General features: G+C 46.2%; 4 protein-coding genes and 2 pseudogenes across 4 annotated transcripts; 4 read left to right on the top strand and 2 right to left on the bottom strand.

The window, feature by feature from the left end:
- Positions 1-12,448: 12,448 nt before the first annotated feature.
- Positions 12,449-13,408, top strand: LOC137161231 (olfactory receptor 5AP2-like). The gene has a single exon (XM_067560333.1). It carries the CDS (start codon positions 12,449-12,451, stop codon positions 13,406-13,408), a length of 960 nt encoding a protein of 319 aa, XP_067416434.1.
- A 6,437-nt stretch (positions 13,409-19,845) lies between these two features.
- Positions 19,846-20,784, bottom strand: LOC137161230 (olfactory receptor 13A1-like). Its single transcript, XM_067560332.1, has one exon. The coding sequence runs from the start codon at positions 20,782-20,784 to the stop codon at positions 19,846-19,848; it is 939 nt and encodes a 312-aa protein (XP_067416433.1).
- Positions 20,785-26,565: 5,781 nt separating this feature from the next.
- LOC137161228 (olfactory receptor 6B1-like) lies at positions 26,566-27,545 on the top strand (annotated as a pseudogene).
- Positions 27,546-34,210: 6,665 nt separating this feature from the next.
- LOC137161227 (olfactory receptor 14A16-like) lies at positions 34,211-35,146 on the top strand. The gene has a single exon (XM_067560331.1). The coding sequence runs from the start codon at positions 34,211-34,213 to the stop codon at positions 35,144-35,146; it is 936 nt and encodes a 311-aa protein (XP_067416432.1).
- Positions 35,147-42,065: 6,919 nt separating this feature from the next.
- On the bottom strand, positions 42,066-46,843 carry LOC137161226 (olfactory receptor 4E1-like; annotated as a pseudogene).
- A 9,786-nt stretch (positions 46,844-56,629) lies between these two features.
- LOC137161209 (putative olfactory receptor 10D4) lies at positions 56,630-57,562 on the top strand. The gene has a single exon (XM_067560317.1). The coding sequence runs from the start codon at positions 56,630-56,632 to the stop codon at positions 57,560-57,562; it is 933 nt and encodes a 310-aa protein (XP_067416418.1).
- Positions 57,563-61,630: the final 4,068 nt, after the last annotated feature.

Here is a 61,630-nt window from a genome sequence, read left to right as displayed (position 1 = left end):
AATCCACACCACCACTGGGAGGAAAAAGGCTTTCTCCACGTGCTCCTCTCACCTCATCGTGGTGACCATCTTCTACGGGACCCTGATCATCATGTATCTGACACCGACTGTTGACACTTGGAGAGAGCTGAACAAAATCTTCCCTCTCTTTTATATTGTCCTGACCCCCGCGATCAACCCCCTCATCTACAGCCTGAGAAACAATGAGATCAAAGACGCCCTGAGAAGAGCTATGAATCAGTGGATGCCTTCCAGAAGAGGCCACCATGTTACAGCTGTATTTTGAAGTCTTCTGAATGCTGAAAAAATAATCATTATTTTAAGAGTCCCCCATCAAGACAATGAATATGTGCTTTGTCTTGTCATTTATTGAGTTTTTCTTTTTTCTTTCCATTAAAAAGATAGTCAAGAAACTCATCAAGGGTGGAATTCTGTGTGACCAACATACTTAATGTAATTTGTATTGTAGCAGAGCTTTGAGAGCCTGACTGGGACCGGTGCTCCATTGTACTAATCTCTAGACATCCAAACAATGAGAGTCTCTGCCTCAAAAAGCCAACAGTCCAAATAGACAAGGCAGACACAGGGTGGAAAGGGAAACAGAGGCATAGAGACATGAAAGGATTTTCCCAAGATGACACGTTGAAGCCTGGTCAACATTGAAAAGTCATGTCACCAGAGCAACAATGGTCGGGACATGAAATACCACATCTCTGAGTGTCGTAGCTATGCCAGCGTAATCCCCTGTGTAGATGCCTTTAGGTCAACGGAAGATGCCTTCTGCAAAGATAGGCAACTTGGTTCGGGAAAGTCGTATTCTTGTGCCCTCAGAAAAAAGACCTGCAATTACATTGATGAGTTTATGAGGTGACTGAATTTATCCGGGAGAAATATCAGGTAAGGAAGGATGGGCTGGTTCTTTAGGCATGACACAGAGAAGCAGGAGATCTGGATTCAGTTCCCTGCTCTGCTACAGACTCCTCTGTCACATTGAGCAAGTTGTTTAATCTTATAGAGCCTCAGTTTCCCATCTATAAAATAGGGATGATGATACTTTCTTCTTCCCACTCTAATTTAGATTCTCAGATCTAGACAGATCTGAGTTTTATTACAGGTGTGTGCCATGCATGATCAAATGGGGCCCATGTCTTGGCTGCAGCTTCTAGGTTCTACTGTAGGGAAAACAATAAATATGAACTATAAGGTAATCAGCTGAGTTATTTCAGACTCACATTAGGTAACTGAGATCAGAATGTGTCCCTGACCCAATGACTTCTGTGGGTTCACTCCAGATTTACTGCCGGATGAATGAAACCAGAAGCTGGACATGAATCCATTGCAGTCATTAAAGGTGACTCTGGATTTCCACCAAAGTGACTGAGATCAGAATCTGGTGCTGATTCCAGTGCAGTTGTTGGGTCTACTCCAGATTTACACTGGGCTCACTGAGATCAGAATCTTCCCACAACTGCATGGCCTGCAATGGGGTGACCCTGGATTTACATGGGGGTAAATGAGAGAAGACTGGTCCTGATTCTACTCAAGTTAACAGAATTACCCCTTATTTATACCAGTTTGAGTTAGAGCTGATTCCAGCCCCATCTTATCTAACCGCATGTATGGCAATGACCTTGGGTCCCAAGAGAGTTAGGGAGCTAATTCCAAAGGACCTAAAGGGCCTAACTCTCTCAGCTGGTGGAAATTTTTCTTCACATTTTTTAAATGAAAAATGAATTTTCAACTAAACAAAAATCTTTGCACCAATAATAAATTTAAAAAAAAAAAAAATCAGTTTTCACCTTTTTAATTTTCATAGAAAATTCATTTTCTTACCAACTCTACCTTAGGCTCTTCTTCCTTCAGCTTTATCCATTTAGGTCACTGGACAATAAAGTGAACAGTTTAACTGATGCATTAAGTTTGGGTCCCCAATGCAGGCTGCATCTCACGTGGCAGGTTAAATGAGGGATTTCCTTTGACTGTAGAAGTTTCATTGCACTTATGAAGTTTATGAATGTTTCCCTAGAAGAAAAGTTTCCGTAGAAGTTCCCCTTCTTCCTGGGGAACTTGACCTGCTTGGAGATCTGCTACACCTCCACCATAATGCCCAGGTTGCTGGCTATTCTCCTGACCGGAGACACAAGCATTTCATTCACTGAGAGATTCCTGCAGTTTTATGTCTTTAGTTGCCTAGCCTGGACTGAGGGTATCTTTCTGTCAGTCATGTTCTTTGACCGATATTTAGCAATATGTAACCCACTGCATTATGCAACTTTAATGAACTTCAAGTTTTGCGCTCAGCTAGCAACAGGGTCTTGGATAACTGGCTTTCTGACTATCACAATAACAGTCTTATCAACGCTGACCTTAATGTTCTGCGGTCCTAATACAATTGATCATTTCTTCTGTGACCTAACACCTGTGTTAAAACTCTCCTGTACTGACACTCACCTGGTGGCTTTTGTGTTTTCTCTGTAGGGGCATTGCCTCTGTTTCTGCTAACTGTGGCTTCCTACGTTTGTATCATCTTCTCCATCCTGAGAATCAACCACACCACCGGGAGGAAAAAGCCTTTCCCCAGTTACTTCTCCCAACTCTTCATGGTGACCATCTTCTGTGGGACCCTGATCATCGTGTATCTGACAGTTGACAATTGGAGAGAGCTGAACAAAGTCTTCTCTCTCATTTACACTGTTCTGACTCCCATGATCAACCCCCTGAACTACAGCCTGAGAAACAAAGAGGTCAAGGAGACCCTGAGAAGTGCTGCGAATCAGAGGGTGATTTTCAGAAGAAGCCACCATGTTCCAGGCGTGCTTTGGAGGCCGTTCAATGCTGAGACAAAATGACCATCTTAAGAATCCCACGTGAAGACAATGAAAATGCAGTTTCTCTTGTCATTTATTGAGGTTCTGGTTCTTCTCAAGAAAGTCATACAGTGTGAAATTCTGCGTAACCAACACAACTATTATTATATATGTTATAATAGTGTCTACAAGCCCTTCTCGGGATCAAGGCTCCATTTTACTCATCACCATACATGAACCCAGTGAGAGACAGCCTCTTCCTCAAAGAAGTCACAGACCACTAAACAAGGCAGACACAGGGTGGGAGGAGGAACAGAGACACAGGGAGAGGAAAGGATTTTCCCAAGATCACACACTTAAGCCTGATCGACACCTAAATATCAGGTAACTCTAGCCATGTTGCTGAGAAATGTGAAAAATTCCATGCCATGTGAGACATATTTAGGTTGACCTAACCCCCACTATAGATGCTGCTAGATCAACAGAAGAATACTTCCACTGATTTTGTTATCGCCTCTCAGAGAGGTGGATTACTTACATCGATGGAAAAACCTCTTCCGTCAATATAAGAAGCATCTACACTACATTGTTACAATGGCACAGCTGCAATGCCTTACCTGTGTAGTGCAGACATGACATAGGGCCTGGTCTATACTGAAAAATTATTTCTGCATAACTACAGAAAATACATCTCTGACGGATATAGCTATGCCAACATAACACCAAGTAGATGTAGGTCCAAAGCTTGATTATGTTATATTGAGTCTATGTGAAATACCCTTATTTTTTTGGTACGTGACAAACCACCACAGCAGTTTCTGTGAGAGAGAAGCTTTCCAAGTTACACAGAGCTGTCCTTTAGGTCCAGGAAAGGTCCTTAGAGTGCCACAGCAAAACACAAGATGTCACAGATTGTTTAGCACAAGGAGTTAACATCTGGTAAGAGACTATTCAAGGTGAAGCAGGCAGTTAACATACCATGTCAGTGTGGACGTGCCCTGGAAGTGGGGAGCAGCGTCCGGGCTTCTCCCTCTCTGGGTCCTCCTCAGAGGGGGACCACCCCTCCCAGCTACCTCCCACTGGGAGCAGTCTTGAGCCCTTCTCCCGGGCAAGCAGTCTAGTGCCGGGCCCTCAGGCAGGGCTGGCAAAGTAGGCAGTTTAGCACCAGGCCCCCAGGCAGGGCTGGCAAAGTAAGCAGGAGCGGTATGGCGGGTGAGGCTCCCTCAGGGTTCTTAGGAAAGTGGGGAAGGGTACGCAGGCCCGCCCATCTCCACTGCGTCCCAGCTCATGGCCCTTGCAGTGGCAAAGGCGTTTGCCCCGGGGTCGGCGGGGCTCCAGCTGCAACACGCCACCCGGGTTGCCCCTGACTCAGCCACGAACTTGTGGCTACCCCTGGGATTCTTTCTCCCTGAAACCCCCGGTACCTGTCTCCTCTGGGTCGCTGGGGCGTGGTAGTCCTACTCGGCCCTCCTCATCCTCGGAGGGCAGCTCTTCCGGTAAGTTCTCTGGGCCCCAGGCTCTGTACTGCTCCGGCGGGCCTGCCTCCGGCTCCCAGGCTGTGGGTGTCTCAGGGGGGTTCTTCTCAGTCTCGCAGGCAGTGGGAAACCCCAATGGGCCTTCTTCCAGCTCCCAGGCAGTGGGGTACTCCGATGGGCCCTCCTCCAGCTCCCAGGAAGCGGGGAACTCGGGTGAGGCCTCCGCTGGTCCCCAGGCTGGGGTTAAGGACGGCCGCTTCCTCTCAGCGTGGCTCTCCGGCCTGGCCTTAGCTGGGAGCTCAGGAGGAGAAGCGTCCTTCCCCCTCGGCCGTCCTCCTCTGACTGCGCTCACAGGCCTGACTTTTAAAGGCCTGGCTCCACCCCCGGGCTTCCGGTCAGGTGAGGACCCTGGGGCCTTTAAAGGCCTGGACCCACCCACCTGCTTCCGGTCAGGGTTTCTCCTTGGGGGCTCTATCAGCCTCAGAGGGGGACTACCCCTCCCGGCTACAGTCATATATTGCTTAGTACTTTACTAATATTCAAAGAATCTCCCCAGATTTTTAAAGATATTTACACAATTCTCTACTTAGCGCGGCCAAGCCAAAGACCCAGATATACAAGTGTATTAAGGAATCTAAATCCCATAGGCACCTAAATACCTTTAAAAATCTGAACCTCATAGACTTGAAGGCCAGATGAGACCATCATGATCCTCTTGTGTGACCGCCTGCACATTGCAGGCCACAAAACCTCACCCACCCATCCACTCCTGTAATAGACCCCTTAACCCTGGCTGAGTGACTGACATCCTCAAGTCATGATTTCAAGACTTCAAGTTACAGAGAATACGCCATTTACACTAGTTCATATCAAGAACTGACCCATGGCCCATGCGGCAGAAGAAGATGAAAATCCCCCCGGGTCTCTGCCAATCCCAGGCCTATGTGACTGAGATGGCTAAGGCCAATTTTGAAAAGTGATTGAGTTGAGGGCCAGATTTTAAAAGGTATTTAGGTGCCTAAAAAGCAGCTGGGTACCAAGTGGGATACTGGAAAGTGCCCAAGCCCCTAACTCCCACTGGCACTTGCATGCGTTTAAAAAACTGGCCTTACACTCATAAATCACTTAGATGCTTCTGTAAATTGTACTTGTTAGCCTCAAGTTTCCCAGGTCCTAATAAAATCCTGGGGGTGGCCGGGGCTGCAGACATTACCCTGATACAAACAATAAATGATCATAATAAATATTTCCCTTTGGCTCAATCCGCCACGGTTACAGTGATTTTCCCAGCGACCATTCCTGCCCAGCACATCTCAGCTGCTGGTTCAGTGTCAGAAATGTCCCAGTGGCTTTCCCAGCCCTTGTGTACATTGAAAACGCTGTGAATGACCCAGCTTGACTCAGATCACAGAGGATACACAGCGGGGACGATGGTTTCACACTTAATTCAATTACAGGCTCTGGCCAGGGGTTCGGGACCCATAGTGAGAGGATGATTAGAGGTGAAATGACAAGCGACGGGAATATCAGTGATTGCGGCTACAGTCACATCAAAGATGCTCCCAGCTTTGCCTCTGAACTACCCCACTGGCAAGAACCCCCTTCTGCTAGTCTAATGAGACCCCACAGGACATGCACAGCTACACCACTTCCTTGCCACGGCTTCCTACTTTAATTAGCAGCGATGCAATTACTAGCCAGGCTCTCATGAGTCCCTGCAGACCCAGGGAGATGGCTGGGCTTAGGGCCAAGAAAATCCTTCACATAGTTAAACACCCAGAAAAAAAATTGGCTTCTGATTTTATTCTTTCACAGCCTGGCTCCCATCTAACAAAAGACTGCAGAGAAATGGATCTCTATTAGCATAAATACACTGGGTGATTTATGCAAGGAGAATAATCACAATACAGATACACGTCTAGGGTTTTTATTATTAAGAAACGGGTCACATATTACAACAATAGTCTATTTTTGCTATTGGATTGTTGCCCGGTTTATGAATATTGATGATCAGAAATTGTCCTGTGCTCATGTTCTTATTGTAGTATAGCACCAATAATAAGATGAATTGTGCCGTCTCTCTGCATCAGGGCTAGAATTTTCAAAAGGGCCCAGCAGAGTTAGGCACTTTACTGCCCATTGTGATTCATTAGGAGTCGGGTGTCTTAACTAAAAATCCCAGCTCTGGTGAATTTAGGAAAAACTTTCTCACTAGGAGGGTGGTGAAGCACTGGAATGGGTTATCTAGGGAGGTGGTGGAATCTCCATCCTTAGCGGTTTTTAAGGCCTGGATTGACAAAGCTCTGGCTGAGATGATTCAGTTGGGATTGTTCCTGTTTTGAGCAGGGGGGTGGACTAGATACCTCCTCAGATCCCTTCCAACCCTCATCTTCTATGTTTCTATGATAAACATAGCGATTCATAGTAATGGTTCCCAAGTAGGACTGCTCTAAATGTAGCCATTATTTATTTATTTATTTATTAAATGGAAAATTGAGTTTTGACACAACAAAATTGTTCATGATTTTCTCTGAAGGGTTCAGATTTTCATCCAAAAATTACAACTTCCAATGAAACAAAAGTCATTTTAAATTCCCCTAATTTTGTTTTTCGCAGTCTTCAGCTGAATTCTTTTTAATATTTGGCTGCTAAAAAGGAAAAAACATTTTTGGTTTTCAATGAGCTATCAACATTTTCCACTGAAAACTTAGCCAAAAATTGCCTCCTCCTCCAATTTTCACTAAACTTTTCCATGCAGGGGAAAAAGGAAGTATTTGCTCACATCTATTTCCAACAGTAGATATTTTAGGCATAAGCTTAGTAAAAATACTGAGCAGGGGGTTGGACTAGATACCTCCTGAGGTCCCTTCCAACCCCCATCTTCTATGATTCTATGAAACTCCTCTCAGGGAGTTGGGAAAAATGTCTCCTGTCAGATGTTCAGTCAGTGACTGGGAAATTATCACTGTAAATTAGCATGTTGGCAAGATGGAGAAATATTTTAGATATTAGTGAGTTCCTCTTGCTGCTATATTGTCTGTGCTTTTGTGGATTGGACCTGAACCCATTAATGCCAGCAGCAAATCTCGTGTTGATTTCCAACAAGTCACTGAAATGACTACAGCAGATGGATAAAAGGTAGAGTTCTTACAAACAGACCTGAAAATTTCAAAATAATTTATGTTGAGCAGCTTTTGAAAAGGAGCCGTTTATCTTTTAGTTCAGTTTTCTGTGAGGTTTTTTTCTTTTCTCCTCCCCACTGCTTGTGTTTTCTTCTCCCTTCCCACAGCTTTTTGACTGAAAACGAGGAGTAAGAAGTAAAAGTGGGGGGAAAATAAAAAAAATATATTTATTTTTAACAAAAAATGGAAAGATAGATTAATTTTTTTCACAATTTTTTTTTAAATGAAAATGTTTGTCAGACAAATAATTCAACCAAATTTGCTGCAGACTCAAGGTGAAACTACTGTATCAACACAGACTCATTCTCACTATGTCACTGTGATCTCCCACACTTCTTCATAGATTTGTATTTCCAGTGGGGAAGCAGGTTCCCATCTTCCACTAACATTCAATGGGATTGATTTGTGTGTCTAACTTCCGAATCCTTAAACCAATCTTTATTCCACAAACTGCACAAGTTTCATGTAGGGACAGAAGCAGCCCAGAAAAGAAAGGACCTAACTGTTTTAAGGTATCTCCCATAACCTAGTCTTAGGTAGTGGATTTCAACCTGTAGTCCTTGGATCCCTGGGGGTCCACTGTCTATGTCTAAGATTTCCAAAGGGGGCACACCTCCACTGGAAATTTTTTAGGGGTCCGCAAATGAAAATAAATTAAAAATCTCTGTCTTATGGTATGTCAACACATCCCCACAGTTTGGACTCCAGGAGTGTGAATTGGAGCATTCTCTAGCATGATTGGTTGTAAATGCCCCATGTAGATACTGCAAGAATGAACTAAAATGTACTTAATTTTTATCCTTCAATGATAAGGGCATAGCAGAGAGAATATACTACTGACCACATGCCCAGGATGCTCACGCTGATTGAGAAATGGGAAGGAAGTTTAGAGAGGCTACAAAATAAGAAAATGCAAATATCCTTTTGGAGGATGGGGTGGATTACACCCTCAGCAAGTTTGCAGATGACACTAAGATGGGCAGAGCGATAGATATGCTGGAGGGTAGGTAAAGGATACAGAGTGGAGGATTGGGGTAAAAGAAATCTGATGAGGTTCAACAAGGACAAGTGCAAAATCTTGCATTTAGGACAGAAGAATCCCATGCACTACTACAGACTGGGGACCGACTGGATAGCAGAAAAGGACCTGGGGGTTAAAGTGAACTAGAAGCTGGAGATGAGTCAACATTGTGCCCTTATTGCCAAGAAGACTGATGGCATATTGGTCTGCATTTGTAGGAGCATTGCCAGCAGGTCACGGGAAGTGATTATTCCCCTCTATTCGGCACTGGTGAGGTCTCATTTGGAGTATTGTGTCAAGTTTTGGGCCTCCCACTACAGGAAGGATGTGGACAAATTGGAGAGCATCCAGCAGAGGAGAGGCGGAGGGAACCAGGCCTGTTTTATTCTGCTGAAGAGAACAGTGAGGGGGGATTTGATAGCAGCCTTCAACTGACTGAAGGGGGGTTCCAGGGAGGATGGAGCGAGGCTGTTCTCTGTGGTAGCAGATGACAGAAAAAGGAGCAATGGTCTCAAGTTGCAGTGGGGGAGGTCTAGGTTCGATATTAGGAAAAAGCTTTTCCTTGGGAGGGTGGTGAAGCACTGGAATGGGTTACCTAGGGAGGTGGTGGAATCTCCATCCTTAGAGGTTTTTCAGGCCTGGCTTGACAAAGCCCTGGCTGGAGTCATCTGGCTGGAGTTGGTCCTGCTTTGAGCAGGGGGTTGAACTAGATGACCTCCTGAGGTCCCTTCCAACCCTAATCTTCTATGATTCTATGATCTATGTGTCGGATAATTCTGTTCTTTACTCTAGTTTAAACCTATTTGCTTTCTAATGTAGTTAGTCTTATTGTCCTTTATTTATCAGGATCACCTCTGAACCCCTTTTTAAAAATCAGTGTTGCAATACCTATCTTCCAGTCATCTTGTATAGTGGTTAATTTCAGCAGTAGGTTACATACCAAAGTTAGTAGATCTGCAAGTTCATATCTGAGGTCCTACAGAGCTCCTGGATGAATGCCATCTGGTGCTGATGATTTATTAACATTTAATTTATGAGTTTGTTCTAAACCCTTTTCTACTGACACATCAGTGTGGGTACATATTTTAGATTTGTTGCCCAAACAGAATAATTCTGATGGTGGGGATCTCCTCCATGAACTCCGAAGACTGATGAAAATAATTCATTTAACTTCTCTGCAGTGGCCTTCTCTTCCTTTAACATCTTGGTCATCAAGTGTCCCCATTACTCGTTTGGTAAGCTTCCAGCTTTAGACCTACTTAAAAATATATATATTCTTTGTTTATTCCATTTTCAGCAAGTTGCTTCTCAAATTCTTTAATGGCCTCCCTTATAGTACATTTACACTTACCCTTCCACAGTTTGTCCAATTACCTGCTATTCTTACTAGGACTTGACTTTCTAATTTTAAAGGAAGCCTTTTTGCCTCTAACATCTTTGATTACTCTTGTATATAGCTATGGTGGCATTCTTTCGATCCTGTTTTTCTCCCTTCTGATTTGGGATATGCATTGAGTCTGAGCCCGTATTCATTGCCATCCATTCTCCTTGCAGGACACTTGCATTTTCTTATTCTGCTGCCTCTCTCCCTTGCTTTTCACAATCACTGTCACCATTGTGGCATGTGGTCATTAGTACATTCCCACTGCTATGCTCTTATTATTGAAGCATGGAATTTCTCACCATAGAGAGTCACTGGTACAGTTTGATCCATTTAAGATTTTTACCTTATTTGACTCCCTGCTTTTTTAAACATATAAAGCCACTCGCCCACCAGTGCAACCTACTCGGTCATTCCTGTATATTTTATACCCTGGCATGAAAGTGTCCCATTGATCAGCTTCAGTCCCCCAGTTTACCACCAGTAACATGATGCCTGTTATATAAACATCCTCATTTAATCTCAGGCACTGGTTGTCACCCATCTCAGTATTTAGACTCCTAGCTTTTGTATATAAGCACTTGTACTTTTTGTCAGTATTCTGCTGATCACCTTCAAGTGTGATTTTGAAATGGGTCTCCATTACCTTTTACAGTTCTTCCTAGCTCATACCTCTACTTTTCTTATCCTCTTTACTAGGGTATAGAGTTCCCTCTTTAATGAATTCAGCCCTGTGGGATGTCTCTGCTCCATGCCACTGTCATCAGATTTGGTGTGACACTATTTTAACAAACAACAGTGGTAATTTACCTATGCAGGTAATTTTAAGTGATTGCCTGCAGGAGGCTCAAGGGAGATCCCAACCATAGAGTTGGCCAGTGAGGCTGCCTTCCCCAATAAAGGATGAAAGAAACCAGAGCAGGAGACGTTTAGGGTTTGTGTGATGCAGAGAGTCGTGCTGGGCAGCAGAAGAGAGATCCATCGCCACAGCAATGTGCTGACATTTCCCAGGGACTGAGAGGATGAGATTGACTGTGAGACGAGATCCGTGCACTGTCGATGGAGCCGTGCCTGCTTCATGCTGACAATTAATGGTGAGTGCTACCAGTCTCAGGGCAAATCCTGAACCCCTTACTCTGACTCAGCCCTTAAACTGGAAGACCGTCCTCTTGGGCAGCATCTTCACTCACTGGGAGCCTTGCCTGAGTAAGACCTTTAGAACCTCATATGATTTATTGCTAGAGACATTGATGAAAGGCAAAGGAGATCTGTCTACCTCCACTCACCTATCGATCTCTCTAATAAGCCCTCCTGTCATCCTGCTATCCCCTTGTGCCTATTCCTCCATCCAGCTTCCTATACAATGTGTCTATCTGTCTTTTATCTATCCTTCCACTGATAAACATACTGTCACAAACCTCCCTTTCACATACCTCCATCTCTCTCTCGTCTTAGACATCTGTTTCTCTCTCTGTTGAGTCCCTTACACATCTATCTACCTAGCTCCTTAGACCTCGGTCTAGTCCCGTAAACACCCCGACGTCTATCACCTTACACATCCCTCTATCTGCATGTCTTTCAATCTCCTGCTGTCTGCCTGCCACTCTCTTCTGAACAGCTCATTACTCTCTTGGGTAAATTTTCCCTCAGTTTTTCAGCCGCTCATCCAGATCATCCTACAGGGCAGATTCCTATGCATCCCAGCCCAGTCTTGTCATGTATCTTCTATTGTGTATCTTCTTCATGGATTTCAGAGGGAGTGGATGACCGTCAGCATTACTTGGGAGGTTCTGGGCTCTACACAGGACAGAGGTGTACATTAGAAATTCAGTGGCTGATGATTGGAAATCCTTACCGACGAAGAAGTAGTGGCAGCAGTGGGAAAAAATTTATCTGACCACTTTATGCTCCATCTCAGTTTTCAGGGGGAAGAATAGTCCAAAAGTTAGGGCACTAGCTTGTCATTTGGTTTCTAGACTTGGCTTCTTTCCTCTGCTCTATGATAGCCTCACTGTATAGTTTTAAGCAAAACAATCTGGGCCAGATTTTTAAAAGAATGTGGAATTTTCAAAACCACTTAGCTTCTTAACACACATTTAGCGCAATGAGTTTTAGTTTCCTGGATGCTTTTGAAAATACCACTAGGCACAGAAATACTTTTAAATATCTGGCCATGGATGCTTTTCTGGGGTATATACTTTAGCCATATTCAAGTAACTGAGCTCAGTGTAGGGCTAACTTGGGAAATTATTTGTATGTTATTTGTGACTAGATTATTTTATGTTCCCTTTTCGCCTCTAAAGCTATGAATGGGTGAATTGAAGCAGTTGAGAAGAGGTGTAGAAAAGTGATGAATTCACTGTATTATTGCTCTTTTGTTGAGATGGTGGGGAATCTCTGACCCTATCTCTGTATATCCTTTGAGTGAGAAACAGTTTGTCATTTGAGACAGAAAATATACCCTGATCTTAGTCAGCACACTGAATTTGTAAGGAATCAAATATTTGGAAACCACAGTATTGTACAGCAAACACCTTAACAGACCATTATTTTTCTCAATCACTAGTTGCATCCCATGGAGAATGGAGAAAGGCAAAGGGGAAAATCAAACGTCCCTCACAGAATTCATCCTACTGGAATTCAGGAATCTTCCTGGACTGCAAATTCTTTTCTTCCTGCTGTTTCTCATGATCTACATAGTCACCATGGCTGCGAACATGCTCGTTGTTGTGCTAGTTGTGACTGATCAACATCTTCACACCCCCATGTACTTCTTCCTGGGGAACTTGTCCTGCTTGGCGACCTGCTACACCTCTGCCATCCTGCCCAGGATGCTGGCCACTCTCCTGACTGGGGACAGAACGGTTTCTGTGAATGGCTGCATCACCCAACTTTACTGTTTTGGTTTCCTGGCAGCTACAGAATGTTACATCCTAGCAGCGATGTCTTATGGTTGGTATCTAGCGATAAGTAAGCCACTGCACTACGCCTTCCGCATGAATGGTAGGAACTGCCTCTGGCTGGCAGCTGGGTCTTGGAGCAGTGGATTTTTGGGCAGCACAGTTATGACATTTTTGGTGTCACAATTAACTTTCTGTGGCTCTAATGAAATTGACCATTTCTTTTGTGACTTCACCCCAGTGATTCAACTCTCCTGCAGTGACACCCACCTGACCACACTGGTGACCCTTATACTTTCTTCCATTGAAACCTTGACACCATTTCTGTTAACCCTGATGGCCTATGTTTGCATCATAGTCACTGTTCTGGGAATCCCTTCCACCAGGGAGAGACAAAAAGCCTTTTCCACCTGCTGCTTGCACCTCGCTGTGGTTACCATATTTTATGGGACCATAATTATTGTCTATGTGATGCCCAAAAATAGTATGCTTAGAGAGCTGAACAAAGTGTTCTCTGTCTTCTACACCATCCTGACTCCCCTGGCCCATCTCCTTATCTACAGCCTGAGAAACAAAGAGATCAATGAGGCCCTGAGAAAAGCTACCAGTAAATGTATGGGGCCAAATTCTCAGCAGATGTAAAGTGATTGGTCTCCATAAAAGTCAAAGGAGCTATGCTGGTTAAACCAACTGATTGGCTGGTCCACGGTGATCACAAAATGTCAGCTGGGCTTCGTTAAATAAGGATTAATCCATATGTTATAAATAGTCTGACTGGGATGCATCTAGGTTGACCAGCACTCAAGCCATCCTGCACTATCATCGGAGAATGTCAGGATGTACTGAGTTCCTGGAGAGCTTCATTGCCTTTAGGGCAGGTGTTTGCTTCTCTGCTCACCTGTGGGGTGTGTGGAGTGATTTATGGGGGCAGTGGGAGTCTCTGGGGTGTGGAAGAGGCTAAATAATGAGCCAAACCAGGTGGAGAAATTAGACAAAGGTTTCTAACCATCAGAGGAGTGAAGTTCTGGAAGAGCTTTACAAGGGAAGCAGAGGGGACAAAAAACCTAGCTGGCTTCAAGACTGAGCTGGATAAGCTAGTGGAGGGGATGGTATGATGGGACAGCCTAATTTGGCAATTGACTGATCTTTGACTACTAGCGGTAAATATGCCCAGTGGCCTGTGATGGGGATGTTAGATGAGATTGGTTCTGAGTTACTACAGAGAATTCTTTCTTGGGTGTCTGGCTGGTGAGTCTTGCCCACATGCTCATGGTTTAGTTGATCGCCATATCTGAGGTTGGAAAGAAAATTTCCCCCAGGGCAGATTGGCAGAGGCCCTGGGGGTTTTTCACCTTCCTCTGCAGTGTGGGGCAAGAGTCACTTGCTGGTGGATTCTCTGAACCTTGAAGTCTTTCAACCATGATTTGAGGACTTCAATAACTCAGTCATAGGTCAGGAGTCTATTGCTGGAGTGAGTGGGTGAGGTTCTGTGGCCTGTGTTATGCAGGAGGTCCGACTAAATGATCATAATGATCCCTTTTGACCTTAAAGTCTATGAGAATCTGAAATGGAGTAGATAAATCTGACCAAGATCGCAATAGACAAAATCCATTCCTGGCCTGAAGAAGGCAAAATATATAACTCAGTGAAAAGACCTGGGCTTAGTACACACTTACTGGGAAATCTGGTGTCAGTCGACAGGAGTTATGTAAGCTACGCAGAGTAGCTTGTACAACGAGAGTTCTGTGGCACTTTAAAGACTAACAAATTTAATATTTGAAGATATAAGCTTTCGAGAGGCTTGCTCTCTTCTTCAGATGTAGTAACTGCTGTTGACTTCCTACCTTCCCTTTAGTGTGCTGTATCCACTGCGCTGCACCGATGGGAAATGTGTTCCCCTCGATACAGTGTTACGCCTTTTGAGGAGGTGGTTTGATTGAATTCACTTCTGGATCGATTGAGCAGGTCTTCACTGCCGCTCAATCAACCCGGCAAGATCGATCTGAAGGTGGCAAATTTGCTGCCTTCAGTGTGTTCATACCCCTGATCACTGACCTGTCCATGGTGATTCTCTATGTAGCATTTTAATATTTGACTCATATTTCCCTTATACTGAAAGAAAAACAAATAAAAGCATCTCACTTATTAGTTGTCTGTCTGTCTTTCTTTCTTTTTTTTTTCAGTTAGTGCACTCTCCCATTATCTTCAGCGATGTGCATTCATTTTCAGACAGCTGTAGTGGCAACAGAGAAGTCAACACTGACCAAAGGTCCACAAGGAAAACAAGATGACACGCACGACTCGAACATAATATCTTCCCTCTATTCTGCAAATAGCAATCCACCAGCTCAAGACAGAGTCTACTTCAGCAAGCATTTAGCAGGTGGCATGTGGGTTTGGCTTCCCACTGCAGGAAGAATGTGGACAAATTGGAGAGAGTCCAGCAGAAGGCAATGAAAATGATTAGAGGGCTGTAGCACATGACTTATGAGGAGAGGCTGAGGGAACTGGGCTTGTTTAGTCTGAAGAAGAGAAGAGTGAGGGGGGATTTGATAGTGGCCTTAAACATTGGTAGAAAACACTAAATGGGTGAGGAGCAAACAGTCAGCTCCATTTTCTCCAATGGAGTTACCCTCTATTTAACCCAGGGAGAGTGAAAGGAGAATCAGCCCCACTGATTACTTTAAATTAGGTCATAGTGCCCAATGGGATTACAGTCACATCTCTATTTAATACTCAAAGTTTTCCTTGATTCAAAGGCTACGGCTACCCTGATGGCAGCAAAGTCGTCACCATCAGATCAACTTCTCTGGACCGACTGAGTGGTCAGTGAAGACCCGCTCAGTTGATCCAAAAATCGACATACTAAGACCACCTTCGCAAGTTGCATAGTGCTGTGTCAATGGAAAAGTGGTTCCTGCTGGCGCGGTGCAGTGAAGTCAGCGTGCAGAACAGAAATGCAGAAGTCAACGGGAGTTATGCAAGTTTTTTGCATACTTTGCGTAACTCCCGTTGACTGCCGCTGAATCTCGGAGGTAAGTGTAGACAGGGTCTAAGTAAAGGCAACACATCTGTGTTCAAGTCTTCATAACATAAAAAAGCCTTTTTTAAAAGTCGTTATTTGTGAAGGCAAAAGAATTAGAGTAAACGATCCAGAGTCCCAGCTGGTGTAAATTAGCTGTAGCTATATTGGAGTGAATGGGTCAGATCCCCAGCTGGTGTAAATCAGCCACAGCACCACTGCAGCCTATGGGCCAAACCCCGGCATAGCACCCTTGGAGTAAATGGGCCAGATTCGCAACTGGTGTAATTCAGACACAGCTCAGTTTGAGTCACTGAGGCAAATCGCCAGCTGGTGTAAATTAGCTGTAGCTACATTGGAGTGAATGGGTCAGATCCCCAGCTGGTGTAAATGAACCATAAATCCACTGGAGTCAACGACCTACCCAACTGGTGTAAATGGGAAAAGTCATGGATTCCTAGATTCCAAGGCCAGAAGGGACCGTTAGATCATCTAGTCTAAGCTCCTCTATAACACAGGCCATTCACCGTCACCCAAGTGCCCCTGTGCTGAGACTTTAGTTAGACTAAAACTTGACAGTTCTCAGGAGACTTTGATGATTCCTGGGGTATCCAGGGCAATGAGGCACCTCTCTGCCACCTGCCCTGAGTGTGTCTCTGCCAGCTGGGAGTCAGCTCCCTGACTCCACCAGCCACGGGCAACACAAGCCACTCCTCTCTCAGCCTACCCAGGCTCTGCTGTCCCTCTGCAGCCCAGCAATATGCACCCTCCAAGCATCTCCCAGCCACTGGTGCACTGTGCGTGTGCTGTATTCACGGGTTCCTTGCTCCCAAATGAAAACACTGCAGCTTCCTCATTACACCTTAGCTCAATCCCTCTGCTGAAAACACAGCACTGAGATGTGTTGATAGTGAACACAAATAAACATTTATTTAACAAAGCGTAGAGATGTGACACCAAGTAGAAATATTGGAAACACACAGTTACATATAAAATAAAATCACAACCCACGTTCTAGACCCTAGACTTAAAGACACTCTCATCTGTAATAAAGTATTTCCCATCAGGTAGGCTGTGTTCACTTTATCATGAGAAATCGTGTCATTCTCATTGTAGACCAGACTAATTATTTGATCTTTGTCATAGTCTCCAGAACAGAAGAGTGAGGGGGGATTTGATAGCAGCCTTCAACTACCTGAAGGGGGTTCCAGGGAGGATGGAGCTAGGCTGTTCTCAGTGGTACTAGATGACAGAACTAGGAGCAATGGTCTCTAGTTGCAGTGGGGGAGGTCTAGGTTGGATATTAGGAAAAACTTTTTCCCTAGGAGGGTGGTGAAGCACTGGAATGGGTTACCTAGGAAGGTGGTGGAATCTCCATCCTATGAGGTTTTCAAGGCCCAGCTTGACAAAGCCCTGGATGGGGTGATTTAGTCACGGTTGTTCTTGCTTAGAACAGGGGGTGGGACTAGATGACCTCCTGAGGTCCCTTCCAGCCCTCATCTTCTATGATTCTGATGCTGCATATTTTGCCCTCTCTTGTCAATGTTGTGGTCTTCATTAGCTCTGTAGGGAAATAGACTTGTACTGTGAGGCATACAGTAGACAATGAACAAATGTAAAGACCAGAACAGAGTCTGTGCAAGGAATGTCACTTGCCGGTGGTCTGCCTTGAATATCAAGGTTTTAAGAACATTTCCAATATAGAATTTTTAAGAAATGTTAAGAACTTTAAGAATAATTCCCAATATAGCTCCTTTGCTTCTTAAGTATTACCCGTCCATTCAGTTCACAATGGTTATGATTACCAGTGCAATACTGGATCACTGTAGAGACCTTACGTGTCAACCTTTTGTGAATTATTGCCTGTATACTGACTCAGGCTATCCCTGTAAAATTATATGCCCTCCAGTGCTTTCAGCCCCTTGGCACGAAGGTTCCTGGGTGACTAAACTGTGTGGCCAAGGCAGTGAACAGCAGAGACCAAGTTGCCCGCTAGTGCCAGAGGCCCCTGGGATGGGAGGGAATTGATTAGGTGAGATGTGCCCAGATGATCCCAGCCGGCGATACACACCCAATGCGGCAGAGATTGAGAAAACCTCCACAGGCTCCTTCATATTTGACCTCAGGGAAAACTCATTCCCCAGCCCAAATCTGGAAATCAGTTTGACCCTGAGAAAGTGACGAAAACATGGCATCTAGAAAGAGGCTTCTCTGGAACAAGCTGCTTGGAGATGCCATGGGATCTCCTAGGCTGGAGGTTTCCAAAAAGAGACTAGCTATCCATCTGTCTTGGATCGTTTAGGCACAATGAATCTTGAATCTTCGCAGAAAGGTTAGATTTAATGACTCTTGAGGTCCCTTCTAACCCTATGGTTCTATAATTCTCTGTACAGCCTCAGAGCTCTGCTCCATCCTGTCTCCAGCTGTGGTCAATCTCGGATTCTTCAGAGTAAAGCAAACAAACAATATCCCAGAACACCTCTGAACTACTGTGCACTGGGGGAGAGGAAAAATCCTGCCTGCTCCCTTCAGGCAACTGGCCGAAGCCACTTCTACAAAAAACTTCAAAAACAGACTTCAAAGAGAAACTGCTGAGCTTGAACTGATCTGCAAACTTGACACAATCAAACTGGGTCTAAATAGGGACTTGGAATGGTTATCTCATTACAAGAAGCAATTGTCACTGTTCACACATTCTCACCTCCTAATCAATGGTTGTGAATAGGCCTCAGCTACTCTAACTGAAGGGGCTTTGCTTATATCTACCTTCCCCATTGTTGTTCCTTAGTCTCAGATATGTATATATATACCTGCTATCTGATTTCTATTCCTTACATCTGAGGAAGTGGGTTACAGCCCATGAAAGCGTATGCCTGCAAAAATTAAATTTGTTAGTCTTTAAAATGCTACAGGACTCTCGTTGAGATTGAATTAGAGTCATTTGCTTAATACAGCATGGCAAAGAATTATGAACGTGTTGAGGGCAATTCAGAGCTTCCTATGTTGTTCATGCCTTGTGAAGGAAGGGACGAACGGGGGACTCATAATCACAGACCCTCGATGTTAGATGGGATCCTTGTGACCATCCGGCCCGATCCTCGCACACACCAGCCATCAACTTCCACCCAGAAGCTGGACTGAAAAAAAAAATCCTCCCTACTTCCTGTTTTACCTCAGTTTTTATAGTGTATCTTCACCAGTCATTTCTTTAACAATATTACAAGATGATTCTTTAACCAATCCTAACATATTGTAACACAATTCTTTAGCCAGTTATGTCCAACCACCTTAACTGATCATACTCAGTTATGCAACAGACAGAAACAATCAAAGAACCAGACAGAAATCATTCCAAATAGATAATAGAGAATTGGGTACCATAAAGATGAAACAATGAGTGTAGATTTTACAACCACAACTGTTGATAAGTAATTCTTTTGCCAGACAGAATGCTATCAAATCAAGTTTCCTTTAAACATTCTAGGATCTTTTCTTTATCTGGAGGTGTTAGACTGGATCACCATCTTAAGAACAGGGTATTAGATGTTATGCTGGAATGTGCGTATGTGACTGCACTCTTCCCAGCTTATGGCCACCATTCCTGCATATGAGCCAAAGTATCAGGCCTCCGACTGTCACAGTGAGAGAAGAGCCATGGTTTTGATTCTTTCTTTTAAACCCCTATAACCATCTAAATGATAAGGATATACTTACAAAATATGGTCCTTTATAGGCAGGCCTGAATATCTATGTTCTATATACTAACAGATAGATAGATAGATAGATAGATAGATAGATGTGTGTAGGGAGAGATATAAAGATAGATAGATAGATAGATGTTGTTAAATGTTGTTGTAGCTGAGCGGGTTCCAAGGTATTAGAGACAAAGTGGGTGAAGACCAATTTGTTCAGGCAAGCTTTTGAGCTACACAGAGCTGGAGAAGATCTCTGTGTAGCTTAGAAGCTTGTCTCTCTCACCAGAAGATGTTGGTCCAATAAAAGATTTTACCTCACCCACCCTGTCTCTCAGATAGATAACTAGATAGATGGATAGATGTTATTGTCTTTGAAAAATCCCAAGTCTACTTATCAGTTTCCTGAGGGCCTCTTTGACCTCCTTGTTTCTTAGAGAGTATATGATAGGGTTGAGGGCTGGAGTTATAACTGAACATAGGACAGTGATCACTTTGTCTCTGTTGGGAGAATAGGCTGAGGAGGGATGGATGTAGATATAAATGGCTGTGGAGTAGTAAAAACTGACCATTATGATGTGGGAGGAGCAGGTGGAGAAGGCTTTCTTCTTGCTTTCTGTGGAATGGATTTTCAGGATAGTTCTTAGGATGAAGTAATAAGACATTAGAGTGATCGCACAGCTCCCCATCCCGAAGACCGCATCAGCCAGAAAAGCCAGGGTTTCGTTGAGGCTGGTGTCTGAACAGGAGAGTTTTAACACAGGTGGCAATTCACAGAAGAAATGGTTGATGACGTTCGAGCAGCAGAAGGACAGCTGGAGCACAAATCCTGTATGGACCGCGGAGTTGGCCAGCCCGACTGTCCATATGCCGGCGATTAACCCAACACAAACCCCCTTCCTCATGATGAGGGTGTAATGCAAAGGGTGGCAGATAGCAGCATAGCGGTCGAAAGCCATGGCAGCAAGGACCAGAACTTCACTTACCAGAGTCCAGGTGAAGAGATAGATCTGCGCAATGCAACCCAAGAAGGCAATGGTCTTCCTGTGCTCCAGAAGGTTGTGCAACATTTTGGGGACGGACACTGAGATGGATAAAATGTTTATCAAGGACAAGTTGATGAGCAAGAAATACATCGGGGTGTGGAGGCATCTGCTGGCAGTAACTGTGAGGATGAGGAGGATGTTTCCAGCTAGCGCTGCCATGTAGATGAAGCTGAATACCATAAAGAGGAACCTCTGGTGTTCAGGGTGTCTGGACAGACCCACCAAGATGAATTCAGTGACAGAGGATTGGTTCTTCATTCCTGAATCTCCACTACTCCTCTTCTGTCAAGATAAATCAGCTCACTTGGTCAGATACTCCAACTTAGGCTATGTCTATACTTACCTTGGCGATTTGGAAGCAGTTGACCTGAGTTACACAAAGTACGCAAAAAACTTGCAGAACTCCTGTCGACTTCTGTGCTTCTCTTGTGTGCACTGCAGTGCACTGCACCAACGGGAACGGCAATCCTGTCGACGCAATGCTATGCCACTTGAGAAGGTGGTCTTAGTAGGTCGACTTCTGGATCAACTGAGTGGGTCTTCACTGACCGCTCAGTCGATCCAGATAAGTCAATCTGATGGTGTCGATTTTGCCACCGTCAGTGTAGGCATAGCCTAAGTGTAGCTCTAAGTCAGTGGGCCGGAAGACAATGGAAAGACATTGATCTGCACTAGCCATGATTCTTGTTAAATTGTTCCTATGGTTAATTGTCTTTATTGTAAAAAACATTTCTCCTTTTTTCCCCCTCACTGTCTGTTTTCAACCAGTGATGGCTGTCCACTGCAGTGTGGAATAATTGATGATTTTCACCGGGATGAGTAAGAGAGAAAATCAGGCCCCATGTAATTGAGAAGGATGTATAACAATATTTATTCTAAGTAAATCATGTATTAAAGCTAGAGATATAACTTAGAATTCTTGAGGGAGTCTAAGGCGGGAGACACCAAATCCCATTGACAAGAAATCCCAGTCAATACAAATTGACTCCTGTCTTCTCCTCTGATCTATCTATCTATCTATCTATCTATCTATCATTTATTTTATTAAAAATGGGTCTGAATAAATAGTTTTGCAAATTTCCAATAGTGCACAATTTGGCTCTCTATATCTGAAGTTGAATTAACTATTTAAAAATAATTTAAAAATAATACAGTTCCTCCATATTTAAGCAATATCAGACAAGCAAAAATAAAGCAGTATAGATAATTTATAACAATGATATAATGTCTTTATATATAACAGCAATATAGATATTACATGAAAATCATGCAGAGACATCTAGCTAGATTGAAAAAGGTCAAAATCTTAAACAGACAGATAGATAGAAGTTCAAATTCTGCTGTAATTAGTTTAGTGAAAGAAAGAAAGAAAGATCTCTCTTCCAGTTCATTTATGGATATCCAATGAATGATTATTTACCTTTTATGTATTGAAAATGTATAATTGTCACTGCCTTTTGAATGAGATAATTCAGTCTCCTGTGCCCTGTTAGTCTTTCATGCAGTTTAAAATTGCCAAAGCTGGGAAAAGCATTCTAGTTCTTCCATTAGACTGCTGGCTGAATTTAAAGATTTGGCTTTACTTCTGCCACAGACCTTTCGTAGATTTGAGGATTCCCAGGCTAGAAAGGACCATTGCAATCATCTAGTTTGAGCTTGGCGCAGCACAGGCCAGACTGCATTTCCCAAAGTTACTATGGTCACCCGTCAGTTTTCAGTAATGAATTATCAGCATCAAAATGCTTGTTAAATAACCTCCCAGTGCTACTGGGAGAGCAGATCTTATATATCCTTTAGAAGTTAATTATCTAGAGGAGCCACTGATCTTGTCTTTTAATTGCTTATGTTACCTTTGGTGTCATGAACAAAATACCAAAGTCCTTGGAGAGATACTGCAATAATGAGGATAGATAGATAGATAGATAGATAGATAGATAGATAGATAGATTTTTACTATGTCCTTCCTTAGGAAAATCTCTAATTCTTAGTGTTTCAGACCAGTAGAGACCATGAGATCATCTATTCTGACCCTTTGTATATCATACGCCATTACATCTCACCCAGCTATCCCTGTAATGAGTTCAGTAACTTGAGTTTGACTGAGGCATCGTCCCGAATGGCAGCCAGTCTGGTTTGGAAGACAAGAGATGGACAATCCGCCACTCTCCTGGGTAGTTTGTTCCAATGGTTCATTACCTGCCCTGTAATTTGTGACTCAGGGTATGTCTACACTGTAGGGACTGCACGGATTGATGGAGCAGGATTGATTGAGTGGGCAGTGGAGACCCGCTCAGTCGATCCTGGAATGGTCTCCGGTCGACGCCATAAATCCACCCCCCCCATAAAAAGAGCAATGCTGCGTCGACCAGAGGGCATCTGCCGTCGATACAGTGCCTTGTAGATACCTCGGTACAGCCACGTGAGTAAGTCGACGGGAGATATGCAAGCTGCAGTGAGTAGCTTGCGCATCTCCCATCGATGGCCGGGGTCAGTGTATACCAGGCCTTAGGAAGTTGAAGGAGCTGTGCTGGTTGACTTAAGATATGGATCTGCCCATAGGCCTCGAAGCTCACAGCTGCCATCTGCAGAGTGTGATGCCAGTGCAAGTCCAGGCAACTGGGATCCCATGTTGACGCAGTGCCTTGGCAGCTCCTTGGGTCAGGATGGAGAAGTAGAGGTGACACCAGTGGCACCGTATGATACACCAGCCCTCATCTGCCTTAAAACTCCTGACTCTGAATATTCCCAAAAGGCAGCCTGGCGACTCAGATTTGGAGCAGGGAACAGTGTTAGATAAGGCAGAGTTTCAAAAGGAGTCTCTAAAAGGTGACTCCCACTGTGGCAGGTTTGAGTCCTAAATTACCACTCACATGAATGAGACCTGAAAGGCCTTACCCAGATTTTCCTCCTGGACTTCTCCAACTGAGGTCAATGGGCAAACTCTGAGGCCCTTCTTCAGGTCTTACCCAATCCTTCATGAAGATTCACTAAGTCACAGCCTGATGGAGAGGTTAAAGATTGAGATTTTTTTATCCAAGTTATAGCATTCTTGCAACCCAATATTATATTTAAAGTGTCTTTGTGGTTCCTATTCTAATAAATGTGTGGTTACATTATAAGAAGGCAGTGAATTTACAGGGAGAAAATACTTCATACTAATCTAGCAAAGGCGAAAGAACAACTAAGAGTTGGAAGCTGCAGCTGGATACATTAAAATGAGAAAGGAGGCATGAATTGTTAACAGTGAGGGTGATTAATTGGATCAAACTGATGCCTTTCTGGAGGATAGGCTTTAGCCAATCACAGGTTATGCGTTAGTGAAACAAAAGTTGCTGGGCTTGATGGGATGAGATTTCATAGTCTCTGTTATACAGGAAGTCAGAATAGATCATCTAGTGGTCCCTTATGCCCTTAAATGCTGTGATCCTATGGAAACTTTAAAAGTAACATGTTGCTTATGAAATATTAAGTGGGAGGGGGGCTTCTGAAACAGATTGTGCATGAGACTGCAGTGTGGACAGCACACTAAACTGTGATTCAGAACCTTTGGGAGTCTATTCCCACTGCTGCCACTCTGCTCACGGTAGTTTGTGATGATGAAGAAACATGCTGCAGCATTCTATAGTAATTGCATCTTGCTAAGTACTGAAGGCTTCATGACCAGGTTTATCTCATTGCTGTAATCCAGCCAAGAGATGACAACACTATGGATAAACAAGGCTAGGTCCTTGTCTTCCAGGATGATTCAGTCTCTTAGCTCATCACAGATCACAGAGAACATAATCTGCAGACTCTGTTATGTGAACGTTTAGCATCAGCAAATTATGGCTGAATATTTTGAACCAGAGAAGATTGTACCTTGGCTACAAACTTTTCACAATGTCATTAAAGGGTATATAAATTGTGTGCCTAATTACCGTAATTAAATTAATTAATGAAATACCTTTCAAAATCCTATTCTAGATTATCAAAATAACTCATTCTGGCCTCAAAATTTGTCCAGAGACCTGGTTGGATTCCTGACCCCTTCAGTGGAAGATTTTGAATTTTCACTGAAAAAATGAATACCAAATATTTTGGGGAAAAGCAGAATTATTTTCAGACAAATGTTCTGAGTTTTGGGTTTTCAGCTTTCTAACAAAAGAAAAATGTTGTTTTATTTTTTGAGGAATGACAATTCTTTTTGTTTTTAAAAAAAGTAAACACCCAGTTTTCCATTGAAAAGAAAAGTTTCAATGGAAAATTTTCAGTCATCCATATCCAGGAATCTTTGATTTAAAGTTGTACTGGAAAGCTTATTCCTGGCATTTCCTCATTTTTGAATAGCTGTCTGTAGCCGGGAGGGGTGGTCCCCCTCTGAGGAGGACCCAGAGAGGGAGCCAGACCCACCCTGGCTGACAGAAGCCTGCCCCAGGGAAACACCTGACCGGAAGCCAGAGGGCGGGACTAGGCCTTTAAAGGCCCCAGGGGCCCCACCTGACCAGAAGCAGGGGGGCGGAGCTAGGCCTTTAAGAGCCAGGCCGGCAAGCTCAGTTGGAGGGAGGCGGTCGAAGGGGAAGGACGCGTCTCCTCCGGAGCTCCTAGCCAAGGCCGGGCCGGAGAGCCGGGCTGAGAGGGAGCGGCCGGCCTTAAACCCAGCCTGGGGGTCGACCGAGGCCTCCCCCAGGTACCCTACGACCTGGGAGTTGGAGGGACCACCAGAGACCCCCATGGCCTGGGAGCCGGAAGAAGGCCCGTCGGGGCTCCCTGAGGACGACTAGCCTGAGGAGAACCTCCCAGAAACACCCAGGGCCTGGGAGCTGGAGGCGGATCTGCCAGAGCAGTGCCAAGCCTGGGACCCCGAGGACCTACCGGCCCTGCCCGAGGCCTGGGGACTGCAGGACCTGGAGGAGCTACCCTTCGAGGATGAGCCCATGGAGCTCCCGGAGCTGCCGCCCATGGACGAGGAGGGCCTAGCAGGTCTACCAAACCTCAGCGACCCAGAGGAGGCAGGTACTGGGGGTTTCGGGGAGGAAGAAGCCCAGGGATAGCTGCACGTTAGTGGCTGAGTCAGGGGCAACCTGGGTGGCCTGTTGCGGCAGGAGCCCCGCCGACCCAGTGGCAAACACTGTTGCCACTGCCAGGGCCCTGGGCTGGGACGCAGTGGAGACGGGCGGGCCTGCGTCCCCCTCCCCCCTTCCCTATCCTCCGTGAGGAAGCCTTCCCTGCCGTGCCGTTCCCGAGAGCAGCTTGCTCACCTGCCAGCCCTGACTGTGGGCCTGGCTTTAAACTGTTTGCCTCGCCAGCCCTGCTCGAGGGCCGGGCTATAGACTGCTTGCCTCGCCAGCCCTGCTCCAGGGCCGGGCTATAGACTGCTTGCCTCGCCAGCCCTGCTCCAGGGCCGGGCTATAGACTGCTTGCCTCGCCAGCCCTGCTCCAGGGCCGGGCTATAGACTGCTTGCCTCGCCAGCCCTGCCTGAGGGTCTGGCCATAGACTGATTGCCCTGAAAGGGGCACAAGACTGCTTCCAGTGGGAGGTAGCCGGGAGGGGTGGTCCCCCTCTGAGGAGGACCCAGAGAGGGGAAAACCCAGACGCTGCTCCCTGGTTCCAGGGGCACATCCACACTGTCATTATTTTTATTATATAAGCACCTACAGGCCTCAGTGGACATTCATTGGCCAGCCCTGCCTGAGGGCCTGGTGAGAGACCACTTATTTGACAGTCCTGCCTAAGGGCAGGGCAAAAGATTGCTTGCCTGGGAAAAGGCCTTGAGACTGCTCCTGGTAGGAGATAGCCGGGAGGGGTGGTCCCCCTCTGAGAAGGACCCAGAGGGAGAAGCCCGGACGCTGGCCCCTGCTTCCAGGGGCTCGTCCACACTGGCATTTACTCATTTTTGAATTGCTGTCATTATTTTTATTATAGTTGCACCTACAGGCCTCAGCGGACATTAGATACACTAACATTATTTTAATGTTGTTTTCTTTTATATATAAATAGCCATCTCAGTTTCTATGGTCATCATTTCTCTCTATTTTAATTCTTTATTCCAGACCAAAGACATGGAAAGGATAGAAACCAGGAACCAGATCACCATCACTGAATTTATCTTCCTACGGTTCCACAGACTCCATCAGTGGAAGATGTATTTCTTCCTCCACTTCCTCCTACCATATGCCTTGACCATCACGGCCAATAGCATCATCATCATCATCACCACAGTGTGGAGGGAGAGACGTCTGCACATGCCCATGTACTTCTTCCTGAGCAATTTCTCCCTCATGGAGATCTGGTACACTACAGTCACCATGCCCAAGATGCTGTCTGGCTTCCTGGATGAGAGCAACACCACCATATCCATCACTGGATGCATCATGCAGCTCTACTTCTTCTTCTTCTTGGGCACCACCGAGTGCACCTTACTGGCTGTCATGGCCTATGATTGCTAAATCGCCATCTGCTCCCCATTGCACTATACCACCCTAATGAACAGCAAGGTCTGCACCCAGTTGGATGTTGCCTCCTGGTTGAGTGGCTTGATGGCCCCACTACCTCTCGCTATATTCACCACTTTTTTTCTCTTATGTGGCCCAAATGAGATCAACCTCATGCTGAGGCACCTGTGCTGAACCTCTCGTGCACCAACCCCTCAGTCAGCGAGATGATATTCTTCACCTTCTCCTGGGTCATCATCCTCTGTTCTTTCCTGCTCACAATGGTGTCCTAGTGCTCCATCATCTCCACCATCTGCAGGATGCCCTCCACCACCGGCAGACACCGGGCCTTCTCCATCTGTGCCTCCCACCTCACCGTGGTCACCATCTTCTACAGTACCATCACCTTCATGTTCGTCTGGCCCACAGCATGCTACACCTTCCAGGAGGACCGGGTGGTCTCCGTCTTCTACTGTGCAGTCACCCTGCTCCTCAACCCCATCATCTACAACCTGAGGAACAAGGAAGTGAAGGAGGCGTTGGGGGGGTTGCTGTGAAGTAGAAGGCTGAACGAGAAGAAAGTTGGACTCGTTAACAGGAATAGTTAAAAGAAAAGGAGGGAAGTTCTGGATGGATTGAATATGAACCTCTTGTATTGACCAAGGCCAATGGTTTGAATGAGGCTGGAAGCTATTGTTCAGCAATTGATGCTCACATTATTGGAACTTGGGGTCTAGTCCCATCTCTGTATTGTGCCCCTGCCATCTGGTGAACAGGACCAGATTTTCAAAGTTACTAAAACACCTAATAATGCAGATCGGTGCTTACTGGGATTTTCAAAAATTCCACTAAGCAGGTGAGTGTCCTAACTCACACTGAGATGCCATAAAATGCCTCTCCCTGCTCCATATCCAATGTAAAAACACACCGACGCACCCTGACACACCTAACACACCCATACATCTCGGCTCCGACGTATCCCAACATCCTTAACACCCCATACATACCCCACACACGCCTGCACCCAACACCCCTCCACGCACACAAATTAACAAAAGCAAACAATCCGCATACCCCACAGCTACGTTCCCAAAGATGAATGCTACACAATTTCTGTCAACCCCAACCCTCCCCCACACACGCCCACATGTCTTGAATCACACTCAGCCAGCACATACATGTGCCTCTTATGCACACACATAGAGTGACCTCATATATATAATCATGCCATCCCCTATCCAACAAATCCCCACCCCCGATACATAACTCCATCCCTTGCAGCTACACCCACACATTGGACACCCACCCCTTCTCGTACTACTCACCAGCCCAAGAAAGATCCCAACCTCACACACAAAGGTGTCCCACTTCCCTCTCAAATTCACCCTCCACTATGAAATACACATCTCAACACACTCCTTCGTTCCCACGTATATCTTACCTCTCTCTCTCTCTCTCTCTCTCTCACACACACACACACACACACACACACGCTTCAGCAACATCCCACTTACCACCTAAACACCCTGAATCTTCTCCACACATCTCCGTTGTACATACCCCAAATCTCATTCCCCATAAATCCTCCAAACATACCACCCCCCGCACATTCCCACCCACAAACCAACACATATAATAGAAGATCAGGTTGGAAGGGACTTCAGGAGGTCATCTAGTCGAACCCTCTGCTCAAAGCAGGACCAACCCCAACTAAATCATCCCAGTCACGGCTTTGTCAAGCTGCACCTTAAAAACCTCTAAAGATAGAGATTCTACCACCTCCCTAGGTAACCCACTCCAGTGCTTCACCACCCCCATAGTGAAAATTTTTTTCCTAATATCCAACCTAGACCGCCCCCACTGCAACTTGAGACCATTGCTACATGTTCTGTCATCTGCCACCACTGAGAACAGCCTAGATTAATCCTTCTTGGAACCCCTCTTCAGGTATTTGAAGACTGCTATCAAATCCCTCTTTGTTCTTCTCTTCTGCAGACTAAATAAACCCCATTCCCTCAGCCTCTCCTAATAAATCATGGTACTCAGCCCCCTCATCATTTTTGTTACCCTCTTTTGGACTTTTGGCAATTTGCCCATATCCTATCTCACAAAACGGACTTCTTCTCTCACACACACCTAAGTGCTACACACAAATAAGTTCATAGAATCATAGAATCATAGAATATTAGAGTTGGAAGGGACCTCAGGAGGTCATCTAGTCCAACCCCCTGCTCAAAGCAGGATTAACCTCAGCTATATCATCCCAGCCAGGGCTTTCTCAAGCCTCAGCTTAAAAACCTCTAAGGATGGAGATTCCACCACCTCCCTAGGTAACCCATTCCAGTGCTTCACCACCCTCCTAGTGAAAAACTTTTCCTAATGCCCAACCTAGACCTCCCGCCCTGCAACTTGAGACCGTTGCTCCTTGTTCTGTCATCTGCCACCACCGAGAACAGCCTAGCCCCATCCTCCCTGGAACCCCCTTTCAGGTAGTTAAAGGACGCTATCAAATCCCCCCTTCACTCTTCTCTTTTGCAGACTAAACAAGCCCAGTTCCCTCAGCCTCTCCTCATAAGTCCTGTGCTCCAGCCCCCTAATTATTTTGGTTGCCCTCCGCTGCACTCTCTCCAACTTGTCCACATCCTTTTTGTAGTGGGGGGCCCAAAACTGGACACAATATTCTAAATGCGGCCTAACCAATGCCGAATAGAGGGGAATAATCACTTCCCGTGACCTGCTGGCAATGCTTCTACTAATGCAGCCCAATATGCCATTAGCCTTCTTGACAACCAGGGCACACTGCTGACTCATATCCAGCTTTTTATCCACTGTTACCCCCAGGTCCTTTTCTGCGGAGCTGCTGCCCAGCTCGTCGGTCCCCAGTCTATAGCTGTACGTGGGATTCTTCCTTCCTAAGTGGAGGACTCTGCACTTATCTTTGTTGAACCTCATTAGATTTCTTTTGGCCCAATCCTCCAGTTTGTTTAGGTCACTCTGTATCCTATCCCTACCCTCCAGGGTATCTACCACTCCCCCCATCTTAGTGTCGTCCGCAAACTTGCTGAGGGTGCAATCTACCCCATCCTCCAGATCATTAGTAAAGATGTTGAACAAAACCGGCCCCAGGACTGACCCCTGGGGAACTCCGCTTGTGACTGGTTGTCAGATAGACATGAAGGCATTGATCACTACTCGTTGAGCCCTATGCTCTAGCCAGTTCTCTATCCATTTTATAGTCCATTCATCCAACCCATATTTCTTTAACTTCCACCGCATTTTCTCCAACATTGATCCCCATTTAGTCTCTTTGTATATATATATATCATGCCCAGGTGTTTTAACCGATCCTAGGTATATCGTGCCCAGGTGTTTTCTAAACCTTTGATCAGTTTGTTCATATCTTTCTTCAAGCGTGGTACCCAGAATCGGACACAGTACTCCAGCTGGGTCCTCACCAGTGCTGAGTAGACCAGGAGACTGTCTTATATACAATGCTGCTGTTAATACACCCCAGAATGATTCTAGTCTTTTTCGCAGCTGCATCACATGGCTGACTCATATTCAATTTGTGGTCCACTCTAACCTCCAGATCCTTTTCAGCAGTACCACCGCCTAGCCAGTTATTCCTTGTTTTGTAGTTGGGGAGCTTATTTAAGAATTATCCTCTATGGGGCATCTTAGATTTTCCTCTGAATCAGCTGGTTCTGGTCAGTGTCAGGGACAGGATACAGGCTGGAACGGTTCAAAGGTCTGATCCAGGTACAGTTCCTATGACAAACGGACCTTGTCAAATATAATTGCAATGAATGTTGCACCCAGATCAACTCAGATACATTTAATTTAATTTTAATTACTCATTGTCAAAGCTAATCAAAAATGAAAATGATAATTTTGTGCAAAATATCATTGTTCTGTTTTCATAGAAACATTCCATAATATTGTTTTTGGATGGGGGAGTGGGCAAAAATATGAATCTGGAGACTGAAAAGTGTTTGGTTTTCATAGAATCCTAGGGCTGGAAGGGCCCTCGGCAGGTCATTGGGTCCAGTCCCCTGCCCTCATGGCAGGACAAGTAATATCTAGACCACCCCTGACAGGTGTTTGTCTAAGCTGCTCTTAAAAATCTCCAGAGATGGAGATTCCACAACCCTCTTAGGCAATTTATTCCAGTGATTAACCACCCTGACAGTTAGGAAGTTTTTCCTAACGTCCAACCTAAACCTCCCTTGCTGCAGTTTAAGCCCATTGCTTCTTGTCCTGTCCTCAGAGGTTAAGAACAACAATTTTTCTCCCTCCTCCTTGTCACAACTTTTTATGTACTTGAAAGTTGTTATGGTCCCTTTCAGTCGCCTTCTTCTCCAGACTAAACTTCTCCAGGCTTTAACTTTTCAGTAAATTCTCTAGTAAAAATCCCACTTGAGGGTAAATATTTTCTACTTTGGGGAAAAGATTCCTGATATTGAAAACTTTGCCCCAAAAACCTGAAAAAAGTTTTCCATTTCTAGGTTTTCATATACCTAAAATCAAAGCTAAAACCAATCCCCCTGCCCCCCAGCACCAAAAAAAACCCAGAGAAAATTGAGTCCAAAATGGAATTTTTTCCACACCAAAATTATTTACAAGGACAAGTAATTTTTCATCAAAATGCTATTCTGACAGGAAAATATTTTTGAGCATCTCTACTCATTCGGGATTGTCCTCCAAGTTGTAACGATTATCCCCATTTGGCAGATGATAAGCTGAAGACGGGAGCAATGAAGTGACTGAACAAAGGCAGAGGAATATTCGGGTCAGAGCTCAGGACACACTGGCCTTTAGCTTTTTAATAATAATAAATAAACAAATTACTTATATGATAGTTGTACCTGAGTCCCTTTGTATTAGGTAAGAGACAGTCTCTGCCCCACAGAGATTACAATCTAAACAGAAAGGACAGGCAAACAGTGGGAGGGGGTGGGGGTTGGAGACAGCCCCACGGAATGACTTTCCCAAGGTAACACAGCAGGTCACCGGTAGAGCTAGGAATCGATGTCAGATGTCTGGAGCACATACCTGTGCCCCTCCGCCCCCGGTGTTTCCTCTAGACCCTGCTGCCTCGGAACTGTGATTATTGTAGTTTCTGGAAACTAAATTAACTGTTGCTCTGGGCTGCTGCTTCTGGGCTGTGCAGGGCTCCAGGGAGTGAGTCCCACAAGCCCTTAGAAAACAGACATGGATAAAGCACCTTCCCGCAGCACTGGAGTGTTTGACACACGGCTCATCTGCAGAGAGCACAGATCTCAGTGCATTTCCCACAGCTCAGCCTCTGTGTGAGGGGAAATGGCTTCTCATAACACAGTGAGAGGGGCATTAGATAAGGAGACAGATGGAGGGAGGGCTAGAGAGAGAGGGATAACCAGGGGCTGTCTGTAGCTGGAGGAGAGAAGCCATCTCACTCGGGGAGGATTCCACCCAGGCCAGCCCCGTGAGTTTGCTCTTCCAGTGAAATCTATCGGGGGGCTGCAGAGTGTCACTTTACAGACAAGATTGTAAACGCCGATCTGTATTTTTTCAGTTTCACTCGCAGCTCAGTTTGGGCCATGGAACTGCGAGGGAGTCGAAAGCAGTTACCTTTGGAACGAGAGGGCAGAATATCCGTGCCTCAGTTTCCTCCTCTGGGGAATGGGGGAACTGATCAGCTTGCTGTTACTTTTCTGTCTGTGTACATTAGTTTGTTGTTATTTCTGTGTGTCTGTCTATCGGTTTGTTTTTCCTTCTCTCTCTACCTGGTAGTTCTGTGTTTCTCTCTCTCACACTCCATGTGCTGTTCTCACCTGTGTCTCTCTGTTAGTTCATCTATCTAGCTATCTATTATCATCATCATCTGTTTGTGTCTGGTTCTGGCTCTCTGTATCTCTATGTCTGCCGTTAGCTCTGTCTGTCAGATTTCTGTGAGGGGCGTGGGATCAGGTGGGTGAGAGCAGGGGTTTGAGGACCAGGACTCCTGGGTTCTGTGTGCGGCTCTGGGAGGACGTTTAGTCCAGTGTGTAGAGGACCCAGAACTGGTGGCGTCTGTTTCTCATATGCACAGTGGACCAGGTCCCTCCCGCCTTTGCCCCCTCCCCCATAACTAGCAGCTGAGGGGCTAGGGTACTCGGTTGGGATGTGACAGCCCCAGGTTCAATTCCTCCCTCTGACTGAGCATGAGAAGGGATTGGAATTCCTGCTTTACAGGAGCGTGACTGACCCGCTTGGCTCTGGGTTATTCCGAGATCAAACTGGATCAGCCTCCTCTGGAAGTTGCTCCCTTTGTACCAATAATTAAATAGTCATTGATGCAGGGACTTGGACTGGGCTCTTCCCGCCACCCAGGGAGCGCCCTCAGCACCCACCGGAAAATCGCTCCCACTCCCACTTGCTGGCCAAGGACGCTCCGCTGTCGCTCTCAGCCGGCAGTGCCGATGGCACTGGAGCATCGCGGGGCAGAGAGGGGCTGCGAGGCAGCCTGGGATAGTGGTTACAGGAGGGCTCTGGGGCTGAAAACCCCTCACTTGTGTTCCCAGCTCGGGGAGGGGTGTTGGGTGTAGTAGGATAGAGCAGGGGGGCTGGGAGTCAGGACTCCTGGGTTCTCCGCCAAGCTCGGGGAGGGGGTTTAGGTGAGTGGTGAGAGATGCAGGAGGGGCTGGAACGAGTCTCTCGCAGCGAGTATGGAACCATGGCTAGAACCGGGGACTGGGTCGAGTTCGCTGCATAATTACGACTGGGTTCGGTCACCTCCGTGCTAGATGCTGCCCCAGTTTACAGCAGTATAAATGCGGAGTAATTCCCTGGTTTCCAGTGAAATTACCCTGGATTCATAGCAGGGCCCCTGGCAGCAGATGTGGGCAGCCAGGCCCCAGATTCTCCTCAGGAAACTGAGGCTGGAAAGATTTAGACACCGGTATCCAGAGCTCGCCTGCCTCCGGGTGGCAGAGGGATACAAACACCTCAAAAGCAGTTGTACCTAATTCCCCTCGCCCTCACCGTGCTGTAACCCAGGAGAAACTCCGCGGGAGTACATTGAGCTGATTCTGCTGTCTCTCACCCCAGTGTAAACAAGGAATAGCTCTGGTGGAGACAGTGGGTTTTTTCCCCCACCCCCATTCCCATCTTACGCCAACCTGCAGAAGCTAAAGGTCTGACTCAAGGTAATGGAGGTGGTTTTAGACAAAAGGAGAGTTATTTTACTGATCTCAGCCGGGCCTCGCTCATGTCTTTCCCTTCACAGCCATCACACGATATCTTGAGGAGGAAAATGTTCAAACGAACCACCGTGACCAAGTTCCTTCTCCTGGGATTTTCTGACATTCGGGAGCTGCAGATTTTGCACTTTGGGGGGTTTCTAGTGATTTACCTGGCAGCCCTGATGGGGAATCTTCTCATCGTCACATCCATGGCCTTCGACCACCACCTCCACACCCCCATGTACTTCTTCCTGATGAATCTGTCCATCCTGGACCTCGGATCCGTCTCTGTCACCCTCCCCAAATCCATGCTCAACTCCCTCATGAACACCAGGTCCATTTCCTATGCTGGATGTGCTGCCCAGGTCTTTTTCTTCCTCTCCTTCCTGTTAGCAGATTTACACCTTCTCACCATCATGGCGTATGACCGGTATGTCGCCATCTGCCAGCCACTGCACTATGAGAGGGTGATGAACAGAAGAGCTTGTTTCCAAATGGCAGCTGGTGCCTGGGCCAGTGGGATTCTCTCCTCCGCACTGCACGCCGGGACCACATTTGCATTGCCCTTCTGTGAAAGCAATGTGGTAGACCAGTTCTTCTGTGAAATCCCCCAGATCCTCAAGCTGGCCTGCTCCGACACATACCAGAGTGAAACAGGTGCTATTGTCTTTAGTTTCCTTTTAAACCTAGGCTGCTTTGTTTTCATTGTTGTGTCATATGTTCAGATCTTCAGAGCAGCGCTGAGAATCTCCTCTGAGCAGGGCCGGCACAAAGCCTTCTCCACCTGCCTGCCTCACCTCACTGTGGTCTCCTTGTTAATTTCAATGGGCATCTTTGCCTACCTGAAGCCCACCTCCAGCTCTCCGTCTGCTCTGGATCTTGTGGTGGCTGTTCTCTATTCCTTGGTGCCTCCCCTGATAAATCCTGTCATCTACAGCATGAGGAACAAGGAAATCAAAGGTGCCCTGAAGAGACTGACTGTGTGGAGGTTATTCACCCATAATTAATTGTCCACCGTTCTCCAATAGATGCTTTCTCGCTTTTCCCCTTCGTTAAAGTCCATGACACCCATGACAGCTCACACTCAGACAGGGCTGATTCCCAGCTCCGTTGTATTAATGCAAACCCAGACGAATGCCACAGACGTGAAAGTAGCTGGGCTCATTTACACAAGCGGAAGATCTGGCCCAGTTATGGAGTGTCACTGGTGTAAATTGTGCTGGAGAGGCAAATCAGACATTCAGTCTCTGCCAGAGCAGTACCTGGCGCACGGCTTGGCTACTTCTACATGTTTCATGGTCCTCAAAGACAAGGCTGGAGATTTCCCACCTTGTGTGTATAAATCCAAAGCAGCTTAGCTGGCCTCAGAGGAGTCAGGCTGCTGCTACACTGGTGTATGTGAGAGCAGATCTTCAGTAAAGCAGGGCTGACTCTCAGGGGGTGTATCGCCATTTGGGGATCTGGTCTATTGGCTTTAATGGGGCTAGGCCAATTCAGACCCGTTGAGGTCCGACATGTGCCTTTATTGCTCAGTGGCCACATTTCTCCACATTACTGCAGGCTTCTCACTTTGCAGATGAGCCTTTAAAGCCATGTTCTGATCTCAGTTACCCTGGAGTCACTCCGGACTCCGCACTCCTGCCTGTATGTATATACATGGGGCAGTTGTGTGTGTGAGGAGGGAGGGGGCTTCACGCTCATTTGTGTGCTCCCATGTGTAACTCTATCACAACGGTCTGCCACTGATAGGTTGCAGGGATTTGAACCCAGAGTTTTAGATTTTCAAGCCCGAGCCTCTGTACTGAAGAACGAAGCCTTCTGGGCTCATAAGCTGCCATTTGTGGTTTAACCATTGGATGGGGCAGGAAGCCGCACTGTGTGAGCCTGCATCCAGTGTCCATTTAATCCAGAGACTGGCTAGAAATCACAGGGAGGTTTCCAGTCTCCCAATAGGTGGTGTGGGGGGCAAATGACTTAATTAATTTTAAGAGAGAGAGAGAGATGGATACATTTATGAGTCCGATTGTAGGTCAGGGTGACTTTTGATGTTGCAGGGGCAGGAATCATTTCTGCTTTATGTCTTATGTTCCTAAAGATCAGCTTCACGGTTTATTCTGGCCACTACGAGGGGTCAGGAAGGGGATTCCCCCTTCAGTGCATTGTGAGTGGGTTTTTTATCTCCTTCCTCTGAAGTCTCTGAGTAGCCAGGGCTGGAGATGGGCCATTGGGTGGGGTGGGCCCATGCTCTGAGGTGGCACTGAACCATTCCCTCTCCAAGGTGCGTGGCTGGCTGGTTCTTGCCCACATGCTCAAGGTCTAACCCATCACCAGACGTGGGGTCAGGAAGGAATTTCCCCCCCGCTCAGGTTGGCAGGGAGCTTGGGAGGGTTTTGAGCTTTGTCTGCAGCCTGGGGTGCAGGTCACTTGCCAGGATTTTCTGAGTGTATCTCACTTAATCATTCCCCTGCCATCATGGGTGCTCGAACATTGGGGCACCTCGGCTCCTGTTCTCAGTCCCTGGCACATACCAGTCTGCTCTCCCATGGGTCTCACCTGCTCTGGTCTCCTTTCGGTTCCTGTGTGCAGACTGGATGATCTGCTACTCCCTTCTGGCCCTGAACACTCTGACTCTGTGACTCCATGAACAGTAGCTGCAGATGCAAAGCTGTGGGACTTTCTAAAAGGGATAATTTCCATCAGTCACCAGTGCGAGGGAGAGATTGAATCGAAAGGAAAGGCCAGATTCCCAGCTGGTTCAATTCAGCATCATTCCACCAGTGTCCCTGTGTCAGATTCCCAGCTGCTCTAAATTTGCTTAGCTCCATTTTACTCAACGTGGGAATGGTCTCCGCTGGTCTCAAGCAGCCACAGCACCATTGAAATCCACGGGGACAGATCCCCAGCTGGTGTGAACTGGCCTAGCACACGGAGCGATGCCAGGCAGCATGCGCTGAAGATCTGTAATGCCTTGTTTTATGGTTGTTCCTGTGTTTGAAGGTCTCATTAAATATTTCCACTCTTCCGTTTCCTTGGCCATTGAAGACTCTAGACATAAGGCCCTGCTCTGTCACCATGGCCACATCCAAATCCCTTTCCCTGAAGTCGATTTCCTGTTCTGGATGCATTGCCCATTCTTTCTCCTCTTCATCAGCAGATTTAGCCTCCCTGACTGTCACAATCAGTTAGAAATCTGTCTTCATGACAAATGGAGACTGTTGTTAGGTCAAGAACTGTCCCTGTCCCTTCTCAGCTGGAACGTAACTAGACTTCCCCTGGGTGGGGTATAAATGTCAGCTCAACACATGTAATGATCCTGTCCCACTTACACCACAGTCACAGCTAGGTGTGGGAGAAGTTGATTTTTATTCTTTTATAATTACAGTGGAGGTGATCAATGTTTATTTTTCAGCACTGTTTTCCAAGTGTTTATCCATTTAAATTTCCACAGTTGTAGAATATTATGTATTTTAAGCATTTATTTGTCAAGTTTTATCCATTTTTTATTGATCAGTTGTAGGAAATTATGTGGGGGTCAGAAAATAGTTATTTAATAACATGTAGCCCATATAACTAGCCTGCTTGCTTGCACTATATATATAGATACGTATCTGTCTTATAGATTTAAGTATGATTGTGTGATTATAATAGAGTGATACATTTTATTTGTGTTGTAACACAAGGTAACATACAGGTCATATCCTGTGTAACAGCTACATAATTATTATACACATATTCGGGAATAAGTGTTGAAAGTATAGCAAAAACAAGACATATATGGTTATAAATAGTTAAGCAAGACAGCAGATTTCCTCAGGATTTTTGGCCTAGATGTTGAAATTGTGAATGCCAGGCATCACACGAGTACACCACAAAACCCACAAAGGGCAAGGCGTAATAGGGGGCCAAAATAACAAATGAGGTAATGGAAATAGAAAAGTGGAAGTAGTAATCATTAATATTCATGAATGATCAGCCAATACAAAATGGGTACCTCAATAGTTTGGGGGAGAAAATCCAAGTATGGATTTAGAAGGAGGACCCATGTTTTTAGGGTATAAAAGGAAGGAAGAGCTCGTTGTTGGGTGTCGACCATTAGCTACTCTTGCTTGAAGTTCCTTTAGTTAAGTGTTAAGATTTCTTCTTTATTTTGTACTTAGTCTTATTTGAAGTGTTAGTTTAGTTTATAGCTCTTATCTCTCTAGCAGTGTTTATTTCACCCCTCTACTCAAAGTTGAGGAATCAAACATCTCTCTCAACCAGGGCATAAGTATATTAATTCAAAAGCATATCATAGATATATATATCATATAAGTCTTTAAAATTAAGATTGTATTATCCATTATCCATTTGATTGTTGATTTTTCTCTGTATCACTAATTTGTCTATCACTTTATATTATTTTAAATAAAACTTCTAAAATTATACAGATTTGGTTTTCATTGAGAAACTTGTTGTATATCCCGGGGTTCCCTACAAAAATTCTCCTGAAGCCTGATTCAGGGACAAAAACCTTCTAATCCAAATAATTGGCAAACCTATAACCCTATTAAATAATCAAGAAATTTAAATCAGGCTACAAACAATAGAAGATGAGATTCAATGAGCTGAAGCTTTATAATCATTAAAAAAAATTATCAGTATCACATGTCAAAACATACAAAATAAATAGCCTTCAGTCAAATGCTAATGAATTATAAAGCAGCATTTTTCTTATTTTGCATAGCTGTAAATTTTGGTTATTATTGATGGAAATATATTTAGTCAGTGTGTCTGTGCGTGATGCAATCTAACTTTGTCGACATTTACCAATAAATATCTAACCCTTCCAAACCGAACTAGAACATAACATAATAGCAGACTAGTAATTTACATCAATGTTCAAGTCACGGCTGAGTTTAGACCAGAGTCTCGGGCCAGAGCCTCATCAGCATTAAACTGGTGATGCAAATGGAGCTACTCTACATATAATCATAAAAGATGAGAGTTGGAGGGGACCTCAGGAGGTATCTAGTCCAACCCCCTGCTCAAAGCAGGACCAACCCCAATTAAATCATCCCAACCAGGACTTTGTCAAGCTGGGCCTTAAAAACCCCTAATGATGGAGATTCCATCACCTCCCTAGGTAACCCATTCCAGTGCTTCACCACCCTCCTAGTAAAAAACCTTTTCCTAATGTCCAACCTACACCTCCCCCACTGCAACTTGAGACCATTGCTCCTAGTTCTGTCATCTGCCACCACTGAGAACAGCCTAGCCCCATTCTCCCTGGAACCCGGTTCAGGTAGTTAAAGGCCACTATCAAATCTCCCCTCATTCTTCTCTTCTGCAGACTAAACAAGCCTAATTCATTTAGCCTCTCCTCAGAAGTTCGGTGCCCCAAACCCTTAATCATTTCCGTTGCCCTCCGCTGGACTCTCCAATTTTTCCACATCCTTCCTGTAGTGGGGGCCCAAATCTGGACACAATACTCAAAATGTGGCCTAACCAGTGCCAAATAGCAGGGAATAATCACTTCCTGCAATCTGCTGGCTGTGCTCCTATTAATGCAGCCCTATATGCCGTTAGCCTTCTTGCATCCAGAGCGCACTGTTGACTCATGCCTAGCTTCTTGTCCACTGTAAACCCCATTTCCTTTTCTGCAGAACTGCTGCCTAGCCCATCGGTCCCCAGTCTGTAGCTGTGCATGGGATTCTTCCATCCTAAGTGTCCTTGTTAAACCTCATAAGATTTCTTTTGGCCCAATCCTCCAATTTGTCTAGGTCATTCTGTATCCTATCCCTACCTTCCAACATATCTCCCAGTCCCCCCAGCTTAGTATCATGTAGGCAAATAAATGTAATAAAATGAACAATATCCAGGGTTGCATTCCCCCCCCCCCCTTTTTCAATTTTGCATTTTTCCCTTAGCCACTATGTCATTTTTGAAAAGATGAGGAAGTTTTTAAAAGATTTGGAATGAGAAAACAAAAAACCCTCCCACAAAGCCTTAAATATCTTTCACTTTACTGCATTCTTCTTCTTCTTCTTCTTACAGTTTTCCCACACTAAGCAGGATCACCAAAAAGGTTCATTATTGTCCTTCTCCATCCAGTACAATCTTGTGTATCTTCCATGTCTCTCTTCAGCACATCCTTCCAACGGGTCTTTGGCATTCCTCTCTTCCGTGGTCCTGGGGGCTCCATTTCCAACACTCTTCTCGTCACATGGTCCTCGCCTCTTCACATTACATGTCCATAGCATCTCAATCTCTTCTCCTTCAACTTTGTTGCAACCTCTATCACTTTCAGAGTCCCTCGAATGTACTCGTTCCTTATCTTATCCTTCTTTGTTACACCACAAATCCATCGCAACATCCTCATCTCATTCACATTCAGCCTAGTCTCCTCTTTTAACGTTGTCGCCCACGTTTCTGCACCATATGTTAGTGCTGGTCACACAACGGTTTTATATATCTTCCCTTTCAGTTTAACTGGTATTTCCTATCACAAAGCACACCTCTACATTTGTTCCAGTTGTTCCATGATGATTGTACTCTTTGCTTTATTTCTGAACCCATACCACCATCCTCTTGTACCACAGATCCAAGGTACTTGAAGCTTTCTACCTGTTTGATTTCTCCTCTTTCAATTTTCACTGGTGCCTCCCATTCCCTATGGGTTCCACTAAATTTACAGTTCAGCAACTGGGTCTTTGTTCTGCTGATCTTCATTCCTCTCTCCTCTAGTACTTTTCTCCAGCGTTCTAGGTTTTCCTCCATATTTTCTTCTGAACCTCCACACAGCACAACGTCATCAACAAAAAGCATGGTTCACGGGGAATCCTCTCTCACACCCTCGGTAACCACATCCATTACTATCAGAAATCGGGATGGACTCAAGGCAGATCCTTGGTGCAGTCCCACTTTTACCTCAAAGTTCTTCCCTCGTCCTGCTGAGCATCTTACTGCAGTCTTGGTTTCAGAGTACAGATCTTGGATCAGTCTGATGTACTTCTCAGGACCCCCTCGCTTTCTTGCACATCTCCACACTTCCTCTCTTGGCACCTGGTCATAGGCCTTTTCGAGAGCTATAAACATCATTCTCAAATCCCTTTGTCCTTCTCGGTGCTTCTCCATTGTCATTCTTAGTGCAAAGATAGCATCCATTGTGCTTCAACCTGGTATAAATCCAAACTGATACTGATCAATTTACTGCATTCAGAGGAAAAAAAGACAAAGGAAAAAAGAGGAGAAAGTGGAATAATCCATTTTTTTCATTGTCCCTCTTTTTTGCGTGGAAAAATTGGGGAAAAAAAAAATAAATACGAGAAATGTTTCCAATTTCTCTCAGGTTTTTTCCTTTCCCCACTGTGTCAAAAGACAGAAACATTGACAGAAGGTGAGAACTGTCCATTAAATGTAAATATTTTAATTTTGTTTGTTTGATATTGTTTTGAAAAATGAAAATTTGTGTTGTACACAAATGTTTTTGAGAAAGTCACTGAGAAAATGCTGACCAGCTGTGCGTGTTAGGCACCGAGCACCAGATGTGTAAAGGTGCCTAAAAATCTAGATAGGTACCGAGGTGCCTTGAAATGAATGGGAGTTAGGTGCCTGCCTGCTTTTGAAAACCCCACTTGGCACCTAAATACTTTTACAAATCTGCAAAATTCAAAACAAAGAAAACTTTCACTTCTTTTAAAATGTCCCATCAGTAAATAAAGTTGGAAAAAACCCTGACATTTTTGACAGGATAATGTTTTGGCTGAAAAAAGGTCAACTAGTCCCAGCTTATTGGGTTCAAAGCTCAACCGATGAGCCCTGCAGAGGAGACAACACATGGAGACAAGTAGCAGCATAGTCACTGCCATGATAAATTAGCCCCATTGCGGAACATGGTGCAAATCAGGGAGCTTCTCCTAGGACACAATCCCTCCTGAAGTCCAGTCTCTATTTCTCCTCTGCATCCACCTTCCTCCCACGTAGCTTGCTGATCACCCACTTAATGTCCTCGTTTCTCAGGGTGTAGATGATGGGATTCAGCAACGGAGTGATGGCTGTGAAAAACGCGGACACCACCTTGTCCTCGGAGAAGCTGGTGGATGGGTGGGAGTAGATGAAGATGCAGTGGCCCAGTAAGATTGCCACCACCATCAGGTGGGCAGTGCAGGTGGAGAGCGCCTTGCGCTTCCCCTCGGAGAATCGATTCCTTAGCGAGACCAGAATGACGCCGTAGGAGACCACCAGCACCATGAAGCAGACCACGGAGATGAGCCCCGAGTTGGAGATGATGAGCCCCTCGATGATGTAGGTGTCGGTACAGGCCAGCCTGATGACTGGCGACACGTCACAGAAGAATTTGTCTATCTCCTGGGGCCTGCAGTATGGCAGCTTGATGGTCATGTCGGTCAGGACTAAGGAGTGAACGGCCCCACCAAGACATACAGCAGCAGCCCGCAGCAAGCAGACCTTGCGGTTCATGACGGTGAGGTAGTGCATGGGGTTGCAGATGGCCACATAGCGGTCATGGGCCATGACAGTGAGCAGGAAGATCTCCGTGCATGTGAAAAGGTGGAAGAAGAACACCTACGCCACTCAACCCCCGAAAGAGATGGTCTTCTCTGCTGAGATGAAGTCAGCCAGCATCTTGGGCACAGTGACGGATGCATGGCACACATCGATGAAGGAGAGGTTGCAGAGGAAGAAGTACATGGTGTGTGGAGGCACCGGTCATTGACAATGGTGACCATGATAAGGATGTTCTCAGCCAAGGTTAGCAGGTAGATGGGCAGATGGACCATGAAGAGGATCAGCTGTGTCTCTGGGTTGGAGGAGAGTCCCAACAGGATGAACTCAGTCACTGTGGTCTGATTTTTGTTCCTAGAGGGAAGAGGAAATTGTTATAGGAATTGGGTAGGATCCCCTTTAAATAGTTTCAGAGCCTTCCAGTGGGCTGCCTTTCTTTTGTTGAAGAAGCACCAGAACAGAGATAGTTAGCTAGACCTTGTAGGTTTGTATATAGTTAATAAACATGGTAATTCGATACCCAATGGTGTCTGTGTGGCATCTTCATATTCATGATGTAGAGCTGGGTGAAAGTTTTTGGATAGTTTATTCACTGCAAAACACAGTTGAGGCAGGCAGAAGCTAGTCATGAATTTGGTTCAAATTCAGTGAATAGTTTCACATAAAAGAAGGCAAAATTTTAGAAAAAATAAAAATGTTTTACTTTGACTTTTTGAAGCAAAAGTGTTATGTTTCAAAATGATGTTTCATTTAAAGTTTAGCTCAATGTACTTAAACAAAGAATGGAAAAAAGCACCCCAAAATGAAACAAAACAAAACATTAATTTCATGTCAAAGAAAATATATTGTTCACCCTGAAATGAATGTTTTCAGGTTTTTGTTTCAGTGGGAAAAACTGGTAAAATACCATTTTTAGTCAATACACAATTAAAGTATTTTGGGTTTTTCAAGTCAGTTATTCACTCAGCTGTAGTAGAGAGCAAAGGTGCAATGGTTGTCTTGCCAGGTTTCACTGCTGTTAATGCCCCTTAGTGCCAGGCACTACACAGACACACAGCGAGAGGTGGTACTTTCCCTGAAGAGCTCACATTCGAAAGAGGCAAGAAGTGGTGGTGGTGGGAAACTGAGGAACAGAGAAGGGAAGTGATTTGCCTGAGATCAGTTGCAGAATCAGGGATAGAATCTAGGTTTTCTGAGTCCTAGCCCTCTAACCACTAGAATCACATTGCTTCCCCATTTCAGTTCCCCTCTGCAAGGGTTCTCTTCCATCCCCCAGTCCATATGAAAATGTAAAATACTAACAGCAAAGTCCGATCTTTCCAATACACTGCAGTTTAATAAAATTACAGCAAGGTGAAATTTTTGGCTGATTTGATCACACCAAAACATTTTGTTGAGTTCTGAAAAAACTACTTTTTATTTAAAAATATCCTTTAAAATATATAAAATGGTTGAAATGGAAATGCATCAAGTCACTTGTCAAAACAAACATGTTGTTTGACCCCAATTTAATTTCTTTTCACTTTTTGATTCACTGAAAATTGTGTTGTTTTCCATGATTTTTTTTTTACTTTATGAAATTGCAATCAATCAGAAAAAAATATTATCCACTCAGCACTAAATAAAACATGCCTTATAATCAGATGTGAAACTATTAGATTTTTATCGGTAAACATTGGTAAATGTCTATTTCACTATACATACACAAACCAATGAAAAATATTTCCATTGACGATAATTGAAATTTACAGCTAGACAAAGTAAGAACAATGCTGTTTGAGAGTTTTTCACATTTTCATTTAAGGATATTTACTCTGTATATTTTAATATGTGATGTTCACAATGCATTTTCACGTTTATAACGCTTTAACTTTTTGAATCTCGATGTTTACTGTCCATAAATAATTGTCTGAACCCCTCATAATTTCCTGCAACTGTGAAGATTTAAATGGATAAAAAATAGAAAAAATATCATAAAAATAAACATCAATATTATCTATCAAAATTATAAAAACTAAAATTAAAATTCTGCCAAAACAAAGACATTAGCTGGTAATTTAAGCTACCCACTCCGTCTCAGTTTTTTGAAGAACATTCTTGCATTCGAGACCTTTGGGCCAGCTGTTGTAAACCAGGGTCACTCCTTCAGAGTCAAGGGAGCTGTGCTGATTTGTGCCAGCTGAGAACCTGGTCCAACATGTTCACAGCTTCAAAAGAAAGAAAGAAAAAGAAAATGAAAAATAAAAAGATGGCTCTAAGGACAGCAGTTCTTTTTCACCTAATAAATCACTAACTGTAAAGAACAGAGCCCGCACTGGTGTCAATTGTCTGTAGCTCCAGGGGAGTCAAAGGGCACACTCCCAGCTCGGGTAAGCTAGTGATAGCACCACTGGAGTTGGTGCAGCCAGCCCTGCAAGTGGGGTAAATAGGCCACTGCTCTGTGGTGTCAAATTCAAGTCAGTTTCTCTCCCACTATTATTGTACTGATGATCTCCAAATAGACAGTTGGAGTCACAGCTACATTACTCCAGTTTTTACACTGGTGTAATTCTATTTCAGCCAAACTGGGCCTAATTCTCCTTTACATCAGAGCCTCTTTAGATACATCTGGTATCCTAAAGTGACCTTAAATAGGTTATAAGTTACACTGAAACCCACGACACTTTATCCCGCTGGAGCCCTTGCAAAGGGTTCCCCGATGCAGACGAAAAATGATTTCGGTGCAGTTATGCTGGTGTAAAACTGGAGTCATGCAGTTATCAGTCAGATATGGAGATTAATGGAACAAAGCTCTTGGGCCAGATCTTCAACTGGTGTAAATCTAACATGAAACAGGAGTAACCTGGCAGAGAATGCACCCTGCTGCTCTTCTCCAAAGTAATAAAGAATGACTTACAGGGAGACAGCAACATGAGGAACTCCTGGCAAATTTTGTGTCTGGTGTAGTCTTGCCACAGCTGCTCAGCGCTATTGTTCTTCTCCAGATACGTAACCTCTTAAGTCAGCATCACACAACCTGCAATGACACCAGTTCACCGTGGAGTTGGGACTGTAGGGATCTGCAGCTGTGCAATTGAAGCACAAAGCGCATCATTAAGATGCCCAAGTTCTTCCAAACATTCACCCAAACTCACCGGGTGCCCGTCTCTCCAGCACCCTGGTGCCAGGCTGGGGAGGGAAATGGGGACACAGGCTGCTGCTTTCCAGGTCAAGGGGAAAGTTTTGCTGCTCTGCAGAGTTTTGTTGTTTTACTCGTATGCCACAATATCCTGGCTCAGAGTTCTGGTAGGATCGGCCTGCTGGGGGAGAAATGGATTAGACAGGCAGATAGAAAGATGCATGCTGTGAACAGCAGGTGAGAGCAAGAGAACATACCTTTCCTAGGCCAGAGAAAGAGCTCTGTGTAAACTCAAAAGCTGGTCTCTTTCACCAACAGCAATTGGCCCAATAAACGATATGACCTCATCCATGCTGTGTCTCTAATGTTGTGGGGTCAAAACAGCTACAGCAACGCTGCAAACTGCTAGATGGATGGGTGTGTGGGGGGATAGACAGACAGACAGACAGAGGTGGATGGTATCTCACCAGGGGAGCTGGGCCTGCCCATCTCTGACTGCTGGTTTCCAGTCTAAAGAAGTTCACCCTCCATTCATTTCACATGTTTCTTGCAGGGGGCTGGTCCCCATACTGGGGGAAAAGCAGGGAGGGCCCATTTTGAGAAGGAATCAGGAGACTTACAGGCAGTGAGTGTTTGTACAGCACCTGGCACCACAGGGCTCTGGTTCATGCCTAGGACTCCTGTGCCCAACTGCAGTACAAGCAACCAGTAATGAGAATTAGAGGCGGACGAAGGGAGCCCCCGTATGTGCAAAGCTGCTGCAGCGCTGAATGGGTGAGGGGGGATGGGGATGACCAGCCACTAGATGGCAGGCGAGGATCATCAATGGGGAATCTCACACAAGGGTTTGCTTTGGTTTTGAAAGCTGGAATTTCCAAAGAGAGTTAGGCACCCAATTCCTATTGAATCAAGTGCCTAACTCCCTCAGGCTCCTTTGAAAGGGGCTTGGCATAAAGCCAAACAACCAGTGGGTGAGGCGAGCCATAGGGTCTGACCCGCAGCAGGTCTTCACTGGTGCAGCCTGCACTGCGTTCACTGGATGGAAGTAGATGAGAAGCCCAGTGGTCAGTGCCTCGTGCACCATTTCCAGGCCTAGTGTTAAATGTCCCAGGCTCTGTGGCTGACAGCACTCCCTTGGGAAGGGTGGTCCCATGGTCAGTGTGCCGGCTTGGGAAATCTGGGTTCTAGTTCCGCCTTTCTCCAGCGACTCCCTGGGTGACCTTGGCTATGCCACTTACCTCCAGATTTGAACAGGTGTTTTAGCACCTCCAGAGGCAGAAAGGGACCTGGGGGGGGGGGGGGTTGAAAAGCAGAGGTGCCTGGCGCCCATTGAAATCAAAGGGACTGAGGCATTTCTGAAAATCCAATTCGGTGCCTAAATCCCTTTACAAACCTGCCCTCTGTGCCTTGGCTCTCGCCTTCCCGTGCCCTTCCCTGCCTCGGGGGCATTGCGAGGGTCAAGACCTTACAGATTTTGGATGCTCAGAGAATAGGGTCCGCGGAAGCACCGAAGGCCTTGTTGACACACAGAAGTTGTAGTGCTTGAACTATTCCAGTGTAACTGAAACGTGACACAAGGCCCGTTGTGTGCATGTCGTCACAGGAGCATAGAGGGGCTTATCCTGACACAGCTATCGCTGAATGGTGAGGAGAATAAACGGTACCAGCACAAGGCACCTTGCTGCCAGCAGAACCTGCACCACAGGCAGAAAGGTTCTGGGAGAACCAGCTGTTAAAAATTCACCTACAAAATCTGTGTGTGGAGCAGGGATGAAAGAGGTGGCTGGGGAGCCTATCCCACAACATCAGCTTCAATCCACCATCACCACGTAGGCAGCACGGAGTTCCCACAGTTCCCACGTTCAGTCTCACCTCCCCCCTGTGGGGCAGAGAAGGGCTAGATCCCCCCTTTTGCTGCTGGGGAGATGAGGCCCAGGTGGCCCGATTTTTAAAGGTATTTAGGAACGGAGATTTTCAAATGCCCCTAGTGCCTAACTCCCACTGGCTGCAAAAGGAGTTAGACACCCAGGCCCTTTTGAAAAACCTCATTAGGTGCCGATCCGGACCTGTAGGTGCCTTAATATCTTTAGCAATCTAGCCCATAGAGACTAAAGGCCAGACGGTCAAAAGGATTCAGGCAAAGATTGTCCAAGGTATTAAGATGCTGACTGGCAACTCGTGGGGTTTTCAGAAGCCCTGTCCACCAAACTCCTATTGATTCCAATAGGAGTTAGGAACCTCATTTGCACAGGTGCTGTGAAAATCCCTCTCGTTTCTTACCTGCATCCTTGAACACCTCAGTACCCTGCAAATCTCACCCCGAGTGACTGACCCCAGGCCACAAAGAGTCAGTGGCAGAGGAAGGAACTGAACAGCTGTCTCCTGAATCCCAGAGTATTACCCTATCCCTCCACCAGAGCTTCCCATCACAGAGTGCAGGGTTCTAGGTGTGGTCTTCCCAGTGCTGCACCGTGAGGGACTCTTTGTGCTTTGAACCGGAAGGGGGAGGAGAAAGGACGATTCAAAGAAGCAGCCATCAAGGCCTAGAGAACCTGCAGTTTTAAGACACAGCTCACCCTCCTGCCATGAGTCAGCTCCTTGAGGCGGGGAAAGGCGGCATGGTCTTGCTTTGGCTGGCAGTCCTGGTGGGGTATGCAAAACTTGGTGAGGGGTGACTTTTGCCACAGGGGGAATCTGAGCTACTGAGGGTCCCCACTAGCCTTTGAGAGGAAACTGCCCAGAGTCCCGGGCCAGTGACGGAATTGTTCACTGCAGCAATTGTGCAAATAGAGCTGGGGCGGCAGATGTGGAAGGGCAGCGAGCCAGGAAATAAAAGTGTCTTTGCTACAGAGAGAGAAATTGTCTGGGGCTGGATAGAAGGTGGATTCTGCAGAAGGAAGACCCGATAGACTGACAGAGGGATAGGCAGAGAGATGAGCTCTTGAAGAAGGAAGGCTGGTTAGACAAGTGAACGGATGGACAGGCTAGGTTCTGCAGAAGGACAGAGGGATGGACAGGTATTGGTGTGCGGGGGGATGGATATAAACTGCACCTGGAAGGTTAGATAGATAGGTAGGTAGGTGAGAGTGTGTCTGGGGATGGATAGCCGCAGACACAGGACAGCAGTATAACAATGAAGCCTTGTCTTTACAGGACATGGTCAGGAGTCCATGTTCCAGTCCCGTCCTGCCCTGACAATGGCAGCCGGACGCAGTGTCACGCTGAACTGTAATTTCTCCACCAGCGATAGTTTTCTGTATCTCTTCCGGCACCAGCAGCTCCCGCGCCAGGCCCCCCAGGTGCTTATTCAGGTGGACAAATCCCAGCTTCTCAGGGAACCTGGGTGACTCTCCGCAGAATTACACATGGGGAATTACAGCGTCAACCCAGTGATCTGGATGTAGGTCTCCAGGACAGCGCTGGGTATCTCTGTGCACTGAGCCCCACACGGAGGGAAGGCAGCCTGGGACTCGACACAGAAAGGGGAGGGCAGGGTCTGGTTCAATGATTGCACTGAACAGTCAGAGAGAAAAAAGACAGGGTGAGAGAGCGAGACAAACACAGAGAGGGGTGATGGAGACAGCCAGACCCAGAGAAAGGTGATGGAGACAGCCAGACCCAGAGAGAGGATAGAGCCAGCCAGATCCAGAAGGATGATAGAGACCGGCAGATATCACAGATATGCAGCTAACATGTTTTAGAAATACATCTTGTGTCCTAGTGTGGACAGCCCCTAAGTGTGAGTGTGTGTGTGTGTGTGTGTGTACCATCTGAGTTGTGTGTGTGTGGTTTTCATGGGGGTGTGTTAATGTGTGTTGTGTACATGTGTGGTATCTGTGTGTTTGAATGGCCTGTGTGAGTGGTGTCTGAGTATATTGTATTGTGTTTATCTGTGTGTGTATGTCTAGGAGTTAGTGACCTGTCTAGAGGTGTTCTGTCTGTTTTGTGTGTGTAAATGTGCTGTCTGTGTTTGTGGCGTGGGGTTTGTATGTGTGTGTTGCGTGTTCTCTCTGTGAGGGCAGTCTGTGTGTTGCACACTACATTTGTAACAAAAACACAATGCTAGCATGACACATCTACAAATCCCTTCTGTTGACTACTCAGTATAACAGCTCAGCGGGGGGAATGGAGGGAAGGAGGGAGGGTTTCCCTTCTGGAATCACCTGCCTGGGACATTTTTATCCTCCAGCCACTGGTGCTGGGTGACGGGAGGGGAATCTTTCCCTCTGCCACAGGGAGAAGGTGGAGTTGTGCCTGCAGGATTGCACGTCCTGAGTGAAATCCCCACTGTGCACCGAGGACGGTTCTGGGCCTGGGCATGAGTTAGACCCTGGAAAAGAAGGATGAGCATCTCCAGCCTATTTCAGTTCAATTCTGGCTCTGCCACAGACTCCCTGTGACACCCTGGGCCGTCCTGGAAGCTGGGATTTTCAAAGGGACAGTGGAAAGTTCTGTAATATTTGTATGAAAACTCTGCATGACTCAGTTTCCCGACTCAGTTTGTGTTGCGACCCATGAGGTGTGAAAGGGTTAATTTCTCCTGTGGGGGGAGGCGGGCAAGCAGTGGGGTGCTGGGCTCACACCGACAGATTTGGGTTGGTGTGAATAAAACTATCAAAGACTGTGACCATCTCTGAATGACATTGCCTGAGAGGGACGACCGAGGACCAAGGAGCGGGCATTGACTTCTACTGCCTGGGAGCCCCAGGAAGAAGAAGATGTGAACACAGCAGGCAGGGAATGCGACGGGAGAGAAAGAGGCGAGGTGTGAGGCAAAGGATTGTGTGCGCAGGGCAGAGAGAGATGGACTCCAGGAGGCTTTGGCCCAGAAGGGCAGGGTGAGGCTGCTAACATGGACTTTGAGTGAAGTTTTGCTTCTCCCTTCTAACCTCAGGACGCCTCACTCCTGGATCCCAGCTGGCTAATACATGCTGACTTGCTTTGCCAAGGCTGCCCCTTTGGTGCCATGGCTCCCTGGAGGGGTGAAGCTTTTACCAGGGGTCTGAACTCATCAGGACACACTACACAGACTCTGCGGGAAACAGGGTCCAGTCTCAGCGTAGTGGTGTATGGCTTGTCCTTGCAAAAGACTGGAGGCCCAGGGTTTAACACATGGAAGGAGGCCCTTAGAGGGAAATTGTACAGCGGGGAGGCTTCTCACACTTTGTAAACAGGGAATATCACAGGATTTGAGGATAACAGTGGATAAAAAGCTGGATATGAGTCAGCAGTGTGCCCTGCTTGTCAAGAAGGCTAATGGCATATTGGGCTGCATTAGGAGGGGCATTGCCAGCAGCTAACGGGAAGTGATTATTCCCCTCTATTCAGCATTGGTGAGGCCGCATTTAGAATATTGTGTCCAGTTTTGGGCCCCCCACTACAAAAAGGATGTGGACAAGTTGGAGAGAGTGCAGCGGAGGGCAACCAAAATGATTAGGGGGCTGGAGCACAGGACTTATGAGGAGAGGCTGAGGGAACTGGGCTTGTTTAGTCTGCAAAAGAGAAGAGTGAGGGGGGATTTGATAGCGGCCTTTAACTACCTGAAAGGGGGTTCCAGGGAGGATAGGGCTAGGCTGTTCTCAGTGGTGGCAGATGACAGAACAAGGAGCAACGGTCTCAAGTTGCAGGGGGGGAGGTCGAGGTTGGACATTAGGAAAAATTTTTTCCCTAGGAGGGTGGTGAAGCACTGGAATGGGTTACCTAGGGAGGTGGTGGAATCTCCATCCTTAGAGGTTTTTAAGCTAAGGATTGACAAAGCCCTGGCTGGGATGATATAACTGAGGTTAGTCCTGCTTTGAGCAGGGGGTTGGACTAGATACCTCCTGAGGTCCCTTCCAACTCTAATATTCTATGATTCTATGACTCTAAAAGCAGCTGTAACTTCTGATGGACAATGGGAAAGCTGCATTGACCTCCAGGCCCTGGGCACTGGGTGGCGGCAGAGGGAGAAAGAGGGAGAGCAAGTGACTATAGTGTTTAGTAACTGAGAATTGTATCAACTCAACACACCTACATTTAAAGATATCATAGGAATTACTTGCAAAGCATTATCTTGTAGCTAAGACAAAGGATCTGGCTTGAAGTACATAGAATCATAGAATATTAGAATTGGAAGGGACCTCAGGAGGTATCTAGTCCAACCCCAATTCAAATGAGGACTAACCTCATCTAAATCATCCCAAACAGGGCTTTGTCAAGCCGCAGTTTGAAAACCTCTAAAGGTGGAGATTCCACCACCTCCCTAGGTAACCCACTCCAGTTCTTCACCACCCAGCTAGTGAAAAACCTTTTCCTAATGTCCAACCTAGACCTCCCCCACTGCAACTTGAGACCATTGCTCCTTGTTCTGTCATCTGCCACCACCGAGAACAGCCTAACCCCATCCTCCCTGGAACCCCCTTTCAGGTAGTTAAAGGCTGCTATCAAATCCCCCCTCATTCTTCTCTTCTGCAGACTAAACAATCCTAGTTCCCTCAGCCTCTCCTCATAAGTCCTGTGCTCCAGCCCCCTAATCAATTTTGTTGCCTCCGCTGGATTCTCTCCAACTTGGCCACATCCTTTTTGTAGTGGGGGCGATCTGTGGAAGATTCCCTATTTGACCTTGAGTAACTCACTGAAGTGCTTTCTGCTTCAGTTTCCTCATCTGTTAAACAGGGGTAATTTAATCCTTTGTCTCTCTCATCCATTAAATGTGTGTCCATTTCAGACAGTGACAGCCTCTTAGTATGTGTCCACGCAACACCCAGCAGAAAGGGGCACACATCTGAGTTCCAGTCTGTAGGTCCTGCCATAATACCAATGATAAGAATCAGAGGCGACCCAGGGTGGGGGCAGAAGGGGTCAGGTGACCATGCAGATTTTTGCCAGGGTTTGCTGGCCAGGCCCCCTCCCTGTCCAGCAGCTCCTGAAGCAGGCTGCAAGTTGTGACCCTGGGGAGACGGAGAAGCGAACACTTTGCTGTTGGAGCTGCAGGGAGGGGCAGCTGAGAGCAGAGCATGTGTTTGTCTTTGAACTGTGCCCTCTGCCCACCATCAGCAGGTCCCAGCTGCCTCTGATAGGAGCAGTGAGAATACAAGTAAAAAGAGTAAAATGCAGCTCGGCCCTGCTGTTTGTGGCAATGACACAGGGGACTCAGCTGGTGCCAGCCAAGAGTAACCTGGGAGCTGCTACCCAGCACAGTGATAAAGGCCCCCCTGGGCATTCATTAGAACACCTGCATTTTAATTAACCCCAAAGGCGACTGCACGGCATGGTATGTTATAACTGAGTGGGATAATCTGTCTACAGAGACTAATTATAAGTTCTGCCTTCTTCCACTTGATTCTGGCTCCGAAATAAGATGCCAACCACAGGAACAGCAAGAAATGACAGCGATGAAAAGAATTGCAAAGGGTCTCACTGACACTGCTCTGCTATGGCAGCAGCAAACGGATCCATGAGCTCAGTGCTGACAAACCCCTAACAGAGCCCTGCTTCCCTGGCTCTGTCACACCCTCTGTGTGTGGGGTCTATGGCCTGGTTTAGGTTACAGGGCATGCCAGCGATGTAGCTAACCACTGCTAAGCCTTTAGCATCGAGGCACAGTAGAGGTGCAAGACGAGCCTTACCTGGCTAGTGAAGGGGCAGGTGTGGTTAAGTTAAATGAACCTTAATTCTGTAAAGATCCTTTCTCCCCACGAACACTGGTTGTGCAAAGGGCTGGGTAAGAGAACATGCCTGGGACCCAGCAAGACGCAGAGCGATGTTCATCCCAGTGGAAAGAGCAGGGATGATGTTGAGGGTAATGCTCAGACTGGAATCCAGAACTTCTGGATCAGATTCCCGGCCCTTCCACACACTCCTTTTGTGACCTCAGACAATTCAATCAGTCTGAGATTTTCAAGAAAGCCAATAGGAGTTAGGAGCCCAAAGCCCACTGCACTAGAATGAGTTTTGGGAGCCTGGCTCCTTTGAAAATCTCACCCTCAAATTCTCTGTGACTCAGTTCCCCCTTGTAAAACTGACTGGTAACCCTTCCTCTGTTTGTGAACTCTGAAAGGCAGGGACAGTCTCACGCTGTGTCTGAGCAGCACCCAGGACATTGGGGCCATGATCTTCCTGGAGTTGCTAGGGACCACTATACTGCCAGTCTGTACTGCATTGCAGAAAGTGATGCCAAGTGGTGGACAGGACATACTCTGTCCATCTGCACAGCCCTGACTTTCACCCTCAGAGATACACAACTGCATGACTACATCCATGTGCACAAAGAGACAGAAGAGTCAAGGGTACAGAGGCTAATACAAACCAAGGAGAAAGCTTTGTTGGTGACAGAGACCACTAGATGAATACCTGGCCCAGTTCACTTCTATTTCACACTCCTGGGTGGAATTTGCAGGCTTGTGTTACACGGCGGGAGAGACTAGATGATAATTAACATCCCATGTCCCCTCATCAGTTATGGGTTAGATTCTCAGCTGGTGTAAATCTGCATAGCTCCTTTGAGTCCAATGGAGTTAGTGCTGATTTACACCAGCAGGGTGAGTGACAGAGGGGAATCAGTCCCATTGAACCCAATGGAGTTACTCAGGATTCAGATCATGCTGAGTGAGAGAAGAATATGCAGCCTGGTGGAGCTGAGGATCCAGCCCTTTCAGTTTATTTGTGCTACCCTTATTTATGCCAGCTGAGCTGCTCTTCCTGGGGGTCTGTGAGTGTCCTCTGAAATGATGCAACATCTCAGTTAATTGGTGACTCTGCTGAGGTCTCAGACCAGGAGCCTGGAGGGGATTCAGAGACCGGGTCCCAAAGGGACCTGGGGTGATTTAAAGACCATGGACAGCCTAAAGGCTGTGGGAAGCTGTGAAAAAGCTCTGGGCTCTGCAGCAGCCTGTGGCGATAGTCTGTGGACATCCCTGGCCACCTTCGGAGACGATGAGGTCTGCAGGCTGGATAACAAAAGCGCAGACCGGGCACCTCTGCTGTGTGATGTGCTGTTTTGGGTAAGAAATCTGGACGCTTCTACACAGGGGTCACGGCCAGGGGGAAGAGGAAAATTCCATTCAGCTGGATCGTCCTCTCCCAATGCAGCCAGGGTAAGACATCTGGTCTGGTAAAGATTTTCTCTCTATCCCTCAGTCTCTTCCTGTCTTGAAATCTGTCAGTCTGCACCTCACTTGAGGACAATGTCACCCAAATATTTTCTTCAGAGAAAAATCCGTCCATCCATCTGTCCCTGTGTCTCTCTGCAGTACCTGTCTGCCTGTCTCTGTATTGTGCATGTGTATCATTTATCCCTCTCTCTCTGTTAATATCTGTGTGGCTATGTACACACCACAGCTAAGGGTGGTATAAGTTACGTTATTAAGGGGGTTGAATAAGTGCTAAGCTAAGCGCTGGTGTGGAGAACTCTATGTGGACGGGAGAGCTTCTCCCACTGACATAGCTACTGCTGCTCACGGGGGCTGGAGTATTTCACATGACAGTAGAGCTCTGTCCCATCGGCTTAGCCTGTCTGTACTAGCCATGCCAGAGCGACACTGCTGTAAGCTCTGTAGTGTAGCCAGCATGTGATAATCCCAACACGGCAGCTTCTCCCTTCCAACAGCACCTCTCATGCATGGGGAAAGCTCCCTGAGAAAATGCAAATAGACACATCATTATTGTCCTTCAAATCTGACCTTAAAAATCCCCTGTTGTGATATTCACAGAACGCAGCCTGCTGATCCTGGCTGAGCAGATGACAAGTAGTCACTATTCCTCTTCTTTTCTTTTCCCTTTTTCTCTAACCCTTATAAAACCGCCCAAACAATTCATATATTTTAACAAAGCTGGGGCAATTCTTCACCAGATTCATTTTTTTGTATGTTGCATCCTCACTCTCTCCTTTAACAGAAACACAGAGCAGCACCTACTCTGATAAAAATGAATCCCTGCCAAACAAACTACTTCACTGCACACACAATAATCCCTCTGTAGAGAGGATGAGAGAAAGAACAAACCACATATGACAAATGTTGGTCACATCCCCTAATCCACCAGTGGAAGGCTCTAAGATGCTGTTGTGATAAAGATGGGGTAAGAGCCTGTATAGAATAGAGTTGAAGAAATTAGAACAGGATAGGACAGAAGAGGAGAAACTGGAATTGAGTAGAAGAGAATAGGACATCCCCTTTTTCTGTTTGTCTTTGGATGGAAAGATTTTCAAGGCAGACATTTCCTCTTTCTGTGTTCTGCACTGCACAGTGAGAACCTGATCCCAACTGGTATGACAATGCTGTAAATATAAACTACTACTAATGAAAGGCAGTAATGTGGTGACATGCAGTAAAAAGGTGGGAGTGGAGGGAAGGGTGAGCATTGCAGTAAAAGGATGATATAGGTTTTTGTTTCAGTAACTCATGGGAATTATTTCTCTCCCCTACCTCAGGAATGAGTCCCACATCGGGTTGGTCAACCACACTGTGTTGACTCATTTCATCTTCTTAGGAACCCTCAACACTAACAGCCTCCAGACCATCCTCTTTGTCGCCATCTTAGCTTTCTACCTCTGCACCCTGCTGGGAACCTGCTCATCTTCTGAGCCATCCTTGGTGACTCCCACCTGCACACCCCATGTACTTCTTCCCAGTATGATCTATAAGAACTGAATAGAGAGAAGATGGTTGAATGGAAAAGAAGAAAGGACAATTAAATTGAGAAGCATCAAATAGAATCAATGAAATATTAGAGTCCTGATTCTCCATTCACTTTCACCTAACTTATGATGCTTAGAAAGGTTTACCCTTGTAGAGTAAGTTGTGGTGTGCTAAGGAATAAACAAACCATAATTTATTGAGATGCCTAATCCGGCTGCATTCTCTTTGTGCTTCCATGAATGACCCCGTCTCGCATGGAAATGGAGAATCACACTGTGGTATCAGAATTCATTCTGTTAGGGATCCCCAACACCAAAGGACAGGAGACCATCCTTTTCATCAGCTTCTTAGCTTTCTACCTCTGCACCCTGCTGGGCAACCTGCTCATCTCATCAGCCATCCTCGCTGACTCCCGCCTGCACACCCCCGTGTACTTCTTTCTCTGCAATCTCTCTGTGGTGGACCTTGGATTCACCTCCATCATCACCCCTAAATTGCTGGTCAGTCTCTGGACCAAGAGTAGAACCATCTCACTGGGCGGGTGCATGTCCCAGGTCTTCTTCTACCACTTCCTAGGCTGCACCGAGTGCCTGCTCTGCACAGTCATGGCCTATGACAGGTACGTGGCCATCTGCCACCCGCTGCGCTACCTGATCATCATGAACTGGAGGGTGTGCGCCATCCTGGCTGCCGGCACCTGGGTCACCGGCTCCTTTCACGCCACCGTTCTCACCAGCCTGACCTTCACACTGCCCTACTGCGGGCCCAGTGTGGTGGACTATTACTTCTGTGACGTCTTCCCCGTGGCCAAGCTGGCCTGCGCAGACACGTACGTCATTGAGACCATGACCTTTACCAACACTGGGGTGGTGCCCATGACCTGCTTCTTCCTCATCCTCGCATCCTACGTCCGCATCGTCTACTCCATCCTGAAGATAAACTCAGCCGAAGGGCGACGCAAAGCAGCCTCCACTTGCTCCTCACATCTGACGGTGGTGACGCTGTTCTTTGGGCCCTGCGCCCTGGTCTACACACAACCACAGCTGAGCCAAGTGGTGGTGACTGCTCTGCAGCTCTTGGGCGATGTGGTAGCACCCATGCTGAACCCAGTCATCTACACACTGAGGAACAAGGAGGTGAAAGGGGCTCTGCGGAAACTGAGAGGGGATCAGACGACTGCACGTTGATGTGCTGCATCTGCAGAAGTAACATGTGGGTGAGCAGTGAAATAAGTCTACAAATTCATCCGCCCGGATGAACAACATTTTGCTGGGGGAGCTGCAGAGAAGGGCAGCTGACTGAAGGAGGAGCGTCCCTCCTGAGTTGCCTGCACCACCCCTGCACTGCAGCTCCCCTTCGCACTGCCGGGGTCAGCCTGAATTTTCTCTGCTGTTTCTTTGCCGTTGTCCAGGAAACCAATTTCCAAAGAGTCACAAATCCAGAAGAGGGCGACTGAGCAAAGAGAACTTGGACTGGAAGAGAGGTGCACAGCTGTGGACATGGACTCTAAAAGCGGCTGTAACTTCTGATGGACAATGGGAAAGCTGCACTGACCTGCAGGCCCTGGGCACTGGATGGCTGCAGAGGGAGGAGGAGGGAGAGCAGGTGGCCAAAGTGTTTAGTAACTGAGAACTGTATCAACTCAACACACCTACATTTAAAGAGCCCATGAGATTATTTGCAAAGCATTATCTTGTGGCTAAGACAAAGGTGTGGGACACAGGAGATCTGGGTTGAAGTACAGGTTCTGTGGAAGATTCCCTATTTGACCTTGAGTAACTCATTATATTGCTTTGTGCCTCAGTTTAACAGGCATCATTAAATCCTTTGTCTCTCTCATCCATTAAATGTGCATACATTTCAGACAGTGTGCGGACACGTACGTCATCGAGACCGTGAGCTTCACCAATATTGTCCTGGTGCCCATGGCCTGCTTTCTCCTCATCCTCATGTCCTACGTCCGCATCGTCTACTCCATCCTGAAGATGAACTCAGCCGAAGGACGACGCAGAGCAGCCTCCACTTGCGCCTCACATCTGACGGTGGTGACGCTGTTCTTTGGGCCCTCTGCCATCATCTACACACAGCCACAGCTGAGCAAAGTGGTGGTGACCGCTCTGCAGATCTCTGCCGATGTGGTAGCGCCCGTGCTGAACCCGGTCATCTACACACTGAGGAACAAGGAGGTGAAAGGGGCTCTGAGGAAACTGAGAGGGGATCAGACGAGTGTAGTAAAGCCTCTGCAGAAGTAGCTTGTGGGTGAGCATTGAAATAGGTCTGTGAATTCATCCGTGTGGCTCTTCAATGGCTTATGTGAGAGTCTGTCTCTCTCCTTCCCCATACTGTCCCAGCTATCTATCTGGAGCTCTGCAAATTATAAAAGTGCTGCTAAAAGCGTCTAGTTGTCTTGACATGATGTAAGGCTGACATGTTCAAAGCTGCCTCAAGGACAGGCACACTCAGTCTGCATTAAAATTAATGGGAATTGGAGATCCCAGTCTCATAGCCGACTTTGAAAGTCCCAGCCTCATTGCACAAATCTACAGAAGTCAAGGCAGCATCTTCTGCAAACTCAAGAAAGAGAAGAAAAAAATTCTCTTCATCATCTGGCACAAACCACATGTCGGCAGGAAGCTGTGCTACAGAGCTGCCTAATGATCCTTGGAGAACATCTGGGTTTTCAGCATGTCCTGAAGTTCAATGGACTTGTGGTAAAATTTTCAAAACCACCTCAGTGATTTAGGAACCTAAATCCCATTTTCATAGAATCATAGACGAACACGGTTGGAAGGGACCTCAGGAGGTCGTCTAGTCCAGCCCCCTGCTCAAAAGTAATGAAGCATTTAACAGTCTAAAGCAGCGGTTCTCTACCTTCCCCCCCCCCCCCCCCCCCCCGAGTACTACTCGGGTCAGGTACAGTCAGGTCAAGTACCGAGTGGAACTCGGTAAATAAGTGGGGGGAACACTTTCGGCGGCGGCGGGGTTGCGTGGAGGGATCAATGTCTGCCGCCGAAACCCTACCGCCGTTTGACCGTTTTTGGCAGCAGGGTGGGTGGGACTTTCGGCGGCAGCGAGCTTTCTCGGCGGCAGCGAGCTTCCGCGGCGGCAGCGAGGGGGGGGATTCGGCAGCGGAATCGGTGGCAAGGTGCGCCTCGTGTACCACCGAGCCGTCTTACACGTACCACCGGTTGAGAACCTCTGGTCTAAGGTACATCTTCACTGACCCGCTCAATCGATGTGGAAGTTGACTTGCGAAAACGACCCCTTCAAGTACTGCGGTGCAGTGAAGACGCCGTTCACAAACAGAAGTTAAGAAGTCGACGGGTGTTACGCAATCTACTCTGCATAGCTTGTGTAACTCCCTTCAACTGCCGCCAAATTTTAAGGTAAGTGTAGACCAGGCCGAAATCTCACTGAAAGTCCCTGGGATTGAGGCTCCTGAGGACCAGATTTCCAAGGCATTTAATCACCTAATAGGGTTTTGAAGAGCACCTTGAGTGAGTCAGCCACCAGCCTCCCATTTACTTGCAATGGGAGTTGAGCACCTGACCTATTTAAAAGCCTTAGTCAATTCCACTAGGCACATAAACCCCTTTGTAAACCTAGATGTTCGACCAGAGGATATTTAGACACCTAGCAGGATTTTCAGGAGCATGCAGGCACCTAGCCCCAATTGAAATTAACCAGAGTTAGATGTCTGGGGCCAGACTGTTAAAAGGGGGACAGACAGCCATTTCTTGCAATATTCTGGATAAACCTTATTGCATGAGCTTTAAATACCTTGGAGGCCCATTGTATTAAAATGCAGCTGTGTGTGTGTTATTGTGAAGACCCCAGTCAGCAAGGAGAGAGATGTGGGTTTCCACCCAAGAAAGGCAAAGGCTAGGGAACTGAGAGCTGGGAGCCTTGGCCCTTGCTGGACCATTAAGGGAAAATGCAGGTGCAGTTGCCCTGAACTGTAACAAAAAACTGGGCCTAAACACCAAGATCCATTTGAAAATCCCACTATGTGCCTGTCTGCACCTCTGAAAATCTGGCCGTTGGGAGCCTACGTCCTACTGAATGTCAGTGAGAACTGAGCTCCTTAATGGCTTTTGGAAATAAAACTCACTCTCCTAAGTCCTTGGGTGATTTTGTACATTTTACCCTCTACTCTGACAGAGCTAGAAAGATAAAGAAAAAAGGAAGAAAAAAGCTAACAGACAGTTTAATGGAGGTGAGAACTCTACACTCATCACATTCACTGTGTTGGAGGCTTTTGATACATATGTATTGTGTCTTCTGCATCCATTGCACTTGAATTTTGAGCAACATTCAATGTGTCTGAAACCAAAACCTGGGACTCAAATGAGGATTTTTTCCTGTTTCCCACCCTCAGCTGTTTTATTGGAACTTGTCTCTAAGTTGCTTCTTCTTGGTGTGCAAATTAAAAATAAAGCTCAAAACCAGTGTGCGGAGAGGACTGGACCCATTTATGAGACTGGCAAATACAAAGTGAAATTTAAGAAAACAATAAAAACATGAAAGGAAAAAAAAGTTGGTCTTCGAGGCTGCGGTTTCCAAAGGGCCCAAGGAAGTTAAAAGTCCATGGGAATTAGACACCTAGCTCCCTTTAGACCTGTTGGAAATTCCCAGACTAAAGTGGAGGTGTGATATTATGTTCATTTGTTTTTGCACAGGGTGAGTTTAATGGTTATATACCACTTAAGTCCTAAAATATTTATTATATTTGCACACTTAGCCCGAAAAACTGATCACCACAAGACATTATTGAGATCAACAGCTTAGTAGATTTCAGAAAAGGATCAGACATTTATATGAATCATGAACATTGTGAGTTGTATAAAACCCCCTCATCATCGTTGTCAAGGACAAGTTGTACATTTTCCTTTGAAGCTTTTCTTTGACAGAAAATTGGGTTTTCAAGGGACCTGCACAGGGGTAAACATCACCCTCTAGATGGGAAAGGGAGCCTCTGCAACTGAAAACCTGCTTACAACAACACACAATCAACTGGGCACCAAGGAAAGTAATTCTACTGGGCCAGAAATGTGTAGAAATCTCACAGCATATCGCGATGGCCACTTTGACATCACTTGGCGTCTGAACCACTGACTCCAGCAGAGCTACGGCTGGTTCACTCCAGTTGGGGAATCTGGTCCATGGACTCCAGGGCAGGTAGAGCAGATTCACAGCAGTCAGGGATCTGTCCTATTTAACGCCGTGTGGATCTCTAACAATGCCTAGAGCTCTGG

The sequence above is a fragment of the Emydura macquarii genome, unplaced genomic scaffold, assembly GCF_026122565.2.
Source record: "Emydura macquarii macquarii isolate MOO-44397 ecotype Brisbane River unplaced genomic scaffold, CSIRO-AGI_Emac_v2 contig_2287, whole genome shotgun sequence".
NCBI classification, from domain to species: Eukaryota; Metazoa; Chordata; order Testudines; family Chelidae; genus Emydura; species Emydura macquarii.
The sequence above is the reverse complement of the archived record's forward strand: the minus strand, read 5'-3'. Positions and strand labels throughout refer to the sequence as shown.

Coding starts and splice junctions, on each gene's coding strand:
- LOC137161209 (XM_067560317.1), top strand. CDS start 56,630: ATGGAAATGGAGAATCACACTGTGGTATCAGAATTCATTCTGTTAGGG.
- LOC137161231 (XM_067560333.1), top strand. CDS start 12,449: ATGGAGAAAGGCAAAGGGGAAAATCAAACGTCCCTCACAGAATTCATC.
- LOC137161230 (XM_067560332.1), bottom strand. CDS start 20,784: ATGAAGAACCAATCCTCTGTCACTGAATTCATCTTGGTGGGTCTGTCC.
- LOC137161227 (XM_067560331.1), top strand. CDS start 34,211: ATGTTCAAACGAACCACCGTGACCAAGTTCCTTCTCCTGGGATTTTCT.